The sequence below is a fragment of the Tachypleus tridentatus genome, chromosome 4, assembly GCF_004210375.1.
Source record: "Tachypleus tridentatus isolate NWPU-2018 chromosome 4, ASM421037v1, whole genome shotgun sequence".
NCBI classification, from domain to species: Eukaryota; Metazoa; Arthropoda; class Merostomata; order Xiphosura; family Limulidae; genus Tachypleus; species Tachypleus tridentatus.
The window spans coordinates 44278923-44339870 of NC_134828.1; the positions used below are offsets into that span (position 1 = coordinate 44278923).

General features: G+C 35.3%; 1 protein-coding gene across 4 annotated transcripts; it reads right to left on the reverse strand.

Annotated features, from left to right (window-relative positions):
• Positions 1-13388: 13388 nt before the first annotated feature.
• Positions 13389-56098, reverse strand: sea (mitochondrial citrate transporter scheggia). 4 transcript variants are annotated; one of them, XM_076498099.1, is made up of 7 exons: positions 55959-56098; positions 55109-55246; positions 41824-42031; positions 31165-31388; positions 20046-20266; positions 14520-14593; positions 13389-13933 (listed from the first exon to the last, which is right to left on the reverse strand). In XM_076498099.1, the coding sequence occupies exons 2-7, from the start codon at positions 55230-55232 to the stop codon at positions 13819-13821; spliced, it is 966 nt and encodes a 321-aa protein (XP_076354214.1). In that variant the 5' UTR covers positions 55233-55246; positions 55959-56098; the 3' UTR covers positions 13389-13818. The 4 variants fall into 4 exon arrangements, with proteins under 4 accessions (XP_076354214.1, XP_076354211.1, XP_076354212.1 ...); XM_076498096.1 differs by having other exon boundaries at positions 55109-55249; XM_076498097.1 differs by having other exon boundaries at positions 55109-55249; positions 55763-55986.
• Between the last annotated feature and the right edge of the window lie 4850 nt (positions 56099-60948).

The window sequence follows — 60948 nt, forward strand, 5'->3', positions numbered from 1 at the left end:
TAACACAAAGCAACAATGTTTTCACATGATTATAAATGACTGGAAATCTAGTTTCTCACTAGAATGACCTTTGGAGTAAACACAAAGTGTATGTGACTAATACTAACCATAATACCAGGACTGGTTCTGTTACACAACATTTAAAACAATGCTCAGTGACAACTACATTCAAAGTTGCTGGTTAATGACTGTGGCAACAACTAGATTCAGTAAAGTTGTAAAGTCTCAGTTACTTACTGGCTAAGTATGTCAACCTATTTATGGGACTAAACAGTAGATTGGTTAGGACTACAATTATTCACCAACATATAAAAATGGGCTGTGCTAGAGCATTAGGAACATAACCAGCAGAAATATACAGTGCATGTTAAAGAATGATAATGCAAGCTGGATGAGGTATATGAAAACGTTCTTGAAATCTCCAGTGCTCAGCCAGGCTAGTGACAATAGTTTTTTGATGTAATTACTGGGATTATCTACTGGAACAGCAATTAGACCAGTTCTTTTTATGTACAATCACTGACTGGAAGGAAGTTCCTTAGCTTCCAAGATTGTATATGTTCACTTCTTTAATAACTGCCACAAAGGAGAAAAGCATGAAAATGTTCTGTTTTGACTTCAACATAGTGGAAAGCATGAAACATTCTAATGCCTTCCATTATCAGTAATGGATGTCTTCACATGTTTGAATGTGCTCAATGTTCAACAATCTAAACCTGGTCTCCAATACTAAAAAGTTGAAGGTATTACGAGAGCAGAGTAAAATTGCCACTAGCATCCTTATAGTTTGACTTCTGTGTCATGCCATGTGACATGTAAATGATCCAAACACTTTTGAAAGTATAATGGAGCTTACACTTAAATATCATGACAGTGCTATTCCAATAACCACAAGTCTACATGAAATGGCTCACAAAAATTCAAGTTTGCATGTTAGAAGCTTGATAGGCTGCTATACAGCAAAATAAATGCTATAAAAAAAGCTGTAAAAAAAATGACTTTCCAGCATAGATACTGATTTTGACTGTGATACATGGCTGCAACACAAAAGCAGCTATTCTCAAGTTGGACTGGTCTCTACCAAGTACTCAAAAAAGTTGATTCAGTGACATATAAAATTCAACATTCACCGAGTGATTTTATTTTACAGGCAAAACTTGTGTCCTTGCTTGACCAGTAACTGGAGTTCAGTAGTATGAAGAAGATGAAGAGACTATTATAGGTCATCTCAACTCAGATAATGATAAGGAAGCTTAAAGCAATTATTTGGTCAAAGAATGAAATCACACAAGCCAGATGAGAAAGCATCCAAACATGTACTATAAAGCTCCACTGGTCAGCAAGAATGCTGACAATCTTCTGACAACAAATGCCAGAGTTATCTACTGCATCTTCTGTTAGAATAGTCACTGATATGTTCAATCCCCTACTGAAAGGAAGAAGAAATCCTTAATTTCTAACCTATTGAGTGAAGTTCATTTTTATAGCATGTACTAAATTATGCAATGTCCACTACATTATTGAAATTTGTACAGCTGTTTGATCAATTGGCTAACAAATAAAGGTTTCTGTGACCTTTGTCATTTGAACTTCCAGATGACAAGTTCTTCCAGAATATTTTATTTTTGCAACTACTGCTCAATTATAGCAGTTAGTATGGTCATTTGGTTGAGAAACCAATGACTGAGGGTGTTGTGAATTTTGCTTTACGAGCTTGTTCCAAACAGTCAATGTATTTAAAATTCATCTGAAAGTGTACTGATACGAAGGTTGCACAGAGCACATATTAATTCTGATAAGACATTTTTGTTAGACAGACCAACTCAGCCAAATCCTCCCAGAAATTATTTATTTTGCAAGATCCATAAAATACTATCAAGTTTACCCACTCAGAGATAGTTGTATGTTTGGTTGGTTACTATGGTAGTGGAACAAACACTTCAGTCAGTATGTCAAATGCTACTAGTACATGAGGTAATGTTTGAAAGTATGGCTGTAAATGTTTACATATGTGTGTTTGTGAAACTTTACAGTCATTTATAATTGTTTTACAAACCAAAATGAATTAATTACTGATAACACAATGAATGAGAATATAAAGATTTGATCATATTGGCTATGCATTTCAAAATTAACAGTGGTAACTGGGTTTTAATAGATAACTTGAGGAAACAGTAGTCTGTTGTTTACATTGATGTAGCTATGGGAATTCTTTAGTTTTGACATTGGAACATCTGACATGGAGCAAGTTTTATTGAAAGAGATATTATTGGTTACTCATGTTACACATTCTGAAAATACAGCTAGATCTGTGTTTTGCATATCATAAGCAAAAACATTTCATCTCATTTGAACAGAAATAGGTGTATAAGGTGAAATTATCTGTGCAAAATAAAACTTCTAAACAGTATCAAGTAGTATGATAAATGCAAGCTTAGTGCCCAATGTTTTACTTGATTATATTTTTAATCATTCAAATTGAAATGTTTTAAAAGTACAGTTTTCTGAAAATAATCTCAACATTCTCTAGCACAAGGCTAGTGAGAATGCATAAAAACAGACTGTGTATGTAGCACTTAAGACAAGAGGTTGCACCTTTGTGCTGAACTTGTATAAATACCATGATTCCAAAACCTAGACTAACCTTCATGTGACATCCTAGCTACTTCAGTACAAGTGTAAGCAACTTACTCTGCAGTCTGTCAGTTCTTTTCCAACAAATTCAAATCTATTTTTACCATAATAATCAGACAGTAGTAGACAAAATATAATGGGGTTCCAGGACAGCTTTTGGATAAACGTTGTAAGTAACCAGCAGACTAACTCTAAATAAAAACTCTGTGTTATCCAGGGCAAAAGAAATGGCATACAAGTCAGCAGTGAACACAGTCACCTGATTTTGAACCATCTGTATAAATAGGAATGGAAGAATGGTTTGAAAGATGTTCAACAAATAACAGACAGTATGTCCAATAGGAAGTGTCTGTTTTTCTCAAATAACTTAAAGATAGGTCACATTTAGGGACTGTAAGAAGCCATGGTGGGATGGGCTGACCAGTAGATACAGCAACGTTATTCAAGGACAGACACAATTCATCCAAATGCGCCTGGGTACAAAGGCCAAAAGGAGCAACTGCAAACCATCTGTTCTGAGAAAGTATGGCCCACCGAGGAAGGAAAACACAACCACCTCAGGTAGGATGCTTTGGGTCAGGAATGAAGTTTTGAAGCATATAGTAAAGACAGTTGCAAAAGGCAGAGGTACAAAGAAGGTTCATGAGACTATGTATAAGCTGTGAACTGGAGAAGTGCAGAAAGCCCCAGTGCAGAGCTGAAGTCCTTGATAATAAATAGGGTTTAGCATCTTTAAGGCCGATGGTCTGACAGAGCCATAGACCAGTGATCCAAGTTTTGATCAAGTAAGAGCACAATATATCTTTAGCATAGAACGTTGATCTGCTCCCCAAGTAGTGGAAGAGAGGATGTTCAGTGCTCTTGTACATTTGGCTCGTAGCTGCTTGATATGTGGTATAATGTGTGAGCTTATGGCCAAAGATAAGCCCCAAGAACTTTGTTTCAGGGACCACAAGCAGCACAACTTCACTGATACAGAGTTCAGGATCAGAGTGAATGCCCAGTTGGCAGCAAAAGTGCATGCAAACAGACTTAGAGAGATAGAAGTTAAAGCTATTTGCTGTGGTGCACTTCAGTAAATGATTGAGGGCAGTCTGTAGCTGCTGCTCAATATAATTCATGTTCGATGACAGACATGAGACATGAAAGTTGTCGACATAGTGCCCATTTGCAATAGTGAGAGGGAGTTGTTCAGTAATGGCATTAATCTTCATACTGGAAAGTGTGACACTCAAAACACAGCCCTGAGGGACTCCAAGTTCCTGTATAAAAGAACAGGAAAGTGTTGAACCCATACAAACTTGGAATCTCCTATCCATTAAAAATTTTTTAATAAAATGGGCAAATGGCCACGTAACCCATATACATGGAGGTCTCGCAAAATGTCATGCCTCCATGTTGTATCATAAGCCTTCTCAATGTCAGAGAATATTGATACAAGATGTTGTCATTTGAGAAAGGGATCTCTGATTGATGTTTCAAGTCGAATCAGGTGGTCTATGGTGGAATGTGTTGTCAGAACCCACAATGGGTGGGCGAGAGGTTGTTTGATTCGAGGAACTAAACAAGATGAGCATTAACCATCCTCTCTAAGGTCTTAGAGACAGCTCATCAAAGCAATTGGATGATAGATTGAAGGAATTTTGTGATTCTTTCCAGGCTTAGAAAAAGGTAGAACATTAGCCTGGCACAAGACATCAGGAAAACATTCTCCTGTTAGATCTGGTTAAAAACAATCAGAAGATTGATTGATTGATTGATTTAGTGTTTTATGGCACAAAGCAGCTAGGCTATCTGCACCAAATGTCCGGTTAAAATAAATTAAATGTAGTAAAATACAGAAAAGAAAATGAAGGTAAAACAAAACATCATTGAAAAACAGAAAAAGCATAAAACCAATGTTGACACCTAGTTTACAATGGTAAGACAGAAAGCAGAGAAAAAGAAGTTGTAAAGTACTTACTCCAGCAAAATAGTAATGATCATAACCCGCCAGGAAGGCTAACAGGTAAGTTCAAGAACCACCGTCAGTCACCTGAAGTTGGCCTTTCCAGTCCTGGTTCCGGGTTATGTGTCATTATGGCCAGTATCAAAATGTAAAATACTAGAAGTTTTAAAAGACATATAGCAAAATCGTAATAATGAGTAGCTAAATGTCCAGTAAAAAGGTAAAAGTAAAGTAAATGTAGTAAAATTTGTAAAAGTAAACGAAGGTAAAAACAAAACAGCAATTAAAAACAGAAAATTGCATAAAACTGATGTTAACATCCAATCTATAAAGTTGTAAAGAACTTCTGTAGAAGAATGTTAATGATCATAACCCGCCAGGAAGACTAACAGGCAAGTACCAGAACCACCGTCAGTCACCTGAAGTTGGTCTTTCCAGTCCTGGTTCCGGGTTATGTGTCACTATGGCCAGTACCAAAGGGTAAAGTAATAAAAGTTTAAAAGACATGCAGCAAAATTGGAAAGCAACTCGGCAGTACGACTAACGGTTAGTTCAAATGGATAGTTCAAACAGCAGCGTTAGTATCCTGAAGTTGGCCTTTCCAGTCCTGGTGTGAAGTTATTTAATGTTCTGGCCATATTTCAATGTCAAATTGAACTAGAGAGAATGAAACTGTGAAAAGGGAACCACAATTAAAAAGGTGTAATGAATAAATATCCAACACTTAAATGAGATTAAAAAAATTAATGGCCATTAAAAAACTAAAAACTTTATCAAGGTGGATAGTGTCACCATCACCAATAACACTGTCCAATGTTACAGATAAATCCTGGGAAAAAACATGTTTAAAATATTGCCGTCGTTGAAAATCGTAATGATGGCAAGAAAGTAAAATGTGGCTGATAGTTATTTGAGTGTTACACAAACTACACACTGGGGCATCAGTTCCAGATAAAAGAAAACGATGAGTTAAAAAACTGTGACCAATGCATAGTCTAGTTAGAACAACTTCCTCCTTCCGAACCTTACGGAAGCTAAATGGCCAAAGCCCAAAATAGGGTTTTATTTGAAAAAGCTTGTTGTCTCGTTGCTCATTCCAAGTGGACTGCCAGGTGGCATGGAACCGAGCCTTGAATACAAGACCATAGTCCATGTACAGAATAGGCACAGTGGTGGTAGTGCCAGAGCAGATAGATTTAGCTGCCGTGTCTGCAAGCTCGTTCTCGTGAATACCAACATGGCCTGGTATCCAGAAAAACTGGATAAAAGTAGCAGACAATCAGAAGAATAGCAAGAGAAGCAGGAGATAGATGGGACAGCATGTCATAGTGTACATCATCAGGTTCAACCAATGTACTGCCAGACTGATGAAGGGCCAGTTTGAGTTCCACCAATGTAAAGGGAAGATTAGAGACATGGAGACAATCAGCTGTAAAGGAAAGAGGTGATTGCTCTGCTAGAGTCTTCATGGCTAAGAAGGTGGAAAAGAAGAAGGAGTGCTAGATACCCAACATCACCTTTCACCTAGAGTATTGGCTATGCTCCAGGTATCAGCTACTTCCTGGCCATCAGAGAGCAAGATTGAGAGAGGGACAGAAGTATATTGGCCATTGACCTCTCAAATCTTGTTCCATATGACTTTGGAACTGGAGGTAGAAGATATGCTGGTTGTAAACTTAATCCAAGATTCCTTCAGGTTTTGACGTCTCACTCACCAAGCATGTGCACGGGCCTGCTGGAAAGCGATGTGGTTCGAGAGTGTGGGATATCTATGGAAAGTATCTCAGGCCCATTTTTGAGCGATCCCATGCCATGTGTCAGGCAGGATTCCACCACAGACGAAGATATCGTGGAAAAAGTGCCAAGGTTTTAGGAATACACTGAACAGCTGATTGTATAATACTGATGGCTTATAGATGTTGGCAGGATCAAGTTTTGCGAGAGCAGTGAAAGAGGGCTAGTTTGCATGATCCAGCTTTCACTGGGGCATGCAGGTTAAGTGGCATCAACCACAACCTGTCTCTCTCAAAATTATAGGAAAATGATCCACTGCCTCATGGATTATTGTCAACCCTCCATGAAAAGTGGGAGAATAATGAAGAGGAGCAAAGTGAGAGATCAATACCTGTAAAGGACTGACTAGGTGCATGAAAATAAGTAGAAGAACCAGTACTGAAAAGCAAAAGGATATGATAAGAGAGCATATGCTCTACAGAGCAACCCCTCCCATCAATATCAGCACTTCTCCAGAGGGTATGATGTCCATTAAAATCCCCTAGGATTAAAAAGGGAGACAGCAACTGCTCAATTAGAGCATCAAGATCCGACTGATCATACATCTCTCCAGGCAACAGGTAGAGAAAACAAACAGTGATGGTATGACCCAAGGAAACACAGATGGCTACAGCCTCCAAGGGTGTGTTGAGTTGTAAAGACAGGGTGGGCACATGCTGATCAATCAAAAGTGCCACCCCTCTATGCACTTGTCCATCACACAGCCTATCATTTCTGTATAAAAAAAAACTGCCAAAAGGTGACTGTATCAGCAGGTTTCAGAAATGTTTCCTGTAAGGGTCGATTGAGTAGGTCTTTGCTGTTGGAAGGGGATTCCAACAACTTAGGACATGAACGAATGATCGTTTTGCATCTTGGGGTGGGAGAAGAAGATGTATCCGAGTAGATGCCTGTACCAGGAACCAAAGAAAGTGGATCTCAGGATTTGTTGTAATGTAGGTAAGGGACAGAGAGGGTGTTGAAGTTGATTCATCACCTTTTTTAACTATGGAGGTCAAAAGACTTTTAATTTGGTTTTTGAACGATTCTTTTGGAGGCACAGAGAAGTCTGTCTGCATTCCTACTGTAGTAGTGGAATGAAGTGGAGCAGCATACGTCCAAGATGAAGTGGTGGACAGCAACTTTTGAGCCTCAGGATAAATAATGTTATGAATAGTTTTCAAATGCTGTACCTCTTTTTCTTCCAACTATTCAGGGTAAGAATGAAAGTAGGACAGGCAGGAGCTGCTGCAATTAATGCAATGAGGGTCTGTTTCACATTCATAGGCATCGTGGTTCTTGCTACCCCAACGAGCACACATCAAGGAACCACAACATGATGTCTCTGAGTCACTGATACTGGAAACATATGAGGGTTTGAAATGTATGGCTGTACCCTGCAATTAAAATAATCTGCCTTGACGGTGGCAGGTGGTGATGTAAATGTCAGAAGGAGGATACTGGTCAGCATTGTAATTCCATTTTTGCGAGTGGAGATACGCCTCACTACAGAAACTCCTTGAGTGAAGAAACCTGCGAGAATTTCTGACTCTGGGATGTTCTTCAAATCCCTATTAACAATAACTCCTTATGATTAATTAAAAGTAGCATGAGATGTAATCTCAATAGGTATATCTTCAATTACTTTGAATGCAAGAGGTGTTCACTGTGTTGAGATGTGGATGTTTCCACCAATATGTCATCAGATCGAAGCTTCTTTACTGACTTTGGAGAGCCAGCAAGTCCCTCTAGTCCCTTTCAAATGAAAAAGTAAGACATTTGCCCTAAAGGTTTGTCTTAAAGGGAATGTAGGATAAGAAAATGAGGTACAACAGGTGTTACAGATGTTCAAGATTGATGCTTAAATTCATTAAGATGTAGTCGTTTACCTATGGATTGTTTCTTCACTACTTTAAGTTTTTATTTGGAAGATCCATAATAAAAAAAAAGGAAATTTTGGTGCCCAATGACCCCACCCACCTATGGAGCCCTATGAGGGGACACTCTACAATGTCAAATAAGGACACTGCAGCAACACCAGGGTTTCATGAGCACTATACCCAAACACCAGCATAAGATACAATGTCCACAACACCTGTTATGAACATCCAACAATGGTACTTGGTAGACCCTATTACAAGTGGACCAGCCAATTGACCCAAGGGGGCCACCCTAAGACTGCCCATCTACAGGAATTCAAGGCCAAAGTGGTGTGTTAGGGTTAGATACCTCAACCACCAGGATCCTCTCCTCCCCTCTACAAGTCGCCACACAAGGCAAAGATATGGGTGCATGTTTAGATCACAGAGGAGATAAACTAAAAAAACAGAACCTTCCCTGGGAGGTCCCCTCACCATGTACAGGAATCCACATCAAGGGGATAATAAAATGAAGCATGGCTACTAACTAGAAGAAAAATATCTAATGATAAATCACAAGCTAAACATCTGCAAAGTATAAAAAGAATTGGTCACATGAAAAAATGTTGCAAAAACTGAGGATAAAAAATTCTGTGAAAGCACTTTACATTGTGTGTAAATTTGTTTAACCCTTTTGACGCTGAATAACAACTTTGAATGTTTGGCATGGTGCTGAATATATATGTTTGATACTTCAACTAATTATGGTAACAGTACTAAAACATGATATCTCGGCAGTAACTCAACAAAAGTCCCTGAAATATGCAGTGATTGTACCCAATACTATATATGTTAAATTCAATACATAGGAATAACAGGAATAAAGGAAGGTCGCCTGCCACACTGAGCCTTTAAGTCGACTGTGGTTGCCAAACGCGCCGAAAGGGTTAATTCAGGAAGGATACAGAGGCAATGGTTATGAATGATGTGAATTTGTATTGTGAATAGGTTTATTATAAATATCATTCAGAATATGAAAGCATATCAAAAACATTGTGGAAGAACCAGTTGCAAACATTTTTAAGTGAATAGTTAAAAGTATTTGTCTTTGTACCGTTGATGAGATTTTATATAAGTTAAAGTCAATTTTTATTTTAAAAACATTACTTTAAAATGACTAATTCAGGTTGTGATAGGATTAAGAATAGCATTCCACAAATACACTGTATACCTGATTATTAAACTAATCTTGAAATTTTAGTCATACAATGTATATCATACAGAATATCCTTGTAATTGCTACTTCCCAACACCAGGTGTACCCAACCTGATGGCAATAATTACATACTATTGCCCAATGATAGTTCCAACTATAGCACGTTTTTGTGATAAACAACAAGCTCATTCCTAATAAATTTCCACTGTACATGAAAAATAATTTCCATCAGACATTTAACCAAACCAAATGAGTCATAAAAAGATCTGATAGGTATATGATTAAGCTGAATTACTGTTATTTAAGTTTCTCCAGCCATCGTTTTTCATAAAAAGAACTTTTGATTTCAACGTGTTACTGGAAGCATACAAGTTTTTAACATGTGAACTTCAAATCAATATCAATGGTACAAGAAAATTTTTTTGAAGTATATGAAAATGTCCTCATGTGATTGGTACTCTTCCAGCTTAAGGTCTATCGTAGAAGCACAGCACTGAGAAATGGTTTATTTTTCACTGTCAACCATATACACAAGTGTTGTGACATGCCTCTGCATGTGCATATGCAAGTTGTTCTTATAAAATGCAAGACGTTAATATCCATACAAAATACATTTTCAAGAAGGAAAATGTTAACTTCTGGGGCAATAGCTCACCTCTACACATAAAATAGCTAGAATTACATATTGAAATGGTGGAGGGGGCCAGTGCCAACTTTAAATTTGGATCAACTTCCTTCAGAAAATGTCCAAATGGAAAACCCATGGAGTGCTACACAAATGGCAAGGGCTCCACAAGGGCATGCCATAGAAAACCACATCTGATCTCAATCATCATATACTCTTCATCAGGAAAAAATAGAAGGAAAGGCAAAAAAGCCCCAAGTGTTGCAGAAAGGTATAGAACGTTTATTATCACTAACTGAACACTCACAAACAGGTGTAATGTGGTTAGGGTATGATTAGACTGTATGCTGTTATGCCTCACCTTGACTATAATGAACAGACAGAGACTAGAGCAACAAATCTTTTTCTTTGCAGAAGGAGGGCACAATAGTTGTTTGAGGAGTAACTTGTGCTAACACAAATAGTGTTGCCACCACCCTACTTCCCATCATATTGTGCTATATAAAATCAGTGAAGTACACTGCAATGTCCTCAATCCCCTACCTGCTAGAAACTGGTAAATGGCAAGGGTCTGCCATGCTTCACATGAAGGGGTAGAGAATTCATGTTGGCAAGATCAAAAGAAGTACCCAGACCTCTATCAGTCACCTGTCAAAAAAGTTTAACTGGAAACACTGCAACTAGTGGCTGTAAAATCTTATTTTCAAAAGACAGCATAAAGATGAAATTTACTTCCTTGGTGCTGGCTTTTTCCATTATAGTCAATGGAATGGGAAGGTATGAATTCAACAACTGAGTAACTTGAACACCACAAGAATACTTCTAGTGATCTTTCGAAACACTCTATCTCTTAACAGTGAGCACTAGTAAAGCCAGGGTAGATAAAATGAGTACTTTGTGTTACCTCTAGACAGATGAGAATTTTGGTAAGTCCAGAAACCCCAAGAAGCTATACCAGTCATGTGGTGGGATCCTATAAAAGAGAAAAGATTGGTGTACTAGCCCTTTTCAAAGATGGTATGCAACTGTACTGAAGAACAGAGATTAGAGGGAGTGGAAATTCCACAAGAGAATACACAGACAGATAATGGAAAATGAATATTTGCAAGTTCATCCAGATGTCAGCCTGAAGAATCTCAAACAAAGGTTGGTGAAAATTAGATGTAAAAGAGTGAAACAGTTGACAAAGATGTGATACAATGTGAAAAAATGATTTTCTTGCCAAGCAACTGCTGCCTTAGGAAGAAAAGCCTGGTCTGAAAAGAGGAGTAAATATAGTGAAAGACTGCAGGAAACATCGTTGGCAAATACATTCAAATGAAAAAAGTACACATTTTTAGATATAAAAAGTATGATGAACATAAAGCTAACAGCATGAATGGAGCACATGTAAGAGTGTGTAAAACCACGTCAAAGGTACAGTTAGGATGAGGTGAGGTAGCATAGAATAAAAAATCTGGAAAACTTATGCAGTAATAGGAAATGTAAAATGTAGTTGATAAAGATACTGGAGAACAAACAAGAGTAGAAAGTGAAAAATCCACGTGAAAAAGTTCCAAAATTGGGAAAAATGATGGCCCTGATGGAGGGAGAGGCTGAGAAACTAACATAGAAAACCCACCACTTCTGTTAAAAGATTAACAGAATTGAAAGGTGACAGGAATGTGATAAGAAAAAAGGCTACATGAGTGAATAATCCAACTGTATGGGCAATGGATTGATTGAACAAATACAACATGTCATGTGAAGATGAAGTAACAAGACTTCTGGGTGAAAGAGAGAGAGGGAATGTGACAAAGGAAGAAAAGGTCTAGACATCAATTGAGGAGGTACAGAAAATCAGGTTTGTGTGAATCAAAGAGATGCCACCAACAGAACCTGACGAGGAGTGCCGTGTCAAAGTGAAGACACAAGGGGTAAGAAGAACAGGAGACAAGGTATTGCCAGGATTGAAGAACAGGGAATTGAGGATTCAAAGAGAAGAAGTCTGGCATTGAAAGTGTTGAAAGCATGGATTACAGACTTATCCAACTGAAAGCAAATCCAATGAAATAATTGAAGGTGGAGAGATCACTCCATGATTAGAACCCTATCTGACCAAAAGAGAATCTGAAAACAAGATAACAGCCCCTAGTATATGACAAGCCAAGAGGCAAACCCAATGCAAATAAGCCCAAAACTGTAGATCTAATGCATGGAAACAAATAGTTCTGGAATGGGTAATCCCCAGGGTGGTAAGAAAAAGATGAAAGTACAAAAAGTGGACACTAGAGAGAAACCTCCCATCTGGTAACCAAAAGAAATTCCAAATACTAAGCTGTAGATGGAAACAAAACAGTCAAGTAAACAAAAAGAACAATGCATGGTAGTACAAGGTGCAGATGTTTAAGAAATGTGTCTGAAGGAATCCTAACATCAGGGAAAGAGAAAATAGAAAATATTCTTGTGTGCACAAGGGATACAAAGTAGTCTTGAGTATGGGTTTTTTGTATTAAAGTAAAAGAGGAGCAAAATACAAAGGGGATGGGGAGAACATGTCAATCATGTTAAGAAAGAGATTATAATGGTGAGGATTTTATTCTACAGATAAAGTTGTGTCTAGAGCAAACCCTGGTGGAGGGAAAGAGCCAGTAAAATTATCATAATCCTAGTCATGTTCAAAATGGGGAGAAGGAAAGTTGGCCAAATGGACAGGAGGAGGTCCATTGTATACATTAACAATGGTTATCACATCTCCTACACACAATGAACCTCCAGAAACCATTATATACACAAGTCCCACATTAGAAACATCACTATCACAGAACAAAACAAAAATTACCCATCACTGCTTATAATGAATAAGCAGATAAAATTCTTTTTTTAGTAATAAAATAAACCAGCTTTATAAACAATTGCAAATGTCACAATTGATTAATAATTTTAAAAACACATCCATTCAAGATAATTCGAAAGAAAAAAAAAGAAGTTATTTTGAGCACAAGTGCCTAGGGTGAGTTACTATGTAATGAAGTTGTGTTTCCCTCCTATTAGTACAGGGCTATTGTTGTATAATGCTGCCAACTATAAATACATGACTTTTAGGTAACAGTTTGCTCAAGGCTAGTAACATACAAATTTTATAGGCAGATATGTGAGGGATCAAGCTATTTTGTTTGTGGAGGAATCTTACATGGAGAAAAGTTCAGTTACTAGATTTATGAATATCAATGTTTTACCACACGTCTTTGAAGATAATGGGGATAAGTTACATACTGATAGAAAATTTGTTATATTTATATCAGAGGTTATTTGAGATTAAATCACTCAAAATATAACAAATAACAGACTTAATTTCCTTCATCATTTTTTATTTAACATTCCTTAATTTCTTTATTCTAGCACTGAATTAAAATATATATATATTATATACTTAAACAATATATCTAAAATACTGTTGTTGTTTTTATTTTACTCAGCCATGAGTATGCTCTGTTACTATGAACAACTTTCACAGATACATCCACTGGTCACACAAAGGTATTTATTTCTGTGTGTTATATTTTATTCAGAACACTCATATTAAGCTAAAGTTTCAATGTTTTAAAGATACTGTGTTAATGATATAAAACATGTATCTAATGTTTAGTGATTACATGATAACCATCAAATTTCAACAGTGCTATTGCAACCATTTCATATACTCCCCCAATTACAATCATTTGTGTTTATAACTAACAATGTTGCACACATTTCCTTTTCCCCATGTAGAAACTAACTTTGATTAATCTGTCTTCCAAAAAGCATTGAAAAGATCCATAAAAGAGTCATAGATCATAAAGGTGATGGCAACATCAAGACAGACTCTACTCAACCTTGGGATGGTTCCTTTGTAGAATCTGTAAGTTCATTCATGAGAATATCAATATTCCACATAACAATATTACAATCAAATTCAAATATAAAAATTCATATGTTGCCTTAAATAACAAGTTGTGTAAATCGAAGGAAAATATAAAAGCAAGCTTAAATAAAAATCTGAAAAGTACTTGAAAAATAATGTCACACTTGAAACCTTATACATACAGAAAAGGTACTAATTTCTCAAGAATTATGATAGAAAATACAATGTAAAGGTTTAGAAAATGAATATTTTAAGTTTCAGTACCAATAACATAATTAACAAAAGGGAATTTACTAAAAATATTTAAGTTATATTTTTTTCAAAATCATATATATGGCTTATTGAAAAACTTATTTTGTTAGATATTAAAAACTTAATTTTCACAAGCAATCAAATTTTAAACTAATACTATTAGTTAAGATAAAAGCCATTAAAGCACATCCTGGTTTTTCAAGCACATTAAGTTTTCAGAACTAGCTTATTTCATGTTTATGTAAAAATAAATGATAGAACTTCCTCCTTATTCAAACTACAAACCCACTTTACTAGGATTTAACCAGTTCTGGAAAATAACTACTTACGCTCCAGCACCTTCATATTTGGCAATTTTATATATGCAATCAAAGGTATTCTTGTACTTGTGTGCTTCAAGACCCTGAAAAAATAATGCAACATCGAAATATAGAAACTTTTATCCAACAAAGTATTAAACTGTCAAATATTATATAAAGGTAGTATTCTTAGGTACATTGGTTTCTTAAAGGTAAGTACAGTAACCTCTCTAACAAGAACTTCAGCAGAAAATATATAGCACAGTTTGGTTTTGAATTTCATCCTTACTGAATTTAAACAAGAAAAGACATTAAAGAATAATGCATCTGTGATGAGTTGCGTTTCATCATACTACAAAAACGTCTGCAAAATAAAATAGTTTGAAACTTCAGAATTACCTTAAGAAGATTATTTAGCTTATGCAAATAAAACATTTTTAGAAGTGATACTTGTAGAGAGCTTCATCTATGAAATTTTGATAAAATTTTACTGTGAGCTTACCTACACTGTAAATTTTAATTACTGGTTCTTATGTCTTCCTGCATTCTTCTAAAATTTTTCTGTGAAGTTTATACACTCCAAAGAATGCAATATTCCACAACAAGTCTGCCCAATGTGTAAAACATTTTCTAATATTTGAAAGCAACAAATAAGGTAAACCTCTTTTCCATATTAAAATCACATGGCAATCAATGAAAGGATCATCTCACAATTCACTTCTGGCACCTCAGTCTTAAGCCATTCTTAACCAAACAAAAAACATTAATCTTCTGTATCAACTGTTCCAGAATCACTTCTGGAATCTGAGCAGACCAGATCACACAAAAGTAATTTAAAATATTCAAGTAATAATAAACTGTTATTTTGAAAATGAGAAAACACTAATACTCAAAATATTTACTTTTGCTAATCAATAAATGAATAATGTTATACTTTTTCTTTACTACTTAAACTAAATGTAACAATATAACACAAATTAGCCAAATACTGAAGCTAATGAGAACAACAAATGTATGTACTTCCTTCTGTCAGTGCCAACATCTATAAAATACTTGGGATTCCCAGCTGGTATGGTTGACTGAGTAAATATGCACCACTCCATAAAAATGCTTTGCCAAAATAGCTAGTTACGAGTTATCAACAGGGATTAATTTGGCTTTGAAGTGTAAAGAGAGCATAAACTTGCTTTGTTCAATCAGCTGTTTGAATACCTTTCTGTGATAAAAAAACTTATTGTATCTTATTTTGTAACTTTGGATGACTAAATGAAGAAACCAACTTCCAAACTAACAGTCTGTATCACATATTCTTGTACAACTATAAATCAATAAAAATATTAGGAACAATATTTAGACCTCATTCTGAGAAACACTGCATAACATGAACAAGAAGAAGAAAATATATAGATTCAAGATCAAAAGAATTAGATATTATGTGAGTCAGAACTCCACTAAAACTATATTGCATGCAATTTCTGTAATAGCTTTAACCCCTACTCAATTTTCCTTATCATTTCATGACCACAATTAAAATTTATGAAAATTCCCCAACTTTCAAGGTCTGGAACACACATTTTATTTTTTTCCTGATTTTTCAAAACTCCATGACCCAAAATAAACATTGTTCCTTTAAAGTTTGTACCTTATAAAACAAAATTGTATCCCTTTTATTTGCAAAGGAATGCACTCAAGTTCATTGTGTTAATGATCACTGGTGTACAACAAAAGTTAAAATTTCCCTAGATTGAAAGGGTATTTTCAATATTACTTACCATCCACTAACAATATAGCTATTCTTTGACATTGGCTTTCCCTAATCTAAGCATTGGTCTTGCATCCTACAGTCTTTTGTACCTCACTTAATGCCTCTGGTAATATCTAATTTGGAAATTTCTCTGTCTCATCAATATTCCCTCAATCCTGATACTGCATATAAGCACCTCAGTTAGATAAGGTAGAGAAGGTACACAGGCTCTTAGTGTGGAGGGCAAGGCAGGAGAGTTTCAGCAGAGGTAAGTATTATTGAAAATACATATTCAGTTTTGGAAAATGTTAATTTCCAAAGCATACTTACCATATGCTGACAATATAGCTAGAATCTCACACCGAGAAAGTGGATGGGCCAATGCAGCCATGATCAATACAGAAAGTATCTGCATACAACAGCATTGTAGAAAAATAAGCATTATACAAGTGGGAGAACCACACATCCAAAACAGGTATGCTCCTCACTTGGAACCTAGTACCTGTATCAAAGGTGAAATAGTATGAGTAAATATCATTTAGGCCTACCCTAACCAGATAGCTGAGGTTCCACAACTCAGTGTTGGAATTAAGGCAATCTTGTCCCCTATATCCCCTGTTGGTGACTAGGGCTGTTGGACCACAATGTCACAGATATATTTTTTTATTGTATCCCAACCTGTAGCCATACAGTGATATATTTCACACCACCAGCATCAAAACAAGTAAGCAAGCAACACTGAAGTGCATAAACTTTCTCCTTCATTTGAAGAAGTCAAAAAGCTTTGGAATGGAATGATGGGATTGTATATGTCATATTCAACTAAAGGAATGAACTCATCTGGTCTGGAAGTATGAATATTTATCCTCTATACCTAACCAAATGGGCAAGAAGTATTCAATTTGCCTCTGGAATTATGGAGAGGGCTTGGAACCTATGCTCAACCAAGGGCCTAGGATAAGACCATTATGCATTTGGAATTGAAGATGTAGTGGACCTCCATTCATGAACAATATTCTAAATCAACACTGATCAAAGAGAAGAGCCATGCACACCCTAACTGGATAGCATAGTTTCAAATCTGAACCAGAAATATAAGTAGACTCCTATAAGGGCTGGTGCCACTCCTTTTGACATATGAGAAAAACATTCATAAACCCAAATAGGAAAGTCCACAACTTTGCCTTATCCTGCAAGAGTAGAGGAACACACTTCCTAACACTCTGGAGGAAATGCTTCTGTCCACCACCCCAGTGACTGGAAATTGATTGTGGTACAGACTCCACTACTAGAATCTGAAGGGTAATGCACACTGAGGAGTCCTGAGGAACAGTGTTCTGGAAACAGTACAATATGTAAATCAAGTTCCCTAAGTTTTTCAAAGAAACTCACCCTAATTTATTGAATCTGACAATCAGAAGAAATGAGCAAATTCCCTTTAGCTTTACTCATAATAGTCTATGATAATATAATACTGTTAAGTATGTAAATGCTTTTATGGAACCCCTCACTTCTATAGAATCTGTTTCAGCCAGTAGAAAAAATAAACAGATTAGTTGCTAATGTGGAATTAGATTAAGAGAATCATGTCTGTCTGGGCAACACTCACCACAAAGTTGGATTCAGTGAAAGCAAGTTGCAAGGAATCCTGGAAAACAGAAAAGATTGTGTCAAGAGTACCCTCTCCTCCTCTAATACAGCAGATGTTAAAAATGGCCATGGGGTAGGGGAAGCTTCCAAAAGTAAACTGCTAGAACATGAGAGAAAAGCATTGGAAAAAGTGGGAAAAGTCTAAATACCAGTCTGTAAGATGTCCCCCATGGATAAATGAAACGGACAGCAAAAGACAAATGTGCTGAATCAGATGAGATGTAACTCAGAAAATACCTCATTTGTAAAGACAAAAATGTAGAAAATGGATATTTGGAAAACCACTTTTAAGAAACTAGGGAAAATTAAGGATCTCAATGAATACATAACTGAGATGAAAACCACAAAAGGAAAGAAATTAGGTTACATAACACTTTCAGGCCTGATAAGCCAAAACAAATTATCAGATTACAATCAGTTGCAAAAGTGAAAAAGATTGCAAAAGAATTGAAGAGATGGATGTATCTAATTATCAGAGACTTAGAGAGAAAGGATCTATTAGGACTAAAGGGGAGAAAGGAAGTCCTACAAACAGGCCAACAACTTCAACTTATATCAATATGCCAGCAGCCAAAAAAATATATTTCCAACAGGAGGCAGACAACCAAGACAAGCAAGACATAGGTGGGTATAAGGTCTATTTATCCCATCACATAATAAAAAGGTAAATCTTCAGTCTGAACTAGAAATTCAAGGAAGAGGAGAAATTAAATAGTCCTCCCACCAACAAGGGAGTAGTAGACTTAAAGGAGATAAAGAAAAGCCTCAAAAATCACACAAATCCAAATTATAAATTCAAGAAAAGGATTCAAATCAGGCTTGTGAGATGCCAACTTAGTAAAGAAAAATGTTAGAAAACAAATACAAATTCTTCCCAAAATCTACAAGAAATGCACAAGCCCTAGGAAAAACACTCCAGACCAAATGAATATCTCCATCTCTCGACTGAAAAACAGACAATCCCAAATGAACACCCCCCCTCCCAACCACAAGTATAAAGAGACACTAGACAATAAAGTAGGGAAGATAGGATTAGCCAACTTGCCAACAACACTAATACAGGAATTCATACCCACAAAAATCATATCTAATTTGTTTTGTTTTTTATTTTAATTATACTGAAATCCATAAGATAGTACTAAAAATCTCAATCCATAAATGGACAACTTGTAACACTTCAGAGAAAACCATAACCAGTGCTTTGTCAAGAAAAAGTGTTTATATTATCTATGTGAGGTGCTTATATACATTACTTGGTAAAGGAAGCAGTTGATATGGGAGGAGAAATTCACACATTAGATATTGCTAGGGCCATTTATATGGGGCATAAAAGACTGGAGCATGCAAGACCAATGCTTTGATATGCAAAGCTGATGTTGAAGTATAGCTATAATGTCAGCAGATAGTAAGTATGCTTGGAAAATAACTTTCTAACCATTACAAAATTATAAGCAAGTGTACTTGTTTTTTAAATTCATAATCAGAAGGTTTCACTTAGTACAAGTTTTAAACTCACTATGTATTAATTTATTTAGTTTCATCTATCATAATTTTCTTTGCTGATTCAATCAGCTACTTAGGTTTATAATGCTTAATGCAAACAAAACCTAACATGGTGATCATGCTGGTGAAAAGAAACTTGATAATGGTAGAGTGGAAAATGATTTAACAAAGCTTACCTCATCTGTTTTTTAACAAAACATAATTTTCTATCATATATCAAATAAAAAATAATAAGGCAAACTTTATAAATAAATCAGTCATTTTATAGTTTAAAAGATTCAAAATTTATATTTTTCTCTACAAGTAGGTTTTCTGGTCATCATGAATTCAAAATATTATTTTAAGCATATAAAATAAATAACTACAGCATTATATTTAAAAAATTTCAACTCTAAAATATCTTAAATTTTTAATAGATAAAAAAATGACTAATTTTAATTCATGGGTACATTCTGTTCTTTAGGCAAACTGTACACAATAGGACTTGAAAGAGTTAAAGAAAACACTTTTTTATAAAATTGCACATTTGTCAAATTAGGAAATTCACTTGCTCAGTAATTAAACAATCTCAGTCAAATAAGTTTATAGCAATTCAGACATGAAAAATATCTTGCTTTCTGTAAAAAGAATTTTTCTGTGTAAAACCACAAAATTTTTACCTGCATCCTACTTTTCACAACATCAATTGGAGTATTGCCAAAAACAGAAGCAGCTCCAGCTATTGCACCAAATACACCAACTAACAGCTTATTGACATTCTTTTTTGGGTCCCCTCCTCTCCACCAATCTTTAAGAGACTCAATTACAAAAAATCGAATGGCTTGATTACTTCCTTGCTTCATTATGGTTGCAGTAAGTCCCTGATAAACACCACGGATGCCTTGAATACAAAGATTCATATAAAGTGGGACAAGGTAAGAAAAAATTAACTTACAGTGACACTAATAAATGTTCTTTGTTGATTTTTTAAACAGAAGTATCAAGTATTCTTAAAAATTTATTAACCAAATTAGAAATTATTCAAGATTTAGCATACAAGACAGGTTTTTAAACGCTGTAGCTTAAACGTTTTTTGGTTTTATTATTACTCTGTAATAATGAAATGGCCAGAGTATACATTATGGTTGATTGATGTAGTGTTTTATGGCACAATAGTAAAATACATAAAAGGAAATGAGGGTAAAACAAAACATCTTGAAAAACAGAAAAAGTATAAAACCAATGTTGACACATAGTCTACAATGTTAAGAGAGAAAGCAGAGTAAGAGAAGTTGTAAAGGACTTTCTCTAGCATAATGGTAATGATCATAACCCACCAGGAAGACTAACAGGCAAGTACAAAAATCACAGTCAGTCACCTGAAGTTGACCTTTCCAGTCCTGGTTCTGGGTTGTGTCATAACAGTTATTATCAAAATGTAAAGTAATAAAAGTATTAAAAGGCATGTAGCGAAATCGTAATAAAAATTAGCCAAATGTCCAGTAAAAAGGTAAAAGAAAAGTAAATGTAGTAAAATTCATAAAAGGATATGAAGGTTAAAAACAAAACAGCAATTAAAAATTGTGCCATAAAATGGCATAAAACCAATGTTGACATCTAGTCTACAAAGTTGTAAAGGACTTCCTTTAGCAGAATGGTAATGATCATAACCCGCCAGGAAGACTAACAGATAAGTACAAGAACCATCGTCAGTCACCTGAAGTTGGTATTTTCAGTCCTGGTTCCAGGTTATGTGTCATTATGGCCAGTACCAAAAGGTAAAGTAATAAAAGTGTTAAAAGACATGCAGCAAAATTGTAATAGCAACTCGCCAGGACGACTAACGGGTAGCTCAAACGGATAGTTCAAACAGCAGCGTTAGTCACCTGAAGTTGGCCTTTCCAGCCCTGGGGTCAAGTTATTTAATGTTCTGGTCATTTTCCAATTTCAAATTGAACTAGAGAGATTGAGACTCTTAAAAGGGAACCACAATTAAAAAAGTGTAATGAATAAATATCAAACACTTAAATGACATTAAAAAGATTAACAACCATTAAAAAACTAAACACTTTATCAAGGTGGACAGTGTCACAGTCACCAAAAAGATTAATGGCCATTAAAAAACTAAACAATTTATCAAGGTGGACAGTGTCACAGTCACCAAAAAGATTAATGGCCATTAAAAAACTAAACAATTTATCAAGGTGGACAGTGTCACAGTCACCAATAACACTGTCCAATGTTACGGACAAACCTTGGGACAGAACATGTTTACAATAGTGCCGTCGTTGAGAGTCGTAACGATGGCAAGAAAGTAAGATGTGGCTTACAGTGATTTGAGTGTTACACAAACTACACAATGGTGCAACAGTTCCAGATAAAAGAAAACGATGAGTTAAAAAACTGTGACCAATGCATAGTCTAGTTAGAACAACTTCCTCCTTCTGAACTTTACGGAGGCTAGATGGCCAAAGCCCAATATATGGTTTTATATGGAAAAGCTTGTCGCGTTGCTCACTCCAAGTGGACTGCCAACTGGCACTGAGCCGAGCCTTGAATACAGGACCACAGTCCATGTACGGAATAGGCAGAGTGGTGATAATGCCAGAGTAGATAGATTTAGATGCTGTGTCTGCAAGCTCGTTCCCGCGAATACCAACGTAGCCTGGTATCCAGAAAAACTGGATAGAAGTAGATGTTAATGAAAAATGGGCCAGTCGGTTTTGAATATCAGTGAAAACAGGGTGTGAGCCAACGTGAAGCGATTCCAGGGTCAGTAGAGAACTAAGCGAGTCAGTATAAATAGTGCAGTCGGAGTACTGCTTAGCTTCAATATGATCCAGGGCAAGAGATATGGCGTACAGTTCAGCAGTGAACACAGAAGCTGTAGAGAGTTTCTACACACAACCACCGAATCGCAACAAACCATTGCAGAGATCACAGAATTACCTTATTTGGAACCATCAGTATAAATTGGAATGGAAAGATTGTTTGAAAGATGTTCAGTAAATAAAAGACAGTACTTCCAATCAGGAGTATCTGCCTTTCTCAGATGACTTAAAGAAAGGTCACATTTCAGGACTGTAATAAGCCATGCTGGGATGGGCTGACCAGTGGATTCTGCAATGTTATCCAAGGACAAACCCAATTCATCCAATTGCGCCTGGATACGAAGGCCAAAAGGAGCAATGGCAGATCGTCTGTTCTGAAAAAGTATGGCCCACTGACAAAAAAAAAACACATCCCCAGGTGGGATGATTTGGTAAGGAACGAAGTTTCGAAGAATATAGTAAAGACAGTTGCAAACGTCAAAAATGCAGAGAAGGTTCATAAGATTCTACATATAAGCTTTGAACAGGGGAGGTGCGGAAAGCCCCAGTGCAGAGTCGAAGTCCTTGATGATGAATGGGGTCCAACATCTTTAAGGCAGAGGGTCTGGCAGAGCCATAGACCACTGATGCATAGTCAAGTTTCGATCGAACAAGAGCACGCTATATCTTTAACATAGAACATCAATCTGCTCCCCAACTGGTGGTAGAGAGGACACGGAGGATGTTCAGTGCTCTTGTGCATTTGACCCGTAGCTGCTTTAAGTGTGGTACAAAGGTCAGCTTATGGTCAAAGATAAGCCCCAAGAACTTGGTCTCAGGGACCACTGGCAGTGAAACTTCACCGATACGGAGTTCAGGATCAGGGTGAATACCCCGCTGGTGGCAAAAGTGCATGAAAACGGTTTTAGAAAGAAAGAAATTAAAGCCATTCACAATGGTCCACTTCAGTACACGATTGAGGGTAGTTTGTTGTTGCCACTCAATATATCTCATGTTCGACGACTGACACGAGATGTGAAACAGAGCCCATTTGCAACAGTGAGAGGGAGTTGTTCAGTGATGGCATTAATCTTCATACTGAAAAGTGTGACACTCAAAACACAGCCCTGAGGGACCCCAAATTCCTGTAGAAAGAACGGGAAAGAGTCGAACCCACATGAACTTGGAAACTCCTGTGCATTAAAAAATTTGTTAATAAACATGGGTAAATTACCACATAACCCATATGCATGGAGGTCTCGCAAAATGCCATACCTCCATGTTGTGTCATAAGCCTTCTCAATGTCAAAGAATATTGATAAAAGATGTCGTTTGAGAAAGGCTTCTCTGATTGATGTTTCAAGTCGAATCAGGTGGTCCATGGTGGAAGGCTGTCATCACAACCCACACTCGGTGGGGGAGAGGAGGTTGCTTGAATCGAAAAACCAAAAAAGATGAGCCTCTAAGGTCTTACAGAGACAGCTCGTCAAAGCAACTGGATGGTAGTTTAAAGGAATCTTGTGATCTTTCCCAAGCTTAGAGAAAGGTAAGATAATAGCCTGGCACCAGGCATTAGGAAAAGCATTCTCCTGCCAGATCCAGTTAAAAACAATTAGAAGAATATCAAGAGAAGGAGGAGAGAGATATCGCAGCATGTCATAGTGTACATCATCAGGTCCAACAGATGTACTGCCAGCCTGATGAAGGACCATTTTCAGTTCCACCAGAGTAAAGGGAGGATTATAGTCAAAGAGACAGTCAGTTCGAAAAGAAAGAGTTGAACGCTCTGCCCGAGTTTTGATGGCCAAGAAGGTGGAGAAACAAGCAGAAGTGCTAAATACCCGGCAAAAGCTAGTTGTGAACTTAATCCAAGATTTCTTCTGGCTTTGACGTCTTACCCACCGAGCATGTGCACAGGCCTATTGGAAAGCGATACGGTTGGAAAGTGTGGGATATCTCTGAAAAGTATCCCAGGCCTGTTTTTGAGCCTTCCATGCCATGTGGCAGGCAAGATTCCACCACGGACAAGAATATCGTGGAAGACATGTTGAGGTTTTAGAAATACACTGAGCAGCTGCTTGTATAATAGTCATTTACTGTTGCCACACAGTCATTTATTGATGGCTGAGTGATGATTGCAGGATCAAGTTCTGCGAGAGCAGTGAAAGTGGACCAGTCTGCCTGATCCAGCCTCCACCGCGGCACGTGGATAGGGTAGCATTGAACATGGCCAGTCTCACAATGACTCACAGATTATTGTCAACCCTCCATTAAAAGTGGAATAATAGTGAAGGGGAGCAAATTGAGAGATCAATAGCGGTAAAGGACTGACTAGGTGCATGAAAATAAGTGGAAGAACCAGTATTGGAAAGAGAAAGATTGTGATCAGAGAACATACACTCTACAGAGCAACCCCTCCTATCAATAACAGCAATTTCCCAGAGGGGATGATGTCCATGAAAGTCCCCCAGGATCAAGGGAGCATCAAGTTCTGATTGATCTTATGTCTCTCCAGGTAACAGGTAGAGAGAACAAACAGTGATGGTGTGACCCAGGAAACATGGATGGCTATGGCCTCCAAGGGTATGTTGAGTGACAAAGACAGGGTGGGCACATGCTGATCAACCAACAGTGCCACCCCTCCATGTACTCGTCCATCACACAGCCTGTAGTTTCTGTACAGAGAAAACTGCCAAAAGATGACTGTATCAGCAGGTTTCAGAAATGTTTCTTGTAAGGAAAGACATACAGGATGGTAGGAAGCAATCAGTGTTTTGATGTCATCCAGATTAGAACGTAAACCTCGACAGTGGCCATTATTAATGACCTGTAGGCAAAGTGGCTGGAGAACCCTTCTGTTTACAACCACGTCTTTTTTTCCTTGCTGTCCTTATTAGGAGGAGGTCTATCCACCTCCATGTATCCTGCTCTGGGTTAATAGGGCAGGTCTTTGTTGTTGGAATGGGATTCCAGTGACTGAGGACGTGAATGAATGATTGTTTTGCATCTTGGGGTGGGAGGAAAAGATATATCTGAAGAAATACCTGTATTTGAAACCAAAGAATGTAGATCTTGGGGTTTGTGGGAATGTATGGGAGAAACAGAGATGGGTGTAGAAGTTGATTCATCAACCTTTTTAACCGTGGAGGTCAAAAGGCTTTTCATTTGTTTTGAAAACGATTCTCTTGGAGGCACAGAGAGATCTGTCTGCACTCCCACTGTAGTTGTGGAACAAAGTGCAACAATATATTTCTGAGATGAAGTGGTGGACAACAATTTCCGAGCCTCAGGATAACTAATGTTATGAGTTGTTTTCAAATGCTGCACCTCTTTTTCCTACAACCATTCTGGGCAAGAACGAAAGTAGGAAGGGTGAGAACCATTGCAGTTGACACAATGTGGGTCCGTGTCACACTCATAGGCATCGTGGTCCTCGCCACCACAACAAGCACATGTCAGTGAACAACAACATGATGTCTTTGAGTGGCCGAACCTCTGACATTGGAAACATCGGGGAGGGTTTGAAATGTACGGCCGTACCCTGCAATTTAGATAACCTGCCTTGATGGTGGCAGGTGCATGTGGTGATGTAAATGTCAAAACGAGAATATTTTACGGCAGTGCAACTCCATCTTTGTGAGTGAAGATGCACCTTACTGCAGAAACCCTTGAGTGGAGAAACTAGCAGGAATCTCAGACTCGGGGACGTTCTGCAAATCCCTCTCAACAATAACTCCTCATGATGAATTCAAGGTAGCATGAGAGGTAACGTCAATAGGTACATCCCCAATTGCCTTCAAATTCAATGAGGAGTTCACTGTGTTGGGATGTGGATGTTTCAACCAATATGTCTCAAGATCGAAGCTTTTTTACTAACTTTGGAGAGCCAGCAAGTGCCTCTAGTCCCTTCTGAATAAAAAAGAGGGACATTTGCCCTAAAGGTTTTACTGAAAGAGAATGTAATATAAGAAAATGAGGTACAACAGGTGTTACAGATGTTGAAGACTGCTGCTTAGTCTTCAAGACGTTGTTGTTTACCTATTGACTGCTTTTTCACTATTTTATTTAAATTTTTCATAGGATGATCCATAGGAAAAAAGGAAAATTTTGGTACCCACTGACCCCACTCACCATGGAGCCCTATGAGGGGATGCACTACAATGTCATGCAAGGACATTACAGCAACGCCAGGGTTTCGCGAGCACTATATCCAAATACCAGCATCAAACACAATGTCCACAACACCTGTTGAGAACTTCCAACACTGGTACTTGGTTGACTCTAGCCCAAGTGGACCAGCCAATTGACCCAAGGGGGGCCACCCAAAGGCTGCCCATCTACAGAAATTCAAGGCCAAAGTGGTATGATAGGGTAGGACCCCTCAATCACCAGGATCCTCTCCTCCCCTTCACGGGTCACCACACACGGCAAACACGTGGGAGGATGTTTAGATCCCAGACGAGGTAACCAGAAAGAACAGAACCTTCCCTAGGAGGTCCCCTCACCACGTACAGGAATCCACACTGAGGGGTATACATTATGACGTTTTTGAAACACTACTTAACATATATACAATGCCAATATAACTATAAAACCGGTTATCTCATGGTAACAAGGTTTTATTAAAGGAATAACTGCACAGTCATTGGTATGAATAGTTAAAATAGTATAGCCTCTTCAGCTATTTCACTACATACAATTCATTACTAAAATCAGAGTGAATTATTTAAAAATACATAAGTGCAGATCATTCTAGATGCAGTTTTAAAAGATTTTACAGTTCTGAAAATAAAACATTTAATACAAAAATAATTAAACTGGTTTTCTTAATGCTAAATAAACATTTAATCTTTTTTTTTTTCCACAATTAAAAATATCTTACCTACATATAAGTGTGAAAATTGTTGGTAGAACAAACATTTTAACAAGTCCTTCAAAAACCAATGGGGAACATTTTTATTGGAAAACAAAATACTCAGTTCAGTTTTTCTTAACTTGAACTGGAATTTGTGTACATTTTTAATGACCAAAAGAAAGTATTTCTTGCACTTTTTTGGTGTTGTAGTTGCAAAAAGTGATTTGAATTGGTAAGGTGACTGAAATCTTTCAGTGCATCATGAGATTAATAGCCAAGCACAAAAAGCACGGAAGTCTCAAAATGACCAGTAGAGCTAACTCCAATTACCATGTTACCATCTACAGAAATTAAGTCAGCTCTTAAGGAGAAGAGTATGATCCTTCTGATGTTTCTGAACCATGCACACAAAAATCATATTCAAAAAGATCCTTGAAACAGGATCCATGGAAGGTAGTAGTATTACAATTATAATTTACTTATTATTTTTTAATTATTTGTTTTCTGTTCATTTCATAGATCTGATATTTCCATGAACAAAATTGAGATTAATTACACTATTTAACATAAATTTTATTCCTGGATAGTATGCATTATTTCTTAATTGCTTATGTTGTAAAAGTACAGAAAATGGCCATTATTCTCTTCAAACTTTGCTTTTGTGACCTGGATAATGAAATTTAGAAATTAACTTATTTTCTATGTAAAAACGGGCAAATTTGCACATTTTCATTTACATAAGGACTGAATAAAAGAACATAAATCAAGATTTACATGTATTTATACTAAAGTTATACAAAAATGTTAGAAGTGAGTAGTTTTTCGAGATTTGCAACTGTAATGTAAATCACTTTCACGTATCAGCCCCCAAATATAGTCTCGCATCATGTTTTTGTTATACGTTCCTTGGTAGCGGTGTTCAAAGTCCAGTATATCTTGGTGGAAGCACTTGCCTTGCTCCTCTGAGTATGCACTGCCATGTTCTCCTTGAATTTATCAAAATGAGCATCAAGGATATGTACTTTCAGGAACATCCTGCAGCCCATTTTGCCATAGTTCTTCACCAGAGCCTCAACCAGTTCCACATACTTTTTTGGCCTTGTGATTGCCCAAGAAGCCCTGAACCACTGCAACAAACCTGTTCCAAGCTTTTTTTTTCCTTCCTACTGAGTTTCTTGAATATTTCTGTGCACTCCAGGATTTTTTTAATTTGTGGTCCAACAAAAACACCAGCTTTGACCTTTCCCTCAGACAGCTTAGGGAAGAAGTCTTGAAGGTACTTCAAGACTGCAGTCTCCTTATCAAAAGCTGTGACAAATTGTTTCATAAGACCCAATGTTATGTGCAATGGTGGTAACAACACCTTCTGGAGATCCAATAGTGGCTCACACTTGACATTGTGCCTCCCCACAGAGAACTGTCTGTTGTGACCAGTGGTTCCTATTATAGTATGCTGCAGTGTCCTTCCTGTCATAAAGGCAAAGATAACAGGGAAATTTGGTAAAGCCTTCTTGGAGCCCCATCAGGAATGCCACCATTTAGAAGTCTCAGATAACCTTCCAGCCATACTCATCATACTTCAAGGCTTCTAGTAAGGTCTTGATGCTGTTGTATTCCTCTTTGAGGTGCACAGAATGAGCCAGGGGAAGAGATGGATGCTTACTCCCATTATAGAAAATTCTTGTAAGTTCGAGAAAATTCTCTATTAGCGACTCAGCACTGAATCTACCTTGAATATTCTGGAAAATGGGTAATTTTGAAAATTTCATTATCCAGGCCACAAAAGAAAAGTTTGAAGAGAAAAAGAGATCTTTTTCATTTACTTTAGACATAAGCAATTAGGAAATAACATTTTCTGCCCAGGAACAAGAAAAAGTAAAACTTTTGTTACATAGTGTTAGTAAAACCCCAACAAGACATTCCTGTCAAAGAAGCCATATCACAGCTTCTGGAATATGTCACAAAATGCTGTAGGTTGATTAACCGATAAAATTAAATTAATGGAAAAGAAAATAATTTGGATCAGAAGTTTTAAAAAATTGTATTTCTTTTCCTCTAAATCAAGAAAATAAAGGTAATAATAGTACTTCAGATATTAACTAAAAGTTGAAAATAATAAATGCAAAGGTTCCTTAATTTTTAGAGAAAAAAATCATCATCACTGAACAATGCAATGGTATACACAAAAAGCAAGTAGAGTGAAATGTACAGATGTGTTACTGTCATACTGGTGGAAGGTTATAGTTTAATGCTGATTGAATCATTTATTGGTGCAGTGCACTTTAGTATGTAGAGAGATAGAAGTTTCAAAAGCGTGTCCCTAGTGCAAGAACGTTTGCCTGTGGCTCAAAGTACTAGTTACTTGTTCTGCTGAGAGGTGCACAGCATTTCAGAATTAGTTTCTGATTATTACCATTGTCAATTACTCCAACTATCCAAATACATTAGAACACTACCATTATTGCATTTGATTGATATTTCTCATTATTTGAAGGTTGTGGGTTAGTTCTCTGTTGCCACCAAACAAGCTGTTCTCTTTCAACTATATGAGCATTTCACTTGTTTGTTTTCCGAGTTAAAACAAAGCTACTAAAACTATCACAGCATGCTGCTCTCCCTACTTCTGAGCTGTTACTCACAGACTGTATCCACTTCCATTTCTATATTCACCAATGAATAGTAGGAATGAACATCACATTTCTGGTCACTTTGCCTTACTGAAATTTGTTTAGCTTCAAATACATACAATTTGAACACATATGACAAGATAATTATTTTAACTAACATTTTGCCTTTGCAGCTTCCTCATGGTTAATATATATACAATTGGACTGTAAAGGTCATTTTGTTTCTAAACTTTTTTTTTACAAAATTGTGTAAACCCCTCCAGTATGCACTACAAATTTTGAGAGATAAAATAATTAGAACTACTTTGGTTTACTTTAGGGTATGCATACATTCTTTGCCTAACAACTCACTTATGTAAACATATCTACACAGTGGCCATTGGTTACACTAGTCACAGTGACATCTTTTGATTATTGAGTAACTTAATAAATCTCAACACAGGCTTGTTTGAATTAACTGACCACATGACCACTATATGTATTATAGTTTCAATACTACTAACTTTTAATATAGTATGTGTGTCTTCACAAAATTTGGCAGACTGGGTAAATATTACCTATCTTTTACATTCAATTAGATTTTTTTTAGTGAAATATTTTTAATAAAGATTTATCCATAAATATATTTTTTCTATACTGAGTGCAAAGTGATTTTCATGTTCAGATTAAAAAGACCTAATTTACATAATCTCTAAAACCTTCTAAGTATTTTTAAAATGTTTTCAGCACAACTTTATATTATTAACCCTAACTATACACAAGGTTGGGCAATCTGGCCAACCTCATAACAACTTTAAAAAATCTAAATTAATCTAACTTACCCTTTTTCTTTCTAGAATACTTTCAAGCTGTAACATGAAATTACATTTGTTCATCCTAAGTAGCTTTAAACCCATAACAGTATACATTTATTTATACTTATAATTTATTATTTTATTGCACTTTGGAACCTGTGTAGATGTATATTAGTATGAGAATGTGCAGCTTATATTAAGCTATCAAACTACATTACCAAGACAAGCTGCTACTATATGCTTGCATGCATGGCTTGTGAAGAGTTTATTATTATTTTTATTTCACATATCTAAGCTAATCCTGCTGCTACTTCTAGTTAGCACACACTTAGACCCTGTAGATTTTAATCACAGAAATTGATGGAAATTGTTACTATTGTAGGTGTCTGACATCAACTGAATGAGCATCTGTTCAGTTTAGAGATTGGGGAACTTATTAGCCAAACCACAATTAAATATGCTAATATTTCCTTCTTATACAGAGAAAAATATTTTTGCACAACAATGAAAACCAGTTTTGGAAACCTATTCCATCTGAGAGAAAAGTGAATTGCATCTTGAAAGTCTGAAATATCTATATTTGTGGCTGGTATTTATGGCAAAGCTACTGCTGTATCTAATTTTGAGCGACTGACAAGAGGGAAGACATCCGGTCAATAACATCCTATTATCTAACATCCACGTAATGTGATTAACTATAACCCTTATCTTACCATGTTCTTTGACAATCATTCGAACACCATGAAAAAACCCTCTATAGTGTGGATTTGCTCTCGACTGGTCATGAATGAATTTGACTTTGACTGTTTCCATTGGAGTAACAGCAAAAATGGCTTCACATACACCAGCACCAAGACCACATACAAGACGCTTGTGAGCAGGAAGATTTCCTTTCTCATCAAGATTTCTCTTCTTCAGTGCCTCAAAAGTTCCAAACCTAGAATAATAAATCATCTATTCAATCCCAAACTAGTGATTATTAGTTCTATCATTATATCAGTAATTTATATTTGATATTTGGAAGGCAGTGCAAGTAACATACTTAAAATATTATATACATATATAACGTTTTCATAAAAGTGCATTGAATTACCATGTATCAACTTACAGAATACTCAGCCTCACTTTTTTTTTTTATTATTATTAATTATCAGCTTCAAAAACTAGTTCATTTGTGATGGCTCTTAAGTTTTATAGAACCTAAAAAGTATTTATATACAGCCAATTCTGTGGATTAAAATGCTTGGTTGAAGATTTATATAAGTAATTATTCATGATACTGGGAAAGTTCTCACAAGCCTCTTCAGCAATAATATGACACAAATTACTACTTAACAGTGTAGGTAAAACTGTTCTGTGATGGATATTTAAGTATTAACATACCAGCAAGCACTGTAATGAGAATGTTTACAGTACGCGTTTTTCAAACAAGATATTTCAGAAATTTTGATGATTAAGCACCTGACATGTTAAAGAAAATAACAGAAAAGGTTCCAACATTGTTTTAAGTATCAAATTTAATTGACAGACCAGACATAAGCATGCACATGTCCATTAGGAGAAAGATAAAAAAAAATTACCTCAAAACTATGTTTTTAAAATGTTTATGGAGACTGATTAAACATCAAATATACAGAGGATCACATGTTTTACTACATGAAAGCATAAACTTTGTATTCAGTTACAAGTATTTCAGTCTGACACTCATAAATGCAGATGGAAAACTGCTGTTTTATCAAACATGTTAAAGTATATCTATTGTAAATATTCATCTTTCAACCATTTATGATTTTCTCTAGACATGGATTAACTTTTTAGAGCAATTACTTTAATATTCATGATAAAATAGATCATGTTAAAAATGCTGGAAGCAAACATTCATAGTAATATTAATAAAAATGCTAAATCCATTGACCACCTTTAGGTTTGACTTACCAAAGAAATACACTATGATGAATTACATATGTAAAAAACAGCTGTTATGGATAGAGAAAGCACTATGTAGAGGAGCAAACAATGTATCTAATTGTTTGTTCTCATAAGGAACTGTCTGGAAGTACCTGCTATTACATTTTTCTTTCTTTGTATATAGCAAGGTTTATGGAACACTATACTAACAAATTAATCAAATGTAATAAATTAATGGTCAAATAGATTAACTGATTGGCAAATTACTCTGATTGTCCAGCTCTAATTTTTATCTAAAAGAAAAAAAACTTGCTATGTGTGTAGTTAGAAATGCAAGTTATTTTTGTACAAACAAATGAAGACAGACACAACTTAGTAAAGTTATAACAAGCAAATAGCCTAACTTGTTTGAAAGAAACAGCTTAACAAAAAATAAATAGTATATTACAATGGACTAGGTAACAACCTAATTTTGATTACCAAAATTTAAATTGATAAATTGGTTTTCTTACTATTACTTTTGTATAAAATAATTACACTAGTCTATGAAACAATATCAAATAAATAAAATCCATTGAAAATTGAGAGTTACGTTACATTAAGATCAATTTATGTAATTTACCTATACAGAAGTCTTCTCTATAACAATAGCATTAATCACATTATCAATATAACAATCTTGAATTACCACCTTTTTTATTTCTAATATAATTAAGAAAATCAAATTTTCCTTTAAATAAAAAATTTATAACAAATGCAGCTGTTATTGTTTTAAATTTTGTAGTACTGACAGATAGATAATTAACAGCTAGAAAATGCAGCTTTTCTTCTGTAATTTTTGACAAACTTGTTAAAATGTATTTATTTGCTTTATTTTATTTGAACCTATATATTTATGTCCATTGTGGTTTGGTGTAAGATGTGAAAAATGTATTAAGAAAATTGTGGATGTGCTCTTCAAACATTGCATACCTGTTAAAGTGGTCATCATCCATGACCAGAAGTCACATCTAGCAGGTCAATTACGTTGTTTAGGATTTTAAACATGCATGTTTACATTTATTTAAGCAAAAATAAAATGAAAAATATGCACTTTGTATGAAAATACATGAAAAGCTTTATTAACTGCTGGGATCCCATAATAAACTCATTAAATATATACACAAAATGTGCATTAGATTTCCAGAATATCTTTATATACATTATGAAACAATGACCTATTTATGGTCTGTTTAAGAATGGTTTATGAGTGTAAAGTCAGCTTTCAACCAAATGATTGCTTCTCAAGTTCCACTTTTAAGATTTCTCTATGAAACAGTGAAGTAGAGAACTTAAGTATACACACTGGTTGCACCTCAATATTTCACTTTCTGTTTTTACAAAAATGCAATATTATTACCAATACAGGCTTAACTTGATAGTATAATGTTATCAGTTTACACTTCCAAATTTGTTGCCATATTATTAATCCCAGGTTTCTTATGTACTATAATACTAGCAAAAAAAAACTCCTTTCTGAACTGTACTGTTCATAACAGTTTCACCTTGATGACTGGTTAAAACTCTGATCCTTCTTAGCACACAACTGGTTCACATATCTCTTTATCCCATAAATAGAAAATGCTTCTACTAGAGAAGGTGGTCTGCCTCTAAATGCATAAGCTTCTACTCAGAAGAAAGTGTATAAGACCTATCAGCCACACCAGAATTATAAATTGCAGACTTCCACTTCACGAGAACCAACACTTTTAGATGCTTTGCACTTCCAAGAGTAAACATGCTTGAATCTTAAAATTTTGAAATTTCAATTCTAACAGTCAAATCAATCTCCCTCCTTGACAGAACAACTAGGAAAACAATATCATATTGTTTGCACTTTCACACACATGTGCATTTTATTCACTCCTCAAACTCCAAGTACATGCATATATAAACAAACATGACCAACAACCAAAACTGTATTTAATTTCTTGTGTTCCTACAAACAGTATTGTAACAGTGCTACACATGATGATCACACTACATGTTTAATTTTGAATATGGTTTGCACTGAGGAAGCATATTTCATAACATCCTTATACTTAATTAAAAAACAAAAATGCTAAGTATGATTAATCACATTTTCTCACAACTAGCTTTAAGTAAACTTAATATTTGTACATTGTTTAAGCTATTTGTGCATAAGCTACACCTTTTATGGCTATGATCCTTCTGCTAACACAAAAAAGCATCAATCTATGAAATATTCTGAATTTAAGGTTGTTCATAACATTACCAGTATGAAAGGTAATCAACAAAGATGCATAAATTGACAGCTTTAACTGAAAAACAGTATACTGATTCTTGTGTTCCTTGTACAAAATGCAACTGTGGTGTAACAAACAACTAAAACAGCAAAGGCAGTAGGTCACATTCATGATAACCATCATATATACATTGTGAACTGTGGTGTCTGTCCACACACTCATCTGTCTTCTCTTTACAGTAACTGCTTCCTGTGTTGCATTTAGAAAGCTGCACACACATACAGGCAAAACTCAACAATTACTTTTTACAGCAGGCAGTATGAGTACCCGAGAGCTTTGGTTCTGGGTGAAACCAACAGTGCAACACAATCTTTCTGATTGGTTGGTTGGTTGATTTAGCGTTTTATGGCACAAAGCAGCTAGGCTATCTGTGCCAAACATCCAGTAAAAAGTTGAAATTAAATTTAGTAAAATTTGTAAAAGGAAATTAAGGTAAAACAAAATAAAGTTAAAAAAACAAACATAAGTAGCATAAAACCAATGTTTACATCTAGTGTACAACGTTAAGAGAAAAACTACAGTAATATAGGGTGTTCGGAAAGTCACTGTGCACTTATATATTTATTAACAGACAAAACTGCACAGTGACTTTCCAAATACCCTGTACAAGTTGTAAAGGACTTTCTGTAGCATAATTGTAATTATCATAACTCATAACAGGTAAGTATAAAAACCACCGTCAGTCACCTGAAGTTGGCCTTTCCAGTCCTGGTTCCAAATTATTTGATGTTATGGCCATTTTCAAAAAGTAAAGTAATAAAAGTTTTAAAATTTTAATAATTCTCCAGGATGACTAATGGGTAGTTCAAACAGCAGCTTTAGTCACCTGGAGTTGGCTTTTCAGTCCTGGATTTGAGTTATTTCATGTTACGGCCATTTTCTAATTTCAAATCGAACTGGATGGACTGTGATTCTTAAAAGTGAATCACATTAAAAAAGGTCTCATGTATAAATTGAAAAACTTAAATGGCATTAAAAAGATTAATGGCATTTAAAAAACTAACAACATTACCAAGGTGGACAGAGTCACCATCACCAATAACATTATCTAATGTTAAGGACAAACCTTGGGACAGAACGTTTAAAATGGTGCCGTCACTGAGAGTCGTAACGATGGCAAGGAAATAAAATGTGGTCTATTGTGATCTGAGTGCAGCAGCATACATCCAAGATGAAGTGGTGGACAGCAACTTTTGAGTCTCAGGATAAGTAATGTTGTGAACTGTTTCCAAACGCTGCACCTCTTTTTCTTCCAACCATTTAAAGCAAGAATGAAATTAGCACAGGTGAGGTCCATTGCAATTGATTCAATGAGGGTCTATTTCACACTCAAAGGCATCATGATCCTTGCCATCACAACAAGCACACATCAGGGAACCACGACATGATGTCTTTGAGTGACTGAACCGCCGGTACACAATAGGTATATCCCCCAATTGCCTTTGAATGCAAGAGGAGTTCACACTTTTGAGATGTGGATGTTTCCATCAATATATCACCAGACTGAAGCTTCTTTACTGACTTTGGAGAGCCAGCAAGTCCATCCAGTTCCTTCTGAATGAAAAAGGAAGACAACTGCCCTAAAGGTTTGTCTGAAAGAGAATGCAGGGTAAGAAAATGAGGTACTAGTGTTACAGATGTTGAAGATTGCTGCTCAGAATCTCCAAGATGTGGTCATTTACCTATAAACTGTTTGTCACTGTTTTATATGGAGGATTCATAATAAATAAAAAGTGAAATTTTGGTGCCCACTGACCCCACCCACCATGGAGCCCAGACACACTACAATGTCAAACAAGGACAATGCAGCAACGCCAGTGTTTCATGAGCACTATAACCAAATACCATTATCAGATACAATGTCCACAACACCTATTGAGAACATCCAACACTGGTACTTGGTTGACCCAAGGAGGGCCACCCCAAGGCTGCCCGTCTACAGGAATTCAAGGCCAAAGTGGTTCATTAGGGTTGGACCCCTCATCCATCAAAAGCCTCTCCTCCCCTTCACAGGCCACCACCCATGGCAAACACTTAGATGGATGATTAGATCCCAGAGGAGGTAAACTGAAAGAACAGAACCTTCACTGGAAGGTCCCCTTACCATGTACAAGAATCTACAATGAGGGGCAATCTTTTTGAAGTCCATGAAATATTTCAAGTTGATAGATTATCTTAAAATCTTCTCTTCACTATGGATGAGTACATTTGCTTAAAGGGAAAATTCTATAATGACTTACCCAGCAGACTGGTACTATACAAACAAGGGTTATAGAACTCCACTACAAGAAAATAGAAGAAGAAAATTTGCACAGGAAAGAACATTGGAGAAGTGCAAGAACCAAACGGTAATTATTTATCAGATGCATAAGATCCAACAATGAAAAACAGTGCAATAGGTTACTGCAATTATGGACAGCAGGAGCTGACTAAGTGCAAGGAAAAACCACACTTTTTTTGAAGTAGCAGCACAACTCAAAAGGTAAAATAAACTATTAAAGTAGTCTTGCTACCTAAATAAATGGGCAGATGGGCTTAAAACTCTGTTATATCCCAGTCAATGTAGATTTTGAAATAGTGCTCCCTACGAGGCAACACCAGCCATACTATGGGTTTATTGTCTCTACAAAATATGTTTTTATTTTTTTCTTCATTTGTTTTAAGGTGGTTGTTTTCTTTATTTGAATTTGCAATAAAAAAGCAAATACTTCACCTCTTTAGAGTCTCTGGGAATACTAGAAGATGGTTATTGGATAGAGATGAAAAACAGAAGTAGCAGCTACAATGTCACTTAAGTAATGTGACACAACAGTGTCGGGACTTGTCACATCCTAACCTGTAATATCACATTCAGGGGATATTAACCAAATTCAAGAGTAGCCACAAGTTGATGAGTTACATTGGAGGTGATATGAACATTAAGAAGACTAAAAGAATAATTTCTCATAGTAAAATAAATATGCTGGATGAGTTATTTAACCTGATCAGTCAAAGTAGTAGAAAAGTTGCAAGAATAATAAGAATCTCATAGCAATAAAAGATTATGTCAATTACCTTAAAAAATCAATGCAAGTAAGAAGATGAAAAGGAAGTGAGGATGACAGATGAAAACATCAAATGCCCTTCTGTGCAGCCCCCTTGGAAAGGAAAGAATGGTCTTGGAAGAAAATAAACTTGTCCCTATGTAAAAGAAGATGAAAGGCATCCATGGCAAAATTATCAGTGATGTTTACCCCAACTAACAAGGAAAAAATGTGTCTCAGGGGAAAGGTGGTAAAGAGAACATAAGGAAAAATATTCAGTTGGATAACAGGCTCCAGTTAACATCAGGAACTGGATGAGGAGAATGAATGATTAGAAAGTGTCATAAGAAATCCATAACTGATGAATGAAATGTTCAGAAAAAAAGGCAGAATGTTACTTAACTAACAATCATAGGTGAATAAAGACCATCTTTAAAAATCCAAGCACAAAAGGAAGAGAAATGAGGAAAAGGAATTTGATATAGAAAAAGGAAATTGATAAATGAACAAGCACTGAAATCTTCCAACTATGGTGATAAATTGTAAGAGCAGATGGGCAAGAAAGTAGACTACTAGTAAAAAGTAACTACTGCTATTCAATATATTTTTACACCAAGTTCTTAATATTAGTAAGACAGGATTGTGCTTTTAATAAAAAGTTGTGGAGACCAAAAACGTAAATAGTTGCTCAACAACACAGTACCATGGTAAATAACATCGTATATAATTGCACAAACTATGCAAATTAATCATTGTATTTTAAAAAGAACTAGAAATTAATTAGAATATTTATAACACTTTAATGATAATAATTTAGTATGAAAGTAAATTGATCTGCATATTCAATTTTGACATGCAAAGTACTCAATATTTATGAGTGTCAACAAAGTTACCAATATGAGAATTTACATAAACACAAAAAATCTAATTTAAAAAAGAAAAACACATTAGATACGATGGTAATAAAATTTAGGAAAACGTTAACTTGACACCATAGTTTGAGCCTAAGCAATTCTTCATTTGATGTTTTTGTTCAAGTCAAATATACATAACATGTTCAAATATCACTAATGAAAGGTAGCAACAGGAGAATGAGACATGGTGTAACAATACTGACAAATCAACTGTTATAAAGTGGTGATGTAATTGAAAGAGAATCAGAAGGAGAAGGTGTAAAGAGGTACAAAACTAATGTGGGAGATAACAGTGAGAAAAATCAGAAAATGTTAAAAGTTATGGAAAAGTCTAAAAATGTGGACAAATTATGCCATTCTTCGTGCCCATATAAATAACAGTCTGTTGATGTAGATCTTAGAACAATTAGTCTGAGATCTGTTTGTGATCTGGAAAAGGTCTCGAGACTGATATAGTTTAACGCTCGTCACGTGTGTTTACAAAATCTGTCATAGCTTCTACGACCAGTCTCATCAATGTATAGCAACTTAAAAAGATCACAAACATTACATACTGGATTCTGATAAACTGATAAAAATATTTCTAATGTAAAATCCATTTGTGGTAAATGTCACTGAAATTCAATAACAAATGTGTTGAAAAGTTACATAACATGATCAGTTACAGGAGAAAGAACTGGGAGGAGTGTCAGGATGAATATAATTAATAAAGTTAGCATAATCAAAGGTATCCTGAAGGCACTGATTGCATCTGAAACCAATAATAGATTGTTGAGTGAAACTGCCTTTAGTGTCAGAAGAATGTGAAGGTTGTTCCTGAGTATTTTCCTGGAAAGTTTATGTTTAGCAACACTATTTATAAACACTTGTGTAGTTTTGCAAAACCCATGGGACCAAGGTAGGACCTTCAAATGCAAGGTTGGTTGTATGAAATAATTAGTTTTTCCCCAATTTTCAGAAACAATTCTCAATTTGTACAAGTATACTGATATTTTTTACACGTTCACTCATGATAGCCTTTAAACCCTTTTAAACTTCACCTGGCACATTTCTACTAGCCACATGTCATTTATTGACATAAAAGTTATTACTGAAAATTGCAAACAGGCCACTACTGTTTAAAAATACAGACCCTCATATGTATATGGGTTTGTGGCTCATCCCATCCCTTACCACTTCACATCCAATCTTCTACAGTTTTTGTATTTATATTTCATGTCTAGTGACAAGGATGATTTCATCTACAACACTAGACATGACTGACTTCATTTCCTTTCAGGGCTATTCTAAACAAACCTTATAATGTGCTTTCATTATAGCTAGTTATAGTCCTCATAAGAAGACATTTTCACAAAAAATTAAACATAACAAGCTTGCTTTAACAATTTCTTATCCTCCAAATGTGTCCCATCAAATGACCAATATTATCAAGGAAAACTTTCACATTCTTGAAACTAATACCAATACTAAAGGGTTTTTCACACAACCTGTTACTGCTTTCAGATACAAGTAATTCCTTCAGAATACTTTTGTACATGCTAACTTGAGTAAACTATACTCATCCTGATATTCCTCCTGGTTCATTCTTCTACAACTAAGTTGTATAACTTATCAACACACTGGCAACTTAATTTCAGCAATATTTTCCAAAAGTCATTTTAATATCGGAAAGACTTTTACTTGTTTATCAGAATCCATTCTATACTGCACTGCTGGTGATCTTTGTAACTTGCTAATTCAGTCAAATTAAAGTTTTCAAAGATCTTATCATCATCACATATAGTGTTTTGATTTCTTGCACTTTGTCTTATATCAACTGTGTGGTTTATAATAATTATTTTATGTCTGTATACAAAACATACAATGTTAATTCATACCGATTTCAGTATGGAGAAAGGAAAAATGTGTTTTCAGCTCTTTTGTTATACTTTCATATTATAGATTATTACTCTCAAGGCTGATATTTGTCATAGTTCAACGTTCAGTTTAGTTCATATATTGGAAAATAATGTTAGGTAACTGACGTTTTACATTTGGGAAGATAGTTCTCTTACACAGTACGTACAAAGAGTGTAGTTGCATTTTGTACCATGTAAAGACTGTCTTCAAAAGTCACTCCCTTCTTTGGAGAATGGCCTTAAAGTCACCTTCATATGCTATAATTGATTGAAATAGATTACACGTGGTATTTTTTCATTACATATTAATTAAAATGCATAACACTAGCAATTTTGCTAATTTTAATGCAGTCCTCAATAAGGATATTATGAAAATTGATTTTATAATTCAACATAACTTTCTTTATCATTGCCTTACATGATCTAATGCAAACCTAACCATTCTAGCTCAAGGATAGTTTATTCAACTCCTCTTAACATAAGTTATGCTGAATCAATTATTTACCACAATGTAATCATTAACTCTTAACTCTGTGTAAATTACATAAATCACATCCTCAGTATAAATTGTATAATTAGTCTGGTCATTCAAGAATGCAAGTTTTTTTTTCTCCACCAATAAACTCCAACACCCACACATACATTTAACCTTTCACATTTAGCATTCAGCTAGGAAAAATTTAACTGACCAGTTCTAACAAGCATAAAAATGTATGAAAATAGAATTCCTAATTTTATATCAACTAAAACTAGTTTTAGTTATTTTAGGGATTGGAGTATGACAATAAAGATGATGCCAATATCAGTCAAATACAGCACCTGATGTTCTATTTCTATTTTGCATTGTAATTGCAAACACAGAAAAGCCTATAAGGGGTCAAACACCTCATATGTCTTCAACTTACACTCAAGAGTGTTCTCAAATCATGGAATATAAAGCCTGATAAAGCATGTTTTATACATTGCAAATGTTGGTAAAACTTTAAGCATGTTTAAGTAACAACCCAGAGAGGTAAAAACAGCAACATTTTTTGAAATGGGAAAATAATTTAATATCTTATACAGTACAGCAGATATTCAACAACAGCTTGCATAACTGTTAAAATTTATTTACAAAGAATCTAAAAACTACTACATCCACATATTCCAAAACAAGTATATCAATGAAATCCATCACTGATCCATAAAAGTTCCAGTTTTAACTATTCTTTACATCTGAATAAATACAATGAAATTTTACTCAAGTTCTATTACAATGAATGCATGCTTGCAAGTATATATAATGCAACTCAACTGATCTGATATTTTACTTAGAAATCTCACCTAACAGCAGATTTAGGTACAGAACCATAAATGAGAACACTAAGACCTCGGTAGAGTCCAAAGATGCCATGGTACTTAACAGTTTTGCGGATCACATCAAATATGCCTGTGTAACGAGGTTTAGCTGACTTCTCATCAAGCTGAAGCTGCGTTTTTACATATTCAGTTGGAAAAGTAATACAAATTTCTATGCCTCCAGTAATCCCACCTACATATAGAAATCAGATTTGGTCTTTGTTAAAATTCTAAAAATCAAATAAATATACACTAAAAGAAATGCTACAAAATTACTTTGTAAACAAACTTAAGATTTAAGAAATATAGCACCATTCAACATTAAAAATACAAACACTAAAATCAAATGAGAAATTTAACCCTTTTCTTACAGGAACTTCATAACAATTGTAACATTGACACCACAGTCAATAAATAATTTCAACAAAATTATCTAAGCATTCAAATTATATACAATAAAGTAAGGCATGTTATAAAGCAAATATAACAACTAAAGCAACTGAGACATCATTAACAACTATACTCGGGTCTACTAAGATAAGATGAATACTAGTAAAATGGAAGATCCAAAGGTTTAACATATTAAGTCGAAATACATTCATAAACAAGTCTTTTTTTAGCATTAACAATGGTTTTTATAATCTCTCTCACCAGCAAGGTCAAACATTTGGAGTTTTACATTTATTATTTACAATAACTTTACTTTTCAATTCATCAATTTGTGAATGAGCTTTTGATTAAATGCAAAATTATAGAAAGAATACATTAGAATAATTTTCAACAAATTTGGCTATGTAGTATATTAATCAGTGATGTCGAGAAAACCCACTTGTAGAGAAATATATATGTAAAATCGGCTCGTTTGGGTTGAGACAATATTTTACGTAGAAGAGCAAACAACGTTTCGACCTTCTTTGGTCATCGTCAGGTTCACAAAGAAAGGAAGAGGTAACTGACCGGAAGCTGACCACATGTTTGAAAGGGGTTGTGTAACTGAGTGTCAGAATGTAGAGGGTGGTGTTAGATGTTTGAATATATAATTTTATATTATTATATTTAATATAGGTATAAAGGTGTTCCTTTGTATTGGTTTATTTTGGGTTTAAGTTGTTGTATAAGTAAGGCTTCTTTAATTTTGTGTTTGTTTCTTTATTTAATATTTGAATGTTTTCTATGGTTATGTTGCGTTTATTTGACTTGTGGTTGTTGAACATGAAGTTTGTCTTCGTTGTGGTGAATTCTATGAGAGTTGCTAATTGGTTGCTGGGAATGTCTATAGATGGGTTAGAGTCTCGGATATAGAGTTCTAAGGCTATCTTGCAGGCTTCAGTGGTTGGAACTTCTGTAAAGAGGGATATAACATCAAAACTGGCCATTAAGGCTTTATGATTAATTGATTTAGATTAGACTTGAAATTAAAAGTCTTTGATGAATGAGCTTGCTGATGTTATATATTTGGAGAATGTCCATGCTATGTATTTACCAAGATTGTAATTAAACGATTCATATGTGGACATTATTGGTCGTAATGGACAATCTGATTTAGGAGATTTGGGGATGCCATATATTTGTGGTGTGCGTGAGTCGGTGTTTCGTAGGTAGGAATAAAGTGTTTGTGAAATTGTGTTGGCTTTTTTCATTTGTAGTAGTAATTTGTTCAGTTGCGTCTCCTGTGTCTTTGTTGGATTTGTGTGTATTGGTTTAAATTTGTTCGTGTCTGATTGGATGTTCTTCATTTTTTGGTTGTATTCATTCGTGTTCATTATGACTATAGCGTTACCTTTACCTGCTTTTAGAATTTTTATGTTTTTTGTCTTGTTTTAGGTTTTTAATGGAATTAATGTCTCTTTTTGTAAGATTATTTTTTAACTTTCTGTTTTGTGAAATTATGTTGATGGTTTTGTGAAAAAATTATTTGAAAAAATCATTTAAGATGTTGTTTTTAGGTGTTTCTGGGAAATATAAATTTTTAATTTTACCTGGGAAGTTTGGCTGTTGGATGTCAATAAAATTGTCTAAGTTGTCTTCTTTCTGTTGATTGTTTTTTGTTTTCTGTGGAAAGTATCACAAGTCTTCTGGCTAGACCTTCTAAACATGTTTTGATTTCCATGGAAATCCCAGGTAACCATATACTGCTGCATACCATATATTCCCGACACCAGCAGACAAATAACCAACATTTGGCAAAAACTAGTAACAAAATATGACATTCCAATTAATACCAAATTTATTCAAAAACTAGGCACAAAACTGAGGTCTATACTATGTAAACACTACACTGACAAACACCAAACCAACATTATTTATAAAATACAATGTGATAACTGCCACGACTTGTAATCAAAATGGTTTAACTTGACTTCAGAATAAATGCATCTGTGAAAGCCACAGCTCACATAGTGATATGACAAACCAACCATAAAGACCAATGAGCTTTCCAAACAAGTCAAGGATAAAATAATACAGAAGCTCAGATCAGGTGAAAGTTACAATATATAATTACAAAGTTGCTGATTATCCCTTTGAGAATGGTGAAGTCCATCGTTAAGAAGTGGAATGTACTTGACACCATTCAGCAATTACCCAGATCTGAATGCCAATATAAACTAAGCAATGAAAGCAGGATACTGGTGAGGGAAACCACTGCTAAACCAACAATGACTATAAAAGATTTGCAAAGCTCCATGTCTAAAGTTGGATTCAGTGTTCATGCATCAGCAATATCCTGTTCTCTACACAAAGCTGGCCTCTAAGGGAGAGTTGCAAGACAGAAACCAATACAGAGAAAGAATCATATCAACCCTCATATGGAGTTTTCAACAAAACATGTAAATGATGCTATAGACAAATAACAAGATTTTGTGGTCAGATGAGATAAAAATTGAACCTGCTGGTCTAACTTTAAAGTGCTATCTCTGACAAAATCACAAAACAAAACATCACTCAGTCAACACCATCCCAACTGTCAAGCATGGTGGTGGCAGCATCATGTTACCTGGATGCTTATCAGCATGGACTGGAAAGCTTGTTAGGATTGAGAGAAAGATGGATGATGCAAAGTACAAGAAAATCCTAGAGGAAAATCTATGAGTCAAACAGCAGTCTAAAATGGTTGAAAATTCATATTTCAGCAGGACAATGACCTGAGCACAAGGCCAAAGCCACACTGGAGTAGTCTGAAAAAAATAAAGTGAATATTTTAGAATGACCCAGTCAAAGTCCTGGCTTGAATCTAATAGAAAATTTAGGGTGAAACTTGAAGATTGGACTTTACCAACAATACATGATGAACTTGTCAGAATTGGAATGATGCTGTTGGGAAGAATGGCCAAACATTAACCTATCCTACTGTGTAAAGCTGGTTGAGACCTATTTAAAAAAACTGACACCAGTAATTTCTTCCAATGGTGCTTGAACCAAGTACTGACGTAGGGGACTAAATGCTTAAGTAATTAGTAAATTTCAGTTTGTATATTTTCTTTGCAAGTTTTGCTCACATTTGACCTCCTTCACACAACAGTGTTATGAACAGATGACAAAGAAAATGGGACCAAGTGGTTTAAAATGTCAAGGAGAACAGAGTGAAACTATTCCAGGACCTGTAAACAGTATCGCCAAAGTACTGGCTGAATCCTATATGATCCAGGGCAAGAGAAAGATGGTATACAACTTAATAGTAAATACAGAAAACTGTCCCCAACTTTGAACCAACCATATACATAGCTACCAATGAATGGTTCAATTCAGCAAAGAGAATATAGTTTTTCTAGTCTGTAGAATCTACCTTCTTCAGATGACTCAGAGAAAGATCACACTTAGGAATGGTAACATGCTATGAAGAAATGGGCCAAATATTAGTTTGTTTGTTTGTTCTGAAATTAAGCACAAAACTACACAATAAGCTAACTGTGCTCTGCCTACATTTGGTATTGAAACTCAATTTATAGCAATTTATACATGAAGCTGGCACTGGGTATATGTATGCCTGAATATAGAGGCCAAAAGGCAAAATAATGAACCATCTTTTACTGAATAGAACAACCCAACAAATACATTTCCAAGTGAAGTGATGTGGCAAACAGTTTAACAGCACACTGCAGAGAGAGTTGAAAATATCTAAGATGGAGAGGTTATTTGTGGGACTCTTATCTTTACAAACTCTGGACTGGCAAAGCGCAGAATGCTTCAGTGCAAAGTTGCTTGAAGCCCTCCGTGATAGTGAATGGTATCCAGCATTCTAAATACTGAAGGCCTGGCCAATCTTAGAGATTGAACATTCTCTTTCCCATGTGTTAGGAAGCAGCTTTAGCACATCATGCAGATTCACTTGTGGAATGAAAGTCAATTTGTGATTAAAAAAAAAGTTCCAAGAACTTTGTTGCAGGCACTATTGGAAGAATATTGTCACCTAGCCAAAGCTCAGGATGAGGATGCAATCCACACTGGTGACAAAAGTGCATGCAAATGATTTTCAAACCAGTGAAAAAAAAAATTTATGTGAGATTGTCAAATGCACAAGACGATTGAGAACAGTCTGAAATTGCCTTTTGATAAACTTCACATTTAACAGCTAACACAAAGTGTGGAAACTGTCAAAGTATAGACCATTTGCAACAGGTGAAAGAAGAAAGTGAGTGACAGCATCAATCTTAACACTGAAACGTGTAACACTCAAGACAGCCTTGAGGGATTCCAAGTTCCTATGGTAACAAACAAAAATGTAGAACTCACACAGACCTAGAATCACCTGTTGAATAAAAATGGCCAAATGAGCAGGCAAACTGTGGGACTGAGTCAAATAAAATTGTGTATCCACACATCACATCATAAGCTTTCTCAAGATTGAAGGATATTGAAATTATGTTTTCTCTCGAGAAAGACTTCCCTGATCAACATTTCATTTTAAATCACATGGTTTATGGTAGATGCTGTTGTCAGAACCCACACTAGGTGGGTGAGTGATTGGTTGGTTGGTTGATTCAAAAAACAATTGAGATGAGCACTGCCCATCCTCTCCAATGCTTTAAACAGCCAACTCAAAGCAATAGATCAATAGTTTGTTGGAATCTTGGGACCCATCTCAGGCTTAAAAAAGGATAGTATAACAGCCTGCAGCTGAACATTAGGAAAGACATCCTCCAGTCAAATCCAGTTGAAAACCAACCAGAAGAACTGAAAGAGATGAGATGAATGGTGCAGCATCTTACAATAAATGCCGTTAAGTCTGATTCATGTTCTGCCAGACTGCTGAAGAGCAATCCTCAGTTCCATCATGGTGAATGAGCAATTGTAGTTAGAGACCTATCTCCTGAAAAGAAAGTAGAAATATTTTTGCTCAATTCTTGATAGCAAATAATACTGGGGAGGAGACAAAAGAGCTAGAAAGATAGAAAAACCTTTCACAAGCATTTTAGTAATATAGGGGACATTGTCAACTTCACAGCCATGGGAGAGAAGGATCAAAATGGTTTAGAAGGTGGACAACCAAATGACCTTGAGAATCTTGTCCTGCAACTTTGAAGCTAGTGGAACTAATGATGCAGAAGGTGAACTAAATCCAAGATTACCTCTGGCTTTCACACGACCTGCCAAGCATGGGCACAAGCCTACTGATAAACACTGCAGTTACAAAGAGAGGGATACTATCAAAAGGTCTCCCCGACTTGTTTTTCAGCCTTCCATGCCTCTTGGCAGGTAGGAATCCACTATGGAGAAGGATACTGCAAAAATTTTGTTGAGTTCACAGGAATAGAACAAGCAGCTGCCTGGTCTATATAGTCTGTCACTGCTCCCATGCAGCCGTCAATAGATGGCAGACAGAAATTGCAGGATGAAATTTCAAGAGTGTATTGAAAAAGAGCCAGTTGGCCTGGTCCAAGGGTCAGGTGCCACTGACCATGGCCAGTTCCCTGCAAGATGATGGAAAAATTATCACTTCCACATGGGTCACTCTCTACAAATAGAGTAACTTGAATACAGGACCACAGTCCATGTATGGAACAGACACAGTGGTGATAGTGCTAGAGCAGATAGATTTAACTGTGGTGTTGGCAAGCTCGTTCCTGTGAATACCGATGTGACCCAGCATCCAGAAAAACTGAATAGAAGTAGATGTTAAAGATAAATGGGCCAGCTGGTTTTGAATATCGGCAAGAACAGGATGTGAACTAGCATGAAGTGATTCCAGGGCCAGTAAAAAACTGAGCGAATCAGTATAAATACTGCAGTTTGAGTACTGCTTAGCTTTTATGTGACCTAGGGCAAGAGAAATGGCATGCAGTTCAGCAGTGAGCAAAGAAGCTCTAGAGGGGATTCAGTGCACAACCACCAAACCATGTCAGAGCCCACACAATCACCTGATTTTGAACCATCTGTATAAATAGGAATGGAAGGATGGTTCAAAAAATGTTCAGCAAATAACAGACAGCATTTCCAATCGGGAGTGTCTGCTTTTCTCAGATGACTTAAAGATAGGTCACATTTGGGAACTGTAAGAAGCCATGGTGGGATAGGACAACCAGTGGAAATGGTAATATTATCCAAGGATAGAGCCAATTCATCCAACTGCACCAGCATACAGAGGCCAAAAGAAGCAATGGCAAATCATCTGTTCTGAAAATGTATGGCTCACCAAAGAAGGAAAAAAACAACCCCAGGTGGAATGCTTTAGTAAGGAATGAAGTTTCGAAGCATATAGTAAAGACAGTTGCAAACAGCAGAGTTGCAGAGAAGGTTCATGAGACTATGTATAAGCTCTGAGCTGGGGAAGTGCAGAAAGCCCCAGTGCAGAGCCAAAGTTCTTGATGATGAGTAGGGTCTAGCATCTTTAAGGCTGATGGTCTAGCAGAGCCATTGACCATTGATCCATAGTTGAGTTTTGATCGAATCAGAGCACGATATATCTTAAGCACAGAATGTCGATCCACTCCCCAAATGGTGGAAGAGAGGACATGGAGGATATTCAGTGCTCTTGTACATTTGATGTGTAGCTGCTTGATATGTGGTATAAAGGTTAGCTTTCAGTCAAAGATAAGCCCAAGAACTTGGTCTCAGAGACCACAGGCAGCACAACTTCACCAACATGAAGTTCAGGATCAGGGTGAATACCCCGTTGGCAGCAAAAGTCCATGCAAACGGTTTTAGAGAGAGAGAAGGTAAAGCCATTTGCTGTGGCCCACTTCAGTAAACAATTGAGGACAGTCTATAGCTGCTGCTCAATATACCTCATGTTTGAAATGTGAAAGTCGTAGACATAGAGCCTATTTGCAACAGTGGGAGGGAGTTGTTCAGTGATGGCATTAATTTTTATACTATAAAGTGTGGGACCCAGAACACAGCCCTGAGGGACTCCAAGTTCCTGTAGAAAAGAATGGGTAAGTGTTTAACCCACACAAACTTGGAATCTCCTGTCCATTAAACAATTTTTAATAAAAATAGGCAAATAGCCACGTAACCCATATATATGGAGGTCTCTCAAAATGCCATACCTTCATTTTGTATAATAAGCTACTGGATGAGCATGAGGAGGTTGTTTGATTTGAGAAACCAAACAAGATGAGCATTAACCATCCTCTATAAGGCCTTACAGAGACAGGTCATCAAAGCAATTGGACGGAAGTTTGAAGAATCTTGGGATCCTTCCCAGGCTTGGAAAAAGGCAGGACAATAGCCTGGTGCCAGGCATCAGGAAAAACATTCTCCTGCCACATCCGATTAAAAACAACGAGAATAATAGCAAGAGAAGCAGGAAATAGATGGTGCAGCATCTCATAGTGTATATCATCAGGTCCAACCAATGTACTGCCAGACTGAAGAAGGGCCAGTTTGAGTTCCACCAGTGTAAAGGGATGATTACAGTCATAGAGACAATCAGCTTGAAAAGAAAGAGGTGATTGCTCTGCCCGAGTCTTGATGGCTAAGAGAGTGGAAGAAGAAGCAGAAGTGTTAGATACCTAGCAAAAGCTTTCAACTAGAGTATTGGCAATGCTCTGAGTATCAGTTACTTCCTGGCCATTAGAGAGCAAGATTGAGAGGAGGACAAAATGATATTGCCCACTGACCTTTTGAATCTTGTCCCAAATGACTTTGGAACTGGTGGAAGAGGAAATGGTGGTTGTGAACTGAATCCAAGATTCCTTCTGGTTTTGATGACTTACCCATCGAGCATGTGCACGGGCTCACTGGAAAGCGATGCAGTTTGAGAGTGTGGGATATCTATGGAAAGTATCCCAAAATCGTTTTTGAGCCTTCCATGCCATGTATCAGACAGGCTTCCACCATGAATGAGGATATAGTGGAAAATGTGTTAAGGTTTTAGGAATACACTGAGCAGCTGCTTGTACAGGGTGTTTGGAAAGTCGCTGTGCAGTTTTGTAATTAAATTTTATTCAGTCCATTTCAAGCCAGCAACTGATAGCAGTATTTAGAAACAAAATAAGAAGGATCCAGGCCTGTATTGATGCCAACGGGGTCACTTTCAACACTGTTTATAATTGTCATTCATATTTACCTCCTGTATTCTATACTGATACATGTCTGTTAATAAATATATAAGTGCACAGTGACTTTCTGAACACCCTGTATAATACAGTCAGTTACTGCTACCACACAGTCATCTCTTGATGACTTACAGACGAATAGCAAGATAGCAAGATCTATTTCCATGAGAGCAGTGAAAGAGAGCCAATTTGCCTGATCCAGCTTTCACCAGGGTAAGTGGGTTAGGTGGTGTCGATCATGGCCAGTCTCTCTTATAGGAAAATGATCACTGCCTCATGGATTATTGTCAACCCTCCATGAAAAATGAGAAAATAATGAAGGGGAATAAATTGAGAGCTCAATAGCAGTAAAGGAGTGACTAGGTGCATGGAAATAAGTAGAAGAACCAGTATTGAAAAGAGAAAGGTTGTGATCAGAGAGCATACACTCTGCAGAGTGACCCCTCCTATCAATATCAGCACTTCTCCAGAGGGGATGATGTCCATTAAAGTCTTCCAGGATGAAAAAGGGAGATGTCAACTGTTCAATGAGAGCCTCAAGGTCTGATTGATCATATGTCTCTCCAGATGACAGGTAGAGAGAACAAACAGTGATGGTATGACCCAAGGAAACAGTGATGCCTACAGCCTCCAAGGGTGTGTTGAGTAGCAAAGACAGGATGGGCACATGCTGATCAACCAACAGTGCCACATGGCAAACACATGGATGGATGTTTAGACCTCAGAGGAGGTAAACTGAAAAGACAGCCTTCTCTGGGAGGTCCTCTCACTATGTACAGGCATGCACAACAAGGGATAACTTATATAAGACCAACAAAATACATGAAAAAACTTTATTCTTTGTTATAGATACTTTTTTTTTTAATCTATAAACTTTTATACATCAAATATAACACACACACAGATTTCATGATTTTCATACTTACAGACCAACTGGTTTGATCTCATGCTTTCTGACTTTGAGACAAACTTCCCTTGACTACTGAAAGAAGAAATTCAAGTATATGAAGCTCATGGAAAGTAGATTATATGTCATAGGTAAAGTTTCAATGAGATGAAGAGAACGATGCTCCTAAGGGTCAATACAAAAGCATCAGCATGAACAAGAATCTTGAGAAAGGAAGTAAAGGGAAGAAAATTTATGTACCATAATAGCTCAAAACTCACTGAAGACAAATAGAAAGAGAAAAAGAATATCACATACCTGAGCAAGCAAAGGACAAAGGTGCAATTACCTGTTTCTCATCAGGAAGAGAAGAAACAGAAAAAGGGCAGGGAGTTAAAAAAAAAAAAGGGTTGGCCAAAATTATCAAAACTTGTTGTATGCTTATTTGAAATAACAGAAAAACTAGTTTCAGAAACTTGGATTGAAGATGAAGGGAGAACAGAACCAACTAAACGGTGCATAATACCATTAAGATCACTGACCCTTAGAGTGCCTTCATTCACCTCTGATACTGCAAGATTGGGCTCTTTAACTTTGACTCTAGAAAGTGGAGGAAATTAAAATTTGGAAATTCATTATGAAAATCATTCTTGAAACTTTTTTTGATCATTATTTTACAGTAAAACTACTTATGTACAAACAAGAACAGACAAAAAGGTTTAAATGAAAGTAAAAGAACAAAAGCAATGAAAAATTCAATGCTTCTGAAAATAAAGTGGCAGTTTTGAATACATCTGAATGCATGCAGTACTGAAGAGAGGATAAACCTTTGTTCAAATACTAGTGCTCACAGAGATTACTAAACTCGGAGGATGTGTTACTCTCCTATTAGTGAAGAACTACATCTAATGATTACTTGTTGGGGTAAGAGCTTCATTCAAGGCTTGCAGTATGTGCAAAAATCTTCACATCAATATTAAACTTTTATTTTCAGTTTTACCCAAAAATGCAAATAATTTCAGTTATGTAAAAATAGTAAACAGTTTTGTTTGTTTTTTTACCAGACCTCCACTTAGTATGGTTAGTAAATCTTTGCTTTGTCAAACATGAGCATTTTGGTAGTTATTCTGAGAACATGTTGCACGTGAATCTCCAAAGCTGCAAAGAAAACTCATCAATTCTCATAAAAATTGCAATTTAAATAATAACAATATTTATATTTTGGAATTAGCATTGAGGTGTGAAGACTACAAAGCTATAGAAAGCATTTTGCATTATATTAGATATTACCATATTAGAGAACACAATGAAATTTGATAAACAGTGCCATTTCTTTGATTGTCTCGTCAAAGAATCATTTATAAAAACATTAAGTACTGTAGTAATAACATCTTAATTGTTAGTAAAAATTTTTTTATCACCAGACAATAGCAACCCCACCTAGTGTTAATGAGTGGTTTTAAGATGTAGTCTTACATAAAAAACCCTTCAGTAAAACTTCAAAAATGGTAGTGCTTAGCTGTTTTTTTATATAAATGTGTGACAAGGAAATATTGCTCATATTATAATTGCTAAGAAAGTGCCAAATGAATCCAAAATATACAGATTCAGAACATGCATGTAACAATGCATGAACTTGGCCAAAGCATTTTCTTTTAAAGCATGAATAACACTTCCACTGTAAACTCCTTTCATATTTGAGGCACTATAATAAATGCTGGGCTCTTCGTTTCTCAATATCAAGATCCAAGTATGATACATTTTCAGAGGCAGAATTTATTATTAACTATGTGCTTTTGTTGTAGAAGCCTACAAATCATTCTTAATTTGTAGAAATCACTATCTATCCTCATATATAAATACACATACATTTTGAAGTCTTTCATTATTGAGATCAGCTCATTTTAAAACTTACCTTGAACATTTCTAAAAGATTTATCAAATCTTTCCAAAAAGTGTTTAATAAGTTTCCATTTGATCTCAGTTCTGTAAACTCTTAAATGTTATCCCAATTATTTGAATTTGTAATTTCATCATGGCCACACAGCCTTCAAAAACTACCTGTTTCCTTCCATTAATTGGCATGTTCTATATTTATTTTGTAAGTAATACTACATGTCTTTTGGAAACTTTGTGAATAGAAAGTTTCACAACTGCAAAATTGATGGTATTGGTAAGAATGAAAGCAAAGATGAACTCTGACTAATTATTTGTTCTCATCTGACATGGACCCACTTCTAATAAGTTCGAACAGTTACAATATTAATATTAAATTTGTTAGAAGTTTGAAGGCTTTCTATAAAATATTTCTTTGGATTATAAAGTATGGAAATGTAAACAAGACCAGAGACATTAAGACTTGAAAGCCAAAATGCTTGCCTTTCTGTTTGGGAAAATTTCATTTCATATCTAGGGAACATGAAAAGACCATTTGGCCCATCTCGGCCATACTCTTTCCTACTAACACCCTACTCTAAGCTACATCAAGTTTTTCTTGTACAATCTTAATTTCTAAAATACTCATACAGTCTCAGCTTTAATTCAGTTTCTACCATATTTGAAAGCAAACTATTCTATGTGCCATCCACTTCAAAAGTAACAATGCCTTAATTAAAACCATGCCTCAGTTATCCCATATTGATGTTACCAGTGGGAAGTACCTCAGGAATCAGTGTACAACTTTTGCTTTCTTTGATTCCTATCAGTGATATATATGAAGGAATGGCAAATCCATTAGTTAAATTTCCTAATGATATTATAATCTTTGGTGTTGCTACTTTACAAAAAAACTTGGATCATTTGCTAAGTTTGGCAAAAAAAATGGCACATGGTTTTTAATTATAATAAATGCAAGGTAATACAGTTTGAATTATACGTAAAGTTCTGTCAGAAGATAAGGATTTTAGTTTCTGATTGATCAGTTACTTAAGCCATCCAAACAGTTTGCTGTTGCTTGTAGTAGGGCACATACAATTTTTTATTGTATGTAGCCAAGTTAATATTTTCCTCATGCAAATCCCTCATTTGGAATATTGTGTTCAGTCTTGGGATAATTACATTAAGAAGGGCAATGAATTGTTGGAAAAGATTCAAATGAGGAATACTAGGATGATACCTGAGATGGTAAACTTGTAATACAAGTAAAAGCATTTAAGATCTCTGAAACTGAAATCATTTTCTATAGAAAAGGAAATGAAGAGTTTGAAGAAATCTCATTGAAACACTTAAGACAAACTGTTTGTTAAACAAATTGGCAGAGTCACTGCATAATCTTTTTGTTGTTAATGGTGTAAATTATAAGACAAAAATTTCAGCAGAATCGGTTATTCTTCCAAGAGCATAAGTTTTTGAAATGGCCTGTCTTTAGATATGATGGATGAAGCATATTTAAGGGATGCTTAATGAGTATATCAATTATAACAGCCAGTTAGGAATTTAGTTGTTTTTTTGTGTAAATAGGACAGCCAAGATAAACCAGTAAATCCCTTATTGTCCTTAAATATTATGTTATGTACAAGCGCTTTACTACTAGCAAGAAAGCACTGCCTTAGTGACTTTTTCACAATACCCAGATCTTTCAAAAACTATACTGAGTGGATTCCTGTCTATATTAAACAACTGATCCAAATTGCAATCAAAAACATCTTACTCTTACTATAATTAAAAGTCACTTGCCAAATACTTATGTAAACAACCAATTCATGTCATTGTGAAGTATTCCAACATGTTCAATACAGTTAAAATTAAACATTTCAAAGACACATTTTATTAAATTTATGATAATGACCCAAAACCTTTACAAATTAATCCATTTATTCTGTATACAAGGAAAAAAAAAAAAGTCAAATTTAACAAATGTTTAATTTTAAGCTACCTAATCACTAACCTGCCAAGATTCCTTTTAGAGTTTTTTGAGAAGGAAGAATAGAGGTTGCTGAAAGTGCAGCACCTGATGACACCATGGTTGGTCGCTCAAATGGATTCACAAAACGACTTTTATTGCGATCCATAACTCCTTTGCTATCTGCTATTAAATGATGTTCTTCAAATTATAGTGAATTATAGTTTTCAAAGACAAGTTTTAACTGTGTGCTAAATTAATGATTTACTTTACTCTCAAACTTGCATATTACATATGTTAGCTTACCTCAGTATATTGGCTTATAACAATAGTACTTACATTCCCAAAATTCTAAGTAATAAACAATTTCATTAATAAAATTATTCAGTTAAAAGCATTTAACGAAAAGAACAGTTTTGGTGACAAGTATTTGTAACACAGAAGATTCGTTTCATTCAGGATGACTTAGAGTAAGTTAATTAAATGATATGTTAAATGAAACTTATAATTTTCACCTTTTAAAATATATGAGCCTAAGAATTTAACTTAAAATTGAAAATGATACATTCTAAGTTTGATTTCCTTAAACATTAAAGTTGGGACAATGCTTGGGTAACGACATTATCAGTATGATAAATATTATCTGTTTTGTTTATACTATAATTAAAAACATGGTGTTTTAAAATTTTTCATACTTACACTAAACACAAAAACTTGAAAATCTCAAAATTATTTATGAAATTATTGTCAATTCTGCGCTTCTTATATTCCAATTTTACAAACAAGTGGTGAAGCGCTGAAAATGTTGAACTCAAACTGAAACAGATTAACAGCAACTAACATTAATTATCTAACAAAAATTCTCACAAACATAACTAATAGTATTTTGACCTACTTTATTTTCTAAACGAAAATATGTGTCCTCAAACCGACTGATATCACAAGTTTTTCCTTTTAATCCATGATTGGTCTAGAGAACTACACCTCCATCCTATCAAACGTCCAGATTCTTGTCACCTAAACCTAAGAAGGTCAACACGGTAAATGACGTGTTTAGCGCCACGGCATGAACAGTTTCTCAATCAATTAATGACGACCAGATAAAAGCTACTTTAACATTTATATGCCACTTTTTTTTCGGTCTCTACCAAGCATTTCCACAAGAATAATAATTTTATACTTCTTGGATTAGAGTGGTTCATATTTAGTTACTTCTGGTTTAGGCTTGAATAATAGTAGAGTTAAATGGTATCTGATTGAAGTGTTGAAGATGCGGGATCGCAATCTTTTTCTGCACTTGATAATGAAAATAAAACGATAAAACCCATATAACCAGAGTGCTTTCTAAATGTGCTCCTTGAAGAAGAAAGATTAATCTTACGAAAGCATTCAAGTTATAAGGTTTAATCTTTTTATATTAAACTTCTTGAACCTACAGTTTTTCTAACATGATAATGATAATGGTAGGAAAGAAAACAAATTTTTATTAAAGTAAGAGTCATCTTCAGTCGAGAGTTGTTGGCCTTTAGAATGAGTTTCCTTCAGATGTTGTGAATGTAGTACTTTAAGAGATGTTTTGGTAAATATTTACATTATAAGGGTTGTCTTTGACCTTTTTAATTGACGAACTGACCCATAGGTGTCCTTAATCTTTGTATTCGTTAAAGTGGCTACTAATATAGTAATTTCATTCGACAAGAAAACGATGAATTGCAAAAATAAGCTTGTCGTAGCTTGCAATGAATTATTTATTTCTTAACAGATGATATGAATACTGCACATTCTACAACATCATTTTAAAAATATTCAGGTCTGCTTAACTGACTGGTAACAGGTTCACAGAAATACATTGAAATTAAGAATTTTCAGGGTAGATTGTCAGTCTTTAATTCGTGAATTGCAGTTTGTCTTGCATTATAACTGTACTTATTTATGCAAAATTTTGACAATAATAATAATCAACAGATAATAGATTTTCTTTCACATTTTGCACTGATACGCAACAGTAGGCATCTCCATATTTATTCTGACTGTTTATTTTAAAGGTTTCTTCTGAAGTCTGCATGGAAGAGACAACATTCTGGCAGAGAAAGAGTATAATAAAACAAGTTGTGCCCTTCTGTCAGAAGAGGTAGAAGAGAGAAAATACCCTTGGAAATAACTGGATAGTTAATTTAAAGTTGTATAAAAGCGTTGATAAAAAGAAATGGCTTTAATGTAATCATGATTAAAATGTAGTTGGAGAGGCGTGTATACCCAAACAAGCGAAAAACCTTCATAACAAATCCAGTTTTACTTTAGTCCAAGCTGGACAGCGTATTCTATGACTGGGTGGATGTGAGTTTTGTATATTTTAAGTATACTGTCAGCTGATATTCCATGGTTTTTGCCTTTTAGACACCTTACATAGTTCGTGCGTTGTCATATATTTGGTTTTATGTTATTTATACATTTAACCCACATAACTTATGATCGTAGGCCAGGAAAAAGTTTTTAGCTGATGTTATCATTTGGAGGAGTATGTCACTCATGTACAGTTCAGTGACTTTTTGTTGTTATTATTGTTTTTAGTTTTGTTAGTTATGTAAATACTAATAGTTGGTTTTTCAGGACACTTATTCCGATACGATATTTTTTACACCATTCTACTTTTCGGTTCTATTACGGTTTTAAGTTGATGGCATCTATTGCTGGGGTTGGTGCACTCTTCGAAATGGAAACATTATCTACAAGTTGTGATACATATCCTTTGTTTGGGTCCTCTAAAAACATATTATTAACAAACATGATAAATAAAATAGAGCTTACCATCCCTTGCTTGAGGAACACCTGCTTCAGGATTAAAGTACGTCAAGGAGGTCCTCTGTACACTAACTCTACATTTTCTATCTTTCAGAAAATTGGATAACCACGAATAACATAGCACGGTAGTTCTAATACATTTAGTTAATCCAGTTAAGTGATCTGTTATTAGTCTGAGCCTTCTTAATCCGTTTTTGATTTCCAGTAATTTTGAGGTGACTTTTGGATAACTAGAGAGTCTGTTACTTATTAATCGTTCCAGAATTTTGCCTAAACAACTGGTGAGGCTGATTGAATGGTAAATATTCGGTTTATTAGCGCTTTAGGGAACATTAAGAAATTTGCTTGCTTCCAAAGAACTGGGATGAATTCAGAATTTCGTGTTTTTTTGCTTTTTTTTATTAATTTCACGCAAAGCTGCACGAGGGCTATCTGTGCTAGCCGTCCCTAATTTAATAGTGTAAGACTAGAGGGAAGGCAGCTTGTCATCACTCCTCACCTCCAACTCTTGAGCTGCTCTTTTACCAACGAATAGAGGAAAGGCAGCTATTCATCGCCACCCACCACAAGCTCTTGGGCCACTATTTGCTAACGAATAGTGGGATTGAGCGTACATTATAACGTCCCCACGACTGAAAGGGCAAACATGTTTAGTAACAGATTACGAGTCGATCGTCTTAACCACCTGACCATGCTGGGCCATTATTCAGCATTTAATGTTATGTTACAAAGCGCTCTTATATGGTCAAGCAATGTCTGAGTGCCTTTTTTGAGGAGTATGGCTTGAATGCCATTTTCTCTTGGAGCTCTGTTTTCGTGGCATTTACGGATTGCATCACTTCTACTTTTGTTGTGTGTTTTGTTACCTGTGTTCGTTTTTATTTTTTTCTCTACCTTTGTTGAAAAATTAGGTTCATACCAATATAAATTTTGTGCTGTGTTTATTAACTTGTTTGTAGAAGTGTGTGGTCATGTCTGCATCTGTGTGTTTTAAATGTACTTTGTAAATTTACTGTTGTATGTATGTGTTTATGTGTTGTTTTTTTTCTGCTGTTTGTGAACCATTTTAGATGTGAACAGAATTTTTGGGCATCTGCTGTTTCATTTAGTTTAGAGCAGTTCTGGTCCTATTGTTCTTGTTGTAGTTGTTCTCTTTTCTTGTTTTATTTCTGAGTGTGTTGTTTCTGGTTTTAGTTCTCGGATCTCTGTTTCCTGTGTTCTCTCTGCATAGGTTTCTTCCTTTTTTAATCATGTTCATCAACTCTTTGTGTTGGAGCCATGTACGTTTTATTGTGGATTATGTTTAGCTATCGATTTATGGGATCCTATGTGTAGGCATCCACTAACTGTTTGAAAATAAGAATTTTTTGTTTATTATTTTTAAATTTATTTTTGTTTTGGGTTATTTTTAGGTTATAAGAAACTAACATATAATTAGTAAAAGGTTTGGATTTGCTGTTTTTAACGCAGTTCTTCCTTTTGGTTTTGTTTACTTGACTTTACCAGTATTAATTTCCTCCAAAAAGAAATATATATATGTCATTACTATTTACTCATAAACACTTAATTCTTAGTTATTTGTTCTAACGGGCATGTAAGAAACCCACAACCTTAGTCGTTGAGTTCGAATTTACACTTGTTATGTAAAGAAATGTTTTGATTTCAGGTTGAGCTGTCACAATCAAAGCACACAAACAAATAACTCGAGGAGGTTTACGTGAGGAATAAAGAACTCACACAAAGACAACTACATACAAATCAAATAACTTCTTTATTTATTTATACACTGCTAAGTATTTCACTTACTGTAAATCACTGAATTTTTCATTCTGAATATCTGTGTGTTCATTAATAAGGCATTCTGTTATATTCAGTAACATAGACATAACATTAATTAAATTGCCAACTAAATTAACACAAAAATCCTCTTGGTCAAAACCTAGCTGTATAATTGTATTAATAATTTTTCTAAGATATCTTTAAGCAATTCCACTTTAAGCATATTCAGATTTACTACTTTTTAGTACAGTTAATGTTATTCAGTTTTTCTCTTTATACATTACTGAGCCTTAAGTGAAACACTTCTAGATTGGATCAGAATTACATGGAATTTGTGCAGATAATTTTTTGTAGATTTTGGATTACTGCTACCTTCTTCTGTAGTCAGATCAAATCTTTGGAACAATTTGATAACTGTGGAGAAGTAACGTTTAGAACAGAACTGGAAACACGGAATTATATACACGTTTTAATGTGTTTTTTTATTGCTCAAAAAGTTTAGCGGATCTACTTTCAAAAGTTGTTATTTTAACTTAATTGTTACAAGTGGGATCTACCAGAAAAAGGGGATTATTCTATCACATTGTAACCAAAATCTACCCGGTTATTGCTTCTTAAAGAAGTCATTTTTGTCTTTTATCTCATACCTTTGACAAAATCATCCAAAACAATTAACTTAGGTTATGTAGAGGTCTTTTTAAATATTATTAATCCATTCAGTGACTTTCTTCACCACCCCACTAAATATTTTTGGTAACATTAATTCATCTCTTAGTGAGCTTTACCTAAAAAATTGGAATTTTTATCTCAATATATCATGTCAGTGAAATGAATTTCATGAAGAAAACGGGTATTTATAAAATTGAAGGTGAATGGGGTGGTGTTTATATTGGTCAAACTAGAAGTAATTTAAATTTTAGAGTAAATCAAGAAAAGATAAATTTAAAAAAATTGTAAAGCTGAACAAGTAAGATACATTAGTAATGTTAAGGAGTGGGAGAAACTCATTTTGGCTCAACCAAATAGTACAACAGCTAGAAATATTAGACAAACCATATAAATAATAAAACACGGTAAAAATAATTTCATCTTAAATAAGGATGAATGATTATTATGAAATTAGAAAGTAAGTAGATAGCTTGATATTTTTTAAACGTGTTATCTCTTCGTCACATGACCATAACTTATTGCTATTTATATGTTCAATAGCATGTGTTTTGACACTCTTGAGGATAAGATGAACAAAAATGAAACATGTAGAATAGCTTTTCTTCACACTATGACTTTTCAATAAAATTTTAAAT

Excerpts from the sequence above, each read along its gene's own strand:
- sea (XM_076498099.1), bottom strand. The coding sequence starts at position 55,232 with ATGGATCGCAATAAAAGTCGTTTTGTGAATCCATTTGAGCGACCAACC. Across the intron at positions 20,267-31,164 it reads AATGATTGTCAAAGAACATG|GCATCCGTGGTGTTTATCAG; the intron begins GTAAGATAAGGG and ends TTTGTATTCAAG. Across the intron at positions 14,594-20,045 it reads TTGTGAAAAGTAGGATGCAG|GGTCTTGAAGCACACAAGTA; the intron begins GTAAAAATTTTG and ends TTATTTTTTCAG.